The sequence below is a fragment of the Quercus robur genome, chromosome 8 (genome assembly GCF_932294415.1).
Source record: "Quercus robur chromosome 8, dhQueRobu3.1, whole genome shotgun sequence".
NCBI lineage: Eukaryota > Viridiplantae > Streptophyta > Magnoliopsida > Fagales > Fagaceae > Quercus > Quercus robur.
Genome location: NC_065541.1, coordinates 58,018,424 through 58,090,512, shown reverse-complemented (window position 1 = coordinate 58,090,512; position 72,089 = coordinate 58,018,424). Strand labels below are relative to the sequence as shown.

At 35.2% G+C, this 72,089-nt stretch overlaps 5 protein-coding genes across 8 annotated transcripts; 1 reads left to right on the top strand and 4 right to left on the bottom strand.

Annotated features, from left to right (window-relative positions):
• Positions 1 to 16,010: 16,010 nt before the first annotated feature.
• LOC126697260 (aquaporin PIP2-2-like) lies at positions 16,011 to 18,129 on the bottom strand. Its single transcript, XM_050394171.1, has 4 exons — positions 17,779 to 18,129; positions 17,244 to 17,539; positions 16,588 to 16,752; positions 16,011 to 16,362 (listed from the first exon to the last, which is right to left on the bottom strand). Exons 1-4 carry the CDS (start codon positions 18,044 to 18,046, stop codon positions 16,279 to 16,281), a joined length of 813 nt encoding a protein of 270 aa, XP_050250128.1. The 5' UTR covers positions 18,047 to 18,129; the 3' UTR covers positions 16,011 to 16,278.
• Positions 18,130 to 25,301: 7,172 nt separating this feature from the next.
• Positions 25,302 to 28,269, bottom strand: LOC126697259 (60S ribosomal protein L12-like). Its single transcript, XM_050394170.1, has 2 exons — positions 27,663 to 28,269; positions 25,302 to 25,675 (listed from the first exon to the last, which is right to left on the bottom strand). The coding sequence occupies exon 1, from the start codon at positions 28,176 to 28,178 to the stop codon at positions 27,678 to 27,680; it is 501 nt and encodes a 166-aa protein (XP_050250127.1). The 5' UTR covers positions 28,179 to 28,269; the 3' UTR covers positions 25,302 to 25,675; positions 27,663 to 27,677.
• Positions 28,270 to 29,180: 911 nt separating this feature from the next.
• Positions 29,181 to 36,178, bottom strand: LOC126697258 (mRNA-decapping enzyme subunit 2). Its single transcript, XM_050394169.1, has 8 exons — positions 35,756 to 36,178; positions 34,536 to 34,687; positions 33,593 to 33,720; positions 33,039 to 33,134; positions 31,200 to 31,352; positions 30,508 to 30,611; positions 30,350 to 30,417; positions 29,181 to 29,631 (listed from the first exon to the last, which is right to left on the bottom strand). The coding sequence occupies exons 1-8, from the start codon at positions 35,833 to 35,835 to the stop codon at positions 29,447 to 29,449; spliced, it is 966 nt and encodes a 321-aa protein (XP_050250126.1). The 5' UTR covers positions 35,836 to 36,178; the 3' UTR covers positions 29,181 to 29,446.
• Positions 36,179 to 42,132: 5,954 nt separating this feature from the next.
• LOC126697257 (CASP-like protein 5A2) lies at positions 42,133 to 45,451 on the bottom strand. The gene is made up of 3 exons (XM_050394168.1): positions 45,096 to 45,451; positions 44,191 to 44,323; positions 42,133 to 42,601 (listed from the first exon to the last, which is right to left on the bottom strand). Exons 1-3 carry the CDS (start codon positions 45,308 to 45,310, stop codon positions 42,410 to 42,412), a joined length of 540 nt encoding a protein of 179 aa, XP_050250125.1. The 5' UTR covers positions 45,311 to 45,451; the 3' UTR covers positions 42,133 to 42,409.
• A 255-nt stretch (positions 45,452 to 45,706) lies between these two features.
• LOC126697256 (uncharacterized) lies at positions 45,707 to 67,684 on the top strand. 4 transcript variants are annotated; one of them, XM_050394165.1, is made up of 14 exons: positions 45,707 to 46,039; positions 57,151 to 57,194; positions 57,280 to 57,518; positions 60,193 to 60,346; positions 61,116 to 61,193; positions 62,006 to 62,080; positions 62,193 to 62,312; positions 63,210 to 63,374; positions 63,493 to 64,015; positions 64,163 to 64,319; positions 64,683 to 64,792; positions 65,310 to 65,422; positions 65,788 to 66,145; positions 67,016 to 67,684. In XM_050394165.1, exons 1-14 carry the CDS (start codon positions 45,748 to 45,750, stop codon positions 67,348 to 67,350), a joined length of 2,763 nt encoding a protein of 920 aa, XP_050250122.1. In that variant the 5' UTR covers positions 45,707 to 45,747; the 3' UTR covers positions 67,351 to 67,684. The 4 variants fall into 4 exon arrangements, with proteins under 4 accessions (XP_050250122.1, XP_050250123.1, XP_050250121.1 ...); XM_050394166.1 differs by having other exon boundaries at positions 45,709 to 45,890; positions 57,002 to 57,194; XM_050394164.1 differs by lacking the exon at positions 45,707 to 46,039 and having other exon boundaries at positions 56,697 to 57,194.
• Positions 67,685 to 72,089: the final 4,405 nt, after the last annotated feature.

Below are 72,089 nucleotides of genomic sequence, written 5' to 3'. Positions count from 1 at the left end.
TTACATTATCACAATTAAATAAACTTTAATTACCATTACTTTGATATCCATTTTAAGATATTGGTGACATGACACAGTTTGAGGCACATGTTTAAATATAAATGATTAAAATTAGGTTGAATTATGAATTGCATCCTTTAATTTTATTTAAAATTCAATTCAATCTTATAATTTTTGATTTATTCATTTCAAAACTATAACTTAATTTATTTTTATTTAATGTAGTCATTCTACCCAATTTTGTCACATGGTGTTGTTAGGTATATTGAAATAATGTTGTGTTGTAAATTTAAAAATTACATTGTTTTGAAACACTTAATGGCAACCTCTCAAATGAAAGTGAACATAAAAATGACATTGAAATGAATAGAAATTAAAGGAATGAAATAAATAAATTAGAAGTTGCATGACTAGATTGAATTATAGGCAAAATTTCATTAGTAGGTATAATTTGTAACTTAGCCTTATAATTAAGAGGAAATTACACTTTATTACCTTAAACTATATCTCAGATTACACTTTGCACCATAAATTATTTGAATGCACATTTTACACCCTAAACTTTGACATTTGTTACACTTTGCATCCTAAAGTTAGTTTTACTGTTATGTTAGACGGAAATTGAAAGCACATGACTTGCACATAATTTTTGTTTAGGTGGCACACAATTTAAATACAAAAATACCCTCTTCTCAAACCATTAAAAACAAAAGCTTTCTCTTTCTCTCTCTCTCACTGTCCTCTCTGCAAAACTATGGCGATTTTTCAGGACTGGATGATGGAAAAGTGAGTTTTTTTTTTAAGTAAAAGGCAAAAGAATAGTTCGCTCTGTGTGCTCACCGCGTGGCTGCGTGATGGAAAAGTGAGTTAGAGGCAAATAAAGCACAGTAAAAGGACAGCCCACTAAGGAAAAGAGAGAGAGAATAATCGCTCTTCAAAATTATTTTTTCCTTCTTTGGTTTTCACTCTTCAAATTGGTTTTACACCCTGTGAAAATTTTGGTTTTTTTAATTTTTTTAATTGAGGACCTTGTATATTTTGATTTTCTGATATAGAAACTAAATTTTGCTGAAATAGTAGTCACAAAATACAAAAAAAAAAAAAAAAAAAAAAAAAGAGAGACAGAGAGAAAAGCAAAGAGCCATTAAAAGGAACAAAATTACAAAGCCTCTTCTTTGTTATGTTGTGTCTAGTGCATGCACATTTGATCATGACTGGTGAGAGTTTCTTTGCATGTCGGTGTGTACGTCTTGATGGTGCAAACTACAATAATAATAGAAATACACAACACTATTTAAGCTGATTCATTTCTATTTTTGATACCTCCACTCTTCACTTCCCCCTTGCACACGTATCTAGTCTAATATCTAAGACAATTCATGTTAACCCATTAATCACCACAATTAAAAAGAATAAAATAGTCTCTCTCCTTTTCAATGTGGAATTAAACATTTTTACTAACTCCTCATCTTCCATATTCACTCTCATATCTTTACATTTATGTTGTAACATTTATTCATTTTAATTTTTTAATATTAAAATGCTGCGACATGTCTTTTAATACTATACCTTTTCTCACTTATAAAATGTTGCATCATGGTGGTTTAGTACCTGGAACCTGTGAGAGGAGAAGAGGAGTTATTGGACATGCAGTGGTGGCTTCAAGAGTTTTTTTCTAGGGAGATCAACAGTGGTGAGGCTAGAAATTTATCATGGGGGAAAATAAAAAACTAAAATTTTTTTTTTTTTTTTACATGTGCAACTTCCATATTATATACATTATATAATAATCTAAAATAGTATTCTAAATATAATTTAGTATAAATATCAGTAAGAAAACAATCATTGAATGCATAAACAAATATAATTAAATAACTAATAATACACGTGGTCAGTCTCTTAGAGTCAGACTACCAGTAAATGTGAAACTAAGAAGAAAAAAATGGTAACTGATATAAGTTTTAACTTCTGAAGTGTATGACTTCTTAACCATACACGTGGTCAGTTTCTTAAAATTGGAGCAAGAACTAAAAGACTTTTTCGATTTGGAAATCTATAGAGCATTTATCAAATTACTTGATCAAACAGAGAGAAAAAATAAAAAAAAAAACATAGAAGGGAAAAAGAAAGATAGAGAGAATGAGAAATGAATCACAGATATAGATACAGATCTATTGGTTTTAACAATGATGTACTTTTTTGTTGATGAAGAAGAAAAGTGCAGGGAAAAACAACTTTTTTCTGCTGTCAATGGAAAAGTAAGCCAAAGTCTTCGAAAAAAGGTTTTTTTTTATTTTTTTAAACGAATGAGCAAAAATTTGGAACGTTTTTTTTTTTCTTTCTTATAAAATTAAATATTTTAAGAGTAGTATTATTGACATAACACTTTTACAACAAAACTTATGTGGCAAGTTGTTATAGATAGGAAAAAAGTGATGTTAGTTGTGGGTCTTGATAAAAACCAATTACAACCGTGAAAATATTGTGAAAGTAGCATTAAGATGATCATATTCAAACTTATATTAGCTGAGTTTAAACAAAATTTAGGGTCAGGGGTTCAAATTTTAAGGGCTAAAAAAAATTTATTAAAAATTATATATATATATATATAAATTATGGCCTGGTTAGGGGCTTCATTTGAACCCCTTGGCCTTAAGGTAAAGACGCCCATGTGGACACGCATATGTGAGAGTTGTTTGGGGATTTAGGGTAGACAAATTTTCGATTTGGGGAAGATGATATGCTATGAACGTGAGAGAGCTTTTGTTTTTAATTTATTGGGAAGAGGATGTTTTCGTCTTTAAACTATGTGCCACCTAAGCAAAAATCATATGCAAGTCACATGTTATCAATTTTTGTCTAACATTACAGTAAAACTAATTATGGGGTGCAAAGTGTAACAAATGTCAAAGTTTAAGGTGCAAAATGTGCATTCGAATAATTTAGGGTACAAAGTGTAATCTGTGGTATAATTTAGGGTGGTAAAGTGTAATTTCCCCTATAATTAACTATGCATCAGTGGAGTTACTCTCTATAAAAAGATCCATATCCATTCAAATCCTTCCCCCCCCCCCCCCCCCAATTTTTTAAGGTTGAAGTTAAAACTATTTTATTATTGTGGGAACAGAGACATTCTTCATTTGGTTAAAAAAAACAAAACAAAACATTGGAAAAAGAAAACACCTATTATTTATTTATTAGGTGACAAAATTAAAATGAGAAACCGAAGCTTAAAAAAATGACAATCTGTTTTGATTCTTCTTTTACAGCCAAAATTGAGAGATTCTTCTAATTTAGGTAAGCATAAAAAAAAATAAAAATAAAAAAGAATTAAATTGTTTGGTACTTCAAAATTTTATAGGTGAACCATGCACGTACCAGGATATGATACTTTCCATTTTTTTTTTTTTAACCGACTTCACACTTCACAGCTGCAATCTCTATTTTGGTAAAAGTTGGGGAGTAAGAAATTCACGTTTAAAATCTCAACATGTGTCCAGATACATTGCATCAACCGTTTGATTTTGATTTTTTTTTTTTTTTTTTTTGGGTGAGAAAATGGGTTGTTTGTACCTTGTAGTCCAGTATTTGCTGAAAATCTAATTGATTGTCACTTGCTTTTTTAAAACGTTGAATGAGAAAAGCCTTTCAAAATTTTGATTTTGCATTTTATTTTATTTGGGCGCATAAGAATGAATAGAACAATCACACATGGGTGTATTTAGATACCGTTTATTTTATTGAAAGTACTGTAAATAAAGGTAAAAGTTAGTTGAATAGTATAGTGTGGCCCATAAATAGTATCAAAAAGTGCAATGGAGCTCATAAATAGTACTAAAAGTGCATAAACAATACCGTGGAACCCACCGTTTTTTCAGCAAAACGCAATAATTTTTCATCCCAACGCAATCCAAGCGCACACCTTGTATGGAAATTCACAATAAAAAATAAGATGTGGTCCATTGTTAAGTTTGATTTATTTGGATGGTACGATGTGTGTTATTCAAATACCAATTAATTACGAATCAACTGCAAATCAAACAAATAGAAAAGTGAAAGATTTGTTGGAAAATAAGACGGCAAGAAACAACAACAAAAAAAAATTGTATGTGACTTATTATTCTTAGCAAAAAGACACGAATACCGACTAAGAATATCTCAATGGGTTCACACAGTTTTGTATTATTATTCATGTATTCACACTATTTAATAAAAAAATATTATTTTATTATATTATTTATATTATTTTATTGTGTACTGTTAAAAGTTAAAATAAAACAATGATATTAGATATTTTATAAAATGAAAAGATTAAAAAAATAAAAAGTAACTTTTTATAAAGTCATTGCTAAATTTATTTCTCGTGGATGCACTAATGCTCCACTAGAGGCAAAAGGGTACATAATTCTATAAATTTGACAATATCATAATTCTATAAATTTGACAATATCATTGATGATATCATTGATAATTCTATTTCGATTGTGAAATAATATCATTGATGATATCATTGATAATTCTATTTCTTTTGTGAAATATAGAATTGACAACATGATTGATTGTAGGCCTATCAACAAGTACCATGATCCTGCCGACGACAGTATTAAAGTGAACACCAATTCTTGCCGTTCATCATAAGTAAACATTGAGCGTGTGTTTAACATTAGCTTATTTTGATAAAATTAAAAAAAAAAAATTATTAAAAGTATCATAGATAAAAATAAATATTAGTTAAAATAGTAACATGAGATTCATAAATAGTATTAAAAAGTGTAGTATGACTTATAAATAGTAACAAAAATAAACTTAATAGTAAAATAATTTAACAAAAAATAAACTAGCCAAACACACACTAAGTATGCGTGCATACACGTCCTTGCGTTGCATTTTTTTTTTTTTTTTTTTTTTTTTTTTTTTTTTTGGAGAGGAGTGTTTATGTGGCTTTATGTCACACCAGTGGGTCCCGTATACTGTTCACTGGACCCACGAACTTTTTTTTCAACAACTTTTCATTAAAATTATTTTACTACAGTGTTTTCAGTTTTCAGCAAAATAAGTAACATAACTATGTATTAGTCACAATAAATTTAAACCCAAGTCATGAAACAAGGCCCATGCTAGCCCAGTATTGCCTAGAACTGAGTTTTTTTTTTTTTTTTTTTGGTGTGTGTGGGTGTGTTTGGGGGGGCGGGGGGGGGGGGGGGGGGGTGCATAACAGAGAACTGGGAAATTTCATGAAAGGTTTTTTTTTGGAACATGTCTTGAGATTATAACACGAATTACAAAGCCCAAGGAAAAACAATATTCTCCCAACTATATATATAAAATAATAGAAAAAACAAAAATGGAGAGTGGTTGAAAAATGGGTGAAAGAGAGTGAGGCCCTATTTGGTTGTGGTTCAAACACACATTTGAACATTTTAAACAACTTTATACACATTTCAATACACTTTTTCACCAACACGTATATAAGAAACATTCAAAAAACATTACTCAAATTTCTCTACCAAGCAGGCCCTAAGGGTTTGTCACACTCAATTTTTCACAATAATAAGTTGATGAATAAAACTAGGAACACACTCATTTTCACATCTAATTAAAGTGTCAATTTATAATTGGTGTGTAATAATAGTATTAGTGACGGATTGATGTGAAAATATTGAGTGTTGAATTGGGTATAAAATTGAGTGTGTCTGTAGAATTGCTAGGGCTAAAATATATTTAAATTTACTACCTCTTCCCCCCTCCTCCCCCTTTTAATGCGCCATCACAGGCAAAGGAGTATATGAGGACTAGAAATTCATTGTGAAATATAGATTTAAACATAAAATCATTGAAGTTTATTTAGTCATTAAAGAACAAAGGACTCGAGTTCCACCAACAACAAAACCTAATGGGTGTTTTGGCCTGATAATAAAAAAAAAAAATCATGTGACAAACAACAAATGTTCAAATCTATCACATATATAACCAAAAAAAAAAATGCAAAGTAGCAAATAAACCTTCCTCCTAAACTTAAAGAGTACTTTCACAAAGTAGTGCCCATTTGATATAAAGAAGTGTTACGTCCATAACATTTTCACAACAAATTATAGGTAGTAAGTTGTTATTGGTTCTAATTTGAATTCACAATTTAAATTACTTTTTTGTCCATTCATAATAGTAAATAACAATCTGCAACTTACAATTAATTTGTTATGAAAGTATTGTGAAAATATTATAAATATAGCGTTTTAAGAACTTTACCCTCGATTGAATTGGTTTCTTTGTACTATACCACTATGATCATACAAAAATTATGCAATATTAACCAAGTTATTGGCATGTTAAATGCCTTTCATACAGAATATGGCCACATTTTTATGAAAATTTTTCATATGTGTAGAGTATTTTAAATATACAATAAAAAGTTTTAAAAATTTGTAAATTATAAACGGTATCGTTTCTATTAAATACCTCAATTTAGCTCAAATAGATTCTTTTCATACCTCACTCAAATTCACAGTCCGCAAAAATAGGGCTTAGACTATGGCCTACTTAATACATTTTGGGGTTAGACGTTGTGTGGACGAGGACCCCTAATCTCATCTAGGTGGTTTACTAAGATGATTTCTGAGGATGCCACTCAGACTTCGGGGACGAGCACTGGAGCTAGGAGACGAGCACCCATTGATCTGGGGGACGAGCAATAACCATAGAAGACACATAAGGTTAACATATCACAGAGGGACTAAAAGAGACTTGGCATGGGTTACGAGAAGGGTGAGAAGAGAAGGGAGTGGAAACTATCCCCTCCGCGTTAAATGCAAGACAACTACTTCTTTGGTCACATTAATGAGGAAATGACCATGAACAGTGGTGGCACAGCTCAGATTGCAAGGCAGAAGCTTACCTCTTTGTTCTGGATGGGACAGAAGTCCTAAGAATGCCATCTCAACCCTCCAAGTGTAGGATGAAGAATATCGGTGTGTAAATATAAAAGGAAAATGAAGATCCTTAGGAAAGGGAGAGAGGAAAAAAGAGAGGAAAAAGATTTGTAAAGGAGAGAAAGCAAAAACATTGATATATAAACGATCTTCTTCAGGTTGGATCGAGGATCCCCTTCTTTTTCATAATTAAGTGCTCCTAGTCTTTTACTTGGCAACTCTTTTCATTGTGATTAACTTTAACTTATCAAGTAGTCAATATCCTACCCATATATCTAACAAATTCATTGTAGTGGGCTCATTGGACCATTGTCTTGTTGTTCTTGGACCATAGGTCTGTTTGTGTCCTTATAGACGCAAATGTAAAATTTATTATTACTTAATAATTTTTAAGTGATACATAAATTAGAAAAAATAATCCAACATTTTTACATAATTAATATATTAATTAGACTATTTCATATATTTATAAAACATATTTTTTAATTTTTAATTATAAAAATATCAAAACAATCAATATCATAATAAATACCATAGTTTAAATGGTCATTGTCTCTTTTGGCAATGTTGGACTTAGTTATTAAATAATGGGTTTTCAATAATGAATTTGTCTTGAAAATTATTAATTATAATCTTAATTTTGACAAAGAGATTGTGGGGTCATAGAGCCCAGTGATATACATCCACCTTTTGTACTGAGCCTAAGGCCCATGCCAAGGCCCATAATCGCATATGAAGAAGATAGTGGTGATCATGGCAACCCAAGAAACCGTACCGAGGACAACTCTGTCCTCGGCTAGCCAAAGCTGAGGTAGAAGAAAATTGATTTACCAGCAAAGACAATCTTCCAAAGCACTCCAAGGAAAAAGATAAGTACAACAAGTAAGCACACCGGAACATAGCGGTAGAGCAATTCTAGGAAAAGCTGCTGCCTCCACATTAAATGCTCCACAACTAACACTCTAGCCGCATTAATATAGAAAAGACCCCTGAACAGTGCTGTCTTGGCAATCGCAACACACAGAAAGCCAAAAAGGGGTGTCTGATGGGACAAATACTCAACTAAGGGCTTAAATGATCAACAAGTGTGGGATCAAGATGGCTCAAAGGGAACTATATAATGGGAGAGACCCTCCATAAGAAGAGTATCGAAGATTTTACCAGAGAAAACACTGTAGCAATCTGAACTAACTTTGCAACCATTGTCACTGTCACTCAAGAAATAATAAGTTGAAGCTCCTTGGACTAGTGCCGAGGATTGAATTTCTTGCTCAAGTCCATATTTGTTTTACTTATTCATTCTTTAAATCATCTTCAACTGTTGTTATACTCATTAAAGCCCAATTCTTCTACCCACTCTCTACAAATTTATTGTATTGGGTTTGTTGGGCTTGAATTCACTTATCCCTTAGGAATAGTGCTCAAACCCAATCCCTACAGAGATAAATGAAGATTAGAATTTTTGAAAGATTGAAAATTTTTACACTCTTAAACTACCTCAAACATGGTAAAATGTGTTATTAAAATATTTAACATTCGAAAAGAGTATAATTTTTTTATAAAAAATATTATTTATTAAAATTTTGGTTCTTAATTTAAATTGTTACATTGTAAGAAAGATAGACAAGACATTATACCAACCAATAGAAAAAAAAAAAAATTTCTTTAAAAGTGAAGAGACCTTACTTTTTATTATTATTTTTGTGCAATACTATAAGACAAATAGATAAATATATTCTAGAGGGGCCTTTTCCAATTTAGGGCCTTAGGCCATTGCCTAAATGGCCTAATGGTTGAGCTACTCCTAGGGTGACTTTTAGTCCCCAACCATCCTCATCTCTTCTTGCACCACCAAGGTCCTCGAAATTGAAAACTTGATCTTTTTGTCCGACCAAAAGCTGAGTGCAACTGATTTTTTAATTTTCAGTAAGGGGCAACACACACCAACACTATAAACTTTAATTAGCCAATTGTCCTTCATTGTTGCATGAGTAAGTCTAGAAACACAACCAAATCTGCAATATGTTCAAGTGTCAAATTATGATTGGTGCACTTAATTTTTTTTTTTTTTTCAACAAGTAATTATGGTGGTGGTGTTATTTGTAAGTGTTGAAATCTAATCATAAGTTGACACCAAAAAATGCAGTGAAATTGGCTATGCATTTGCACTACACCCCATCCTTCCAAATCATGCCAATTGTGTCTATGAAGTATGTACCTTACACACCCGACTCATACAATAATTTCTCATGTGTGTTAACCTCATTAGTCAAACCTATGGGATTGTCTGTACCCAAGAAAAGCCCATGGACTTGTTGGGTTGCCTTGCACTGGTGTTGGATTTATTCCAAATATCAACTTTTTGTTTGGTAAATACTTAGGGCCTCGTTGTGGGTCAAGTGTAATATGAATGTATTTGCTAGTTGGGCCTCGTGTGGTGCAAAATTGGGCCTTGATGGTGAGCCTTGGTCGTGTGGAGTTGTGTGCAAAACCGAAACACCTCGGCCTTTTGGGCTTTCAAAAATTTAGCTAAAAAAAAAAATCCTCAACAACCTTAAATTCAAGCTTACTAACAAAATAATCCAATGAAACTTGAATACGTTAATACTCAAATCTCCTTTCCTCTCCCTCCTTTCAAAACATTCTAAAATTTAGAAGTAAACATTTAAAATCTTCCCTTTCTTTCAATTTTCTTATGAAACATAGTGTTACTATGTGATTGAGTTTCTAAAAAAAAAGGAAAAAAAGAAGTGATTGAGTTCCTAAAATCTGTCCATTCTTATAGGGAATATGTTTCTTTTCAAATTAGTTTGGAAATAAACTTTTCAAACTCTTCCTATATTATTAATTTTATATTTTGTTTGGGCAGAATTGAAAAGATTCTCTTGACAATTTGGGCTTTGACTCAAGTGGCCCTTTAATTTTTCAATGGTAGCTTTTGCATTGTACTCATATTCTTGATAATTAGTGCATTCCTCACTTCTCAATACTCATCTCACAGAACCACAATAAATAATATTTATTTAACTTTAAATGTTATAAATGTTTATTTAAAATATGTTATTTTTGCCTTTTAAAATACAAAGTTACTAATTAAGTTTTTGTATTTAATTTTAAGAACTCATTTTTAATTGATTATATGACTAATCAACGTTAAGTAAAAGTTTATCGATTATATATATATATATATATATATTACAAAAATAACTACAACAAGTATTGTCAAAAAAATTATGTAAGCAATACATGCATTTGGAAAAGAATCTATTATTTGTATATAATCAATAATTGTTGTGTTGCATTTTGAACATTATTATGATTATTTTCATTGTAATTTTTCTGTTGTATTATTTCATTATATTATAATTTTTTTTAATGAATTTATTGTTAACTTATGAAATTAAATTATTTTTTGTTATATTTTTTTATATTTCTAGTAAAAAATTTATCAATAGATCCTAATAGAGATTTGTAGGGAAGTGGCACTAAAAACTCAAGTAAACATTGGACCTTAGATCAGGACAGGCCCAGAATGTGTCATTCTGAGAAATGGAGCCCAACTATGGAAGCACATACCCTGCAACAAGGGTAAAAGATGAAACAAGAAATCATCAAAAGTACCCCCAAGATCTTGAACTCCAAAAATAGACCAAACAGGGCCCACCACCCTCAATCCAAGCATGAATGGACCCCGTGAACCATTCGGGCTAAATGCCAATAGACGAAATACCAAAGGCATCCCACCGAGGTATGCACAATATCTGAGGATGTTTGAACTACCAAAGACATCCCGTCGAAATAGCATAGCGTCCAAGAAAGCCCTCCGGATTTTCCTTATAAATCCATCGTGGTACACATAGCATTCAAGGGAGCCTTCTAGATCTTCCTGATAAATCCATAGCGATCCACCTGACATAATAGCATTTAATGCAACAGATAACTTATCAAAATAAAACAAGAAGCCCCAAAAGTCTTTGTTCATTATGACCTCAAGAAAAGAAGAGCCTAATGGGACAGAAGGCTACCCAACCAAAACAGGACATCACCTACAATGGCACATGCTGGAGAAGAAAATAAGGAGAATCAAGCACCAGATAAGAATGGAGAAGAAGGAGGAGGAAGAGTGTAAAAAGGAAGAGAATGCAAACAAAAGGGGGAAATATACACAGAGTGAGAATTATAACAGTGAAAATCATATGAATAAGAGCCTTTTTACATACTTTTATAAGAGTGAGACAGTCTTTGGATTCTTGTTCAAATTTCCCATTGCGGATTGATTTAAGCCCATAATCTAAATTAATTGTGTTTTTAAGCAAGTAATCAGGCACCGGTTAATTTCTTGCTTCCACAAGATTCAATTACTTTTTATGTATTTTTTTTTTTTTTTATATCCAGATTAATATTTTCAAGTAGACATTCAAAATTAAAAATATTTACAAATAAAAGAACCACCATCTTAAAATATAAAATCATAATATGAAAATATTAAAATAAATGTTAAAGGATAAAAAAATATAATCTAATTGATCAAATGTACTATTGCAACTTCACTTAATACAAGAATCACTCAACAACCTTAATGTGCCTAAATAAAGATGAATTCATATAACTTGATGAATTAATACTAAGTAAAGCAAGAATTATTTAATATAGAGAACCAAATATATAAAATGTAACAAAAGGAGATGAATTTTTATAGTTTTAATTATTTACCTTGAGTAAAGCAATGCATGGTGAGGGAAATTAAAATTTAATTTCCAATTTTTAAGATGCAATTAGACATAGATTGTTTGGTATGTGCTATGTGAGTGATTGATTTTGACAATCTGCCATGTGTGAGATTTCTTACAAAAATTTTAAATTCTAGTTGTGAGAAAATTCTATGTTTTAAAAACCAAACCGGACCGACCAGTTTGATCAGTTCAATCGAGAACCGGCCTTCAATCCGGTCCGGTTATGGGCAAAAACCGAAAATGACTTAAAAACCAGAAAAATTCAAAAACCGGCCAGTTCAACCGGAAAATCAAGAACCGACGTGGTCAAACCAGTTATGACCGATTGGATTGAAAACTTAAAACTACACCATGTTTTGACTTTTTCCCAACCTAAAACTACGTCGTTTTGGATAGGAACTTAAAAACTAACCTAAAAACATAATATTTAAGTTTATTATGTTAAGGATGATTGTTTTGTAATGTTATTATATTAAATTCTTTAAAACGATGTTATATATTGTATTTTTTTTAGGAAACATATTTATTACTATTGGTTTGTTAGTTTTAGTATATTAAAAAATTATTAATTATTTATATAATTTAAATAAATAATAATTAAATTATTTATAATGTCACTGGTTCAACCATCAGTCGGACCCCAATCCGACCAGAAAACCGATAATTAGTTCATTTTTCGGTTCTTTCACCGTACCAGTTTTTAAACCTTGTGAGAAATTGATTGTCAATGATTATTTGAAATATTCACATCATTTTTTTTTAATCAAATTAGATTTCAATTGGTATGCAATTTTAAGGTTCTTTTGAGGGATAAGTAAGAGCGTAGAATAATATGTTTTTATTCAAATGAAATGAATTATTGGCTCACAATTTTGGGGCTTTATTAAGATGGAGTTCCTAGGAAATGGCCTAGAGTCGGCCTTGTATAAAGTTCTACGGGGTTTTCAAGGTATCAATGCAATGACTATTCATTTCATTATTGCATAATGCATATTCAATACAATAACAATTAAGGCTTTAAGGATCTGTTTGAAATTCGCTTATTTTGTTGAAACTAAAAATTTTTTGTTGAAAGTATTGTGATAAAAGTTAGCTGAAATAGTACAGTAAGACCCATGAATAGTACCAAAAAGTACAATAAAACTCATAAATAGTAGTAAAAATAAGCTGAATAGTAAAATAAACTGACTTTTTAAGTTGGAGCCAAACGCACACTAAGATTGCGTTTGGATACCGCTTATTTTGCTGAAAACTGAAAATAATAAAAAAATATTTTCCGATTACTGTTCATTAATAAAATCACTGTGCATTTACCTAATTGCACTGTTCCTGTCCTATGAACAATGCAAGAGGAGCTGGATTAAAAAAAAAAAAAAAAGGCAAACGTACGAATTATAATTTCTATCCAAATGCCTTTTAAGTTTCAGTACCAACTTTTTTGGGTTTTTCACTGTTGCGTAAAGCTCACAGTTATTTGCCAAATGATTTTTACTTTTTGAAAGAAAAAGAATTTCATGTGCTTCTACAATGAAAAATGAATCAACAAGAAACCATATTACAATTATCCAATGATTTAACAAAAAAGCACATCACCCTAATTTACTTCAGCTTTATATCCGTTTTCTGCAATCTCTTGTTGCAAGAGCAGAATAAACAGCTAACTTGCTTTCAGAAAATAAAGCGAGAAACAGAGAGAGAAGGTAGAGACTGATAGATGCTAATGGCACGTGCATGGGCATAGACGCATAGTATGGGAACATTGTATCATTAATATATACTATATTAGAAGCCACGAAAATGGCACAATAAAATTAGTTCGTAAATTTGCTAAGAACAAATGCTATCAGACAATTAGTCGGGTAATGCTCACATGGAAAGTTAATTTATATGCTGATTTTCCAAATCATGCAATTATATTTTTAGATTAAAGCCACAAAAAAAATTTATGAATTGATTACTAGAAAAGCATTTTATTGATTATTGATGGAAGCTGTACGTTTTTAGACCCCTTAAAACACAAGTTGTTTAACCTAGTTATTTAGCCAAGTAATTACTTAGATAAATTATTCAGATCTAGATTAACACAATCAAATCATATCATATAAGTAATGTGGAAATATAAAGAACACACGTTATGATAACCCAGGAAAAATAAACCGGTAAAAAACCTGGGGAGAATTTAATCTAGCTATCTTCAAGGTAAAAAACAAATTCACTATGAAAGAATTGAAGTTTGTACAATAGAACTTAGATCACTAACATTCTATTGCTATCTTGAGTAAAAAACTTACTACCATGACCCCAGGCCAAAATGGCCCATTAGCATTAATTTTTAAAATATTTAGCAACAGAGCACTGTTTCGGAAATAATTAGGGAAATACCACTTTTTCTGGTACTCGAGCTTGGTGAGCTCGAGTACCATGTTTTTTTAATCCACTGTCGCCCCATATTCAAGGAGCCCTATAGTGGCGTTTTTAAGCCCTATAGTGACGTTTTCGGGCCCTATAGCTGCATTTTTAAGCCCCCATACCAGGTTAAGGGGCCCTATAGTGACGTTTTCGGGCCCTATAGCGGCGTTTTCCTGCAAAAATTTTTTATAAGTCCCATAACAGTCGGGCCCTATAGCGGCGTTTTTTTTTTTTTTAGAAGATGTTTGACCAATGAAAAGATGGTACTCGAGCTCACCATGCTCGAGTACCAGAAAAAGTGGTATTTCCCTAATTATTTCCGAAACAGTGCTCTGTTGCTAAATATTTCAAAAATTAATGCTAATGGGCCATTTTGGCCCATGACCCCATGATAACTCCAAGTCAATGGACTACTTCTTTCCTTGATCTGTAACAACTACAAGTTCTCTTACTTGTGACTTTGAGACTCTACTCAAAGGTTTCAAATTTTCTTTAAATTCTTTATGCAGCAACTGAAGTGATCACCAAGTTCTTGACATGAATCTTGATCTTGATAACTCTAAGTGTGTATGAAGGTAAACACTTCTAGATTTCACAAGAGATTCAATACATAGCACATCAAAGACCTTAGAGAGCTTTTGGGCACAAAACCCTAGATCTATAAAAGAGGCACAAGTTGCACTCTAACCTCTCTCTGAAAAGCCTTGAAAACCCCTCCTAAGGTTAGCTTATGATGTCCTTTAAATACTGGAAAAAACATATCCCAATTTGGGCTTCAAACGGATAAGTTATGGTCTTTTTACATTTATTGATTTTTGCTGATATGCGACTTTCGATCGATCAAATCTAATTTTCGATCGATCGAGCCTTGTAGAAATTAAATAGTAATTTTCTGCAATTACTTGATTCCAAACTTAATTTCAACCAAACTTTGAGCAAGTCTAAACGTAGACTAAATGTTTTGATCATAATTTGTCAACATATACAAATTGAAGTTCTAATACATTAGTTCCTAAAATCTTAGAACCTAATTAATAGAAGCACGTGTGATTAAACAACAATGTTGAATTGACCCCATTGATCTCTTTTGTTAAAACAAAATAGTGTATAATTCATGCATATGCACAATACAATTAAAAACAATTATAATTACACATATAAATGAGTTCAAATTATATCTAGGGTAAGAGTTACATATTTTTTTAAGTTATAAATGACTTTTACCCTCTTTCTCTCTTTATTTTCTTTTATTATTTCTGGATATACACATGAGTTTACTCTTTTTTTTAAAAAAAAAAAAGAGTTTTTGACGATTTATATGTATTATAGACTATTCATATTTTGCACAACATTAACTCACTCAGAACAAAATTATAAAAAATAAAAAATAAATAAAAAACACTTAAATAAGACACATGACACTAAATTAGACAACAATTGAAATTCAATTTAGAATCTAATTGAATTTTCTCTCAGTTTTGATTTTAATTATATATATGTATATATATAGATTTAACTGGTGATGAATGACCTAGGCCGACGTTACCCACAGCACCAAATCCATTGTATTTGAAGAGTGCTGTCTAAGATACCATGTAATGTTTAAACCGCTCTCATGTCCTTTCCTTTTGTTATTATCATGTAAATTGTTCTCCATGTTGCACTTAAAATAGCCATATTAAGCAAGAGTTTCTTCTTTTTTGGGTTCAATTTTCATGTCACCTAATTTTGCATCTTTTTCATGATGATATAGTGAGACTTTGTGAACGATTAGAATTCAGTAGATTGCCTTTTCAACCTGCTTCTATGTAATTCTTCCACTAGGCACTAAGAGCAATTTCAGACATTAGAAAGTGAACACTTGACCGCGTTGCTCAAACTGTACTTTAAAGCATAAAGAGTACAAAGTGCCAAAGACATATTGAAAACAACAACTCACAAGTAAATTCAAAGGCAAGTGTATAGAGGGAAACATGGGGAATCAAACAGGCTTTATCTACAATTTTATGCTCCTTTTAATAACTCTCTAAGGAAATTAAGAAAGCCAAAGAAACATTCATACACGAGCATAAGCACTCCTCCATTATTCTTCTAAAGATATCAAATCCTTCTTCCAATGTCATTTACCTGGAGAACCATGAAGCAGGAATCAAATAATTAAGCCTCTTTATTAATCAAACATGGGGGTTGCTCTTGAATGGCCCAAGAGCTTACGCAGCACCTGCACTCATCACGAATCGGTGGTAGAGAGCTGCAATGGTTGCACCAATGAATGGCCCAACCCAAAAGATCCACTGGAAAAGAAAATAACAAGTATTTAAGATACACTATTTTTTTTTTGGGTATGAATATTAACACTGATATGATATATATAACAGAGGATCCATAGTCAACTCTAAAATTTTAGAACTTCTTTGATCGTCATTGTTGTATATATACTATGCATATAATTAAATGATACAACGAAACAACGTTAGTAATAATGCAAATAATCAGTAGTCTAAGGAAAGTGTACTAACATGGTCATCCCAGGCCTCGGCCTTGTTGTAGATAACAGCAGCACCAAAACTCCTAGCGGGGTTGATGCCGGTGCCAGTGATTGGGATGGTGGCCAAGTGAACCATGAACACCGCAAATCCAATGGAAAGTGGGGCCAAAACCTTAGATTCATTACAATACACAATCTGCCAATAAAACATTGATAGAATAAATTATACTATAATCCATAATCATTCATTTGTGGCTAAAAAATAGTACAAGGCTGAGGGCACAAACAATCATCTACAATTGCCGTGAAACAAAATAGGGCAATTCTTAGGTAGTTCATAGGAGGTGTCCCCACGGATGTACACACATGCACTTTTAGGTTTTAACCCCCCCCAAAGAGTCTCAAGTACAAAGCAACAAATTATACTAAATTTTTTCCTTTGAAAAGGATAAAACAGATCTTTTATTTTAATAGATTAAATATAATTTGATCATTTTATCTAATTGCTCTTTACCATTGACTTAAAATAAGATATCGAACTTTCTTTTTTTTTTTTTTGGTTGATAATTGTTATTTTATGTGTAATAGGTAGTGTGTAACATACATTTCAAATTTTTTTTACTATGCAAAAAACTCTATAGTTTTAAGTTTATAGTGAACTGAATCTCAGAATGTTAAGGTACATGCCGGAGCATTGGAATCTTTAGCTTTCCTCTTGGGATCAGTTGCAGAGAAGACGGTGTATACAAGCACAAAGGTCCCTATGATCTCGGCGCCCAATCCAGCGCCTTTGCTGTACCCATGAGAGACCATGTTGGCACCACCACCATTCCTTTCGTAATAACCTTTCTGAAAGGACTTGACGATCCCAGCACCACTGATGGCTCCCAAGCACTGAGCCACCATGTACATCACGGCTCGGATCAGCGACACCTTACGAGCCAATAAGCTCCCGAATGTCACTGCTGGGTTAATGTGACCATCTACGCACAAACCCGACTTTTAAAGTTAGCTAATAGCTAAGCTAAAATCCACGTAAGAAAACAAAGAAAGAAAAGCCCACCTGAAATATTTAACCAAAAACAACCTGAAGCTAAACTTAATTACCTGAAGCTTAATGCATACTAAATTGTAATGTATAACTTTAAAAGCAATGAAAGCAAACCTTAACAAAAGAAGGAAAATAAGTAAGAAAGAAAGAGAGAAATGAAAACCCACGTACATGAAATATCAGCAATGCAGTAAGCAAGAATGAAAATCATGCCACCAAAGGCCCAAGCAATCCCAAGATGATCAAGACCACCACAGTCGTCACCAACATGGCTCTTGTAGCCAATCACAGTCAGCACTGTGACATATAGAAACAGCAAAGTAGCTATAAACTCAGCTATCAAAGCCCTGTAAAAGGACCACTCGGTTAGCTCCACAGGATCGAATAACGGTGCTGGAGGTGAGTCGTGGTTGTCTTTGGCTGAAACTTCCCTGGCCATATGAAAGATTAAGAAAAAAAAAAAGCAAAAGGCGGAAGCTTTGGTGAGTGAGTGAGAGAGTTTTTGGTTTTGGTGTAGAAATTTGAGGTAGTGTTGAGGTTATATAATGGGAGAGGAATAGAAGGGAGCGTAAAAAGGACAAGGATTTTTGGTTTAAAGTTTAAACAGAAAGGATTAGCATTTGATTACAGCAAATCGAGAACTGAAATCAGCTACTAATTCCTTTGGTTTCTTTCGCTTTCACCGACCCCACATTTCCTCGTTTCTTAGAGAAACTCTCTGCATTTTCTGACAAGTCTTGTGCAGCACTTACTATACGCCTTTGATAATTTTTGTTTTATTGTTTATATGAAGAAAATAGATTCTTCCACTGCTTTTGGAATTATGTTATTTAAGAATAAAAATGGTTCTTTCTTTTTATATGAAAGGTTTTAATTCTGATCACTTAAAAAATAAAAATAAAGGTTTTTTAAATAAACCAAAGGTTGAGAAAAAAAAAATTTTATTTATGTTAGTTTATGTGACTTGTTCAAGTTGTAGACCGAACCCTTCGCGTTAGAGAAGTTAATGAAATGCCAGCAGCAACAGTGGCAGCCAGAGAAGATAATAATGGGAATGAAATTGAAATTGAAATTGAAGCAGATAAAGAAATTCAGGATAAACCTGAGGAACTACATTCGATAAAAAATATTTTTTTATTTTTTATCCAAGTAAAATTACACATGACAATTATCTCATAAAATTGTTGAAGATATCTCAAGTGAAATATACTGCACATACTTGTAGATTAAATGATGCATGTGTTATTTAAAAATATTTTATATTTTTATAAGTTTTATGTAATGGAACATATAATGTATTTTATTATTCAACAATAATACATAGTGATATATATATATATATATATAATGTAATTTAATAAAAAAAATTATATTATATGATTAAAATATTATTTTATATAAATGGAGAATATGTTATTAAAAGAGTTTTTTTTTTTTATAATAAAAAAATCCGTAATCAGTTGACTAATTTGAACATTTTTAAGAATATTAAAAAAAAAAGTACATTTTCACTCCATGGAACACATGTCATGTTTACTCTCATACGAGGAAGGTAACATATTCCTATAACACCTAATATCATCTCCTTTCGATGAGGATACCCTAAAAAAACTCATTTTAATAATAAGTTACATTGTGATGCAATGGTGACAATATTTCATATAATTTGCAACCATGATACAAATTTAATGAATTAGAATTTACTGTGATTGGATACGAGTAAAAGAAGAAGAAAAGCTAACTTGTTTAGATGGTACAATTCATTTTTGTTGTTGTTGTATATGCATTGAGAACTTTTAGTTCTTTTTTTATTATTAAATATGCATTTATGACGCAACTGATAAATGGAGTTGAGTTTAGATTGATTCATATAGTTGTATATTTCTCTCTACATGACATAAATATATACAACCCGCCAACAGGAATTGTTGCCCATTGTATGTATAGACAATATTAATGCTCCATCCTAATTGAGATCTTCTGAAGAATTTATGGTAATGTCACCCAATGATTCTTAGAGTCCCTAATAATTCATAGCTAAATGAATTGTTCAAATTTTGTTACACCATCACAATTAAATAAACATTGATTACCATTACTTTGATATCCATTTAAGATATCAGTGACTTAACACAAAATGAGACATGTGTTTAAATATAAATGGTTAAAATTAGGTTGAATTACGATTGCATTCTTTAACTTTATTCAAAATTCAATTTTTTTTGTCTTATAATTTTTTATGTATTCCTTCCAAGATTATAACTTAATTTATTTTTGTTCAATGTGGTCATTCTGCCAAATTTTGTCACATAGTGCTATTAGATATATTGAAATAACGTTGTTTTGTAAATTTAAAAATTAAGTTGTTTTGAAACACTTAATGGCAATCCCTCAAACGAAAGTGAACATAAAAGAAGTTAAAGGAATAAAATAAATAAATTAGAAGTTGCATGGCTAGATTGAATTATAGGCAAAAGAAGAATCAAAGCATTTCATGTGTTGTTATTTTTTTTTAGCTTTGGTTTCTCATTTTTTATTTTGTCACCTAATAAATAAATAATAGGTGTTTTCTTTTTCCAAAGTTTATTTTATTTTATTATAACCAAATGAAGAATGTCTCTTTTCCCACAATAATAAAATAGTTTTAACTTCAACCTAAAAAGAAAAAAAAATGAAGGATTTGAGTGGATATAAGCATGCACAAAAGAATTAAATTGTTTGGTAATTAAAAAATTACAGGTGAACCATGCACGTATGAGGATGTGATAATGATACTTTCCATTTTTTTCCCCGACTTCACAGTTTACAACCGCAATCTCTATTTTGGTCAAAGTTAGTAAGAAATTCACGTCCAAAATCTCAACACTTGTCCAGATACATCGCATCAGCCATTTGATTTTGAGTTTTTAACACATGGGTTGTTTGTACTCTCTCATTTTTTTTTTTTTTTTTTTTTGGGTGAGAAAATGGGTTGTTTGTACTTTGTAGTCCAGTCTTTGCTTAAAATCTTAGTTGATTGACACTTGGTTTTTTAAAACGCTGAACGAGAAAATCCTTACAAAACTTCTATTTTTATTTTATTTGGGCGCAAGAGTGGTGAATTGAACGATCACGCCTATATGTAGAAGTTCACAATAAAAAAATAAAATGTGGTCCATCGTTAAGTTTGTTTTATTTGGATGGTAAAAGATGTGTGTTTCTCAAATTCCAATTAACTACGCATCAACTACAAATCAAATCAGAAAAGTGAAAGATTTGTTGGAAAATATGGCCACAAGAAAAATAAAAAAATAAAAATCATGCATGTGACTTGTCATTCTTGGCAAAAGATGTACACCTTCAATTAACAATGAAAAATATCTCAACCTTATTAAAAATATAGAAGGATGAGATAAGTATGTGAGAAGTTTAATGGACCGTTTTAACTTGTAAAGTGACAACTAATATTTTTGTAAAAAAATGACAACTTAAAAAAAAAAAAATGGACACCCATGTAGTAATTACTCTCTCTCTCTCTCTCTCTCTCTCTCTCTCTCTCTCTCTCTCTCTCTCTCTCTCTCTCTCTCTCTCTCTCTCTCTCTCTCTCTCTCTCTCATAATTGACGTAACCGTCTCATTATCTCGACTTATTCGATCTACATGAGTTTTCCTTGTCTCAAATATGAAGTAGGAGAGGGATATGGATAAAGATATGTATAATTTGAACTAATCTCATTTGGTTATTAACTTGGCTTGTGTCCAGTGCACTAAAACATCTAGACCCAAACTTTTCCCTCTAGCCTCTAGTTTCTTAGTTTCTAATTTCCAAAAATAAAGATAATGAACCTAAACTTATAAATTTCGCTTACTAAAGGACAAATATCATTTTCTGGAGAGAATTTTTATGTAGAGAACGTGAAACATGTAGATGCTATAAGGGTTATAATTAAGAAACTTACTTGTAAAGGCAGGATATATGTGGCCACGTGCATGGGAAAGATTGTGAAATGGATTAAAAGTTGAGATTGGCAACCAACAAGGGCTAACAAAAATAGTATAAGAATATCATTGATAAGTCTATTTCGATTGTGGGCCTACCTACAAAGTACCATGATTCTGTCGACGCCGCTGTTAAAGCGAACACCAATTCTTGCCTTTCATCAAAAGCAAACATTAATTCTTACTAATTCTTAGCGGCCCCATAATTAACATAACTATGTATTAGTCACAGTAAATTTAAACCCAAGTCATGAAACGAGGAGGCCCATGCCAGCCCAGTACTGCCTAGAACACAAATATGTTGGTGTAACTGAGATTTTTTGTTTTTGTGTGGGCCAAAACAGAGAACTTGGAAATTTCGTGAAAATGTTGGGTTTGGGTTTTTTTTTAACATGCCTTGAGATTATAACACGAATTACAAAGCACAAGGAAAAACAATATTCTCCCAACTATATAAAATAATAAAATGGAGAGTGGTCAGAAAACAGGTGAAAGAGAGGAAGGGTTTGTCACACCCAATTTTTCAGAATAATAAGGTGATGAATAAAGCTAGGAACACAGTGCACACTCATTCTCACCTCTAATTAAAGTGTCAAATTATAATTGGTGTATAATAAAAATAATATCAGTGATGGACCTATATTAAAATGTTGAGTGTTGAATTGGGTGTAAAATTAAGTGTCCTTAGAATTGTTAGGGCTAAAATATATTGAAATTTACCATCTCTTCCCCCCTCCTCCCCTTTCTAATGCACCACCACAAGCAAGAGTATATGAGGACTAGAAACTCACTGTGAAATATAGATTTAAACATAAAATCGTTGCAGTTTATTAAGTCGTTAAAGAACAAAGGACTTTGAGTTCAAATTCCAGCAACAACAAAAATTAATTAGTGTTTTGGCTTGATAATAAATAAATAAAACAATCATGTAACGAGCAATAAATATTTAAATCTATCACATATATAACAAACAAACAAAAATGCAAAGTAGCAAATAAACCTTCTTGCTAAGACTAAAGAGTACTAGTGTAGCTCATTTGATCTAGAGAAGTGTTACGTCTATAAAATTTTCACAACAAATCATAGGTAGTAAGTTATTATTGGTTATAATTTGAATCTATAACTTAAATTACTTTTTTATCCATTCATAATAGCAAATAACAATTTGTCACCTAAAATTTGTTGTGAAAGTATTATAAATATAACAATTTTCTTTGATTTATGACAAGAATAAACTGTTGATCTTCCGGAGTTTCACATGGGAATTTGCTTAAAACTCAAATATGCGCCCTATTCTGCTTTCTTTTTCTTCTCGAATCGATGCATTGGCTATTAAAGAAGTACTTTATACTGGATTCCATACTAACCAATGTCTCAAGCCAAGGTGGGCCTGCTTGGCCTTGCCGACTTGGTATAGTCCTTGGATGCTTTCTCAAAACACCTATTTCTATGAATAGGTTTCATATTTGGTTAAGGTATCAAGAGAATGCGTGTGAACAGCCTAATGGTCAATTAAAATCAAACCTTTTTCCCTGCCTGCTCCCAACAGCTTTATATATTTTCTAAATAACATGTTGGTCTTTTAGAGGTCCCATAATTAACTTAACTATGTATTAGTCATAGCAAATTTAAACCCAAGTCATGAAACAAGGCCCATGCCAGCCCACTGCCTAAATCACAGTTTTTGTGTAACTGAGATTTGTTTTTGGGGTGTGGGCCAGAACAAAGATCTTAGAAATTTTGTTGGGTTTGGGTTTTTGAACAGGCCTTGCGATTATAACACGAATTAAGTAATTTAGTTCTCGTTCTAGGCCCAAGGAAAAACAATATTCTCCCAAGTCCCAACCATATTTAATAATAAAGAAAAAACAGAAATGGGAAAGATAGTGGTTGAAAAACGGGGGAAAGAAAAGAAAGGGTAATTTTGTTACATTTATTTTTTCACAATAGTAAGGCTATGGATTATGTGTCAAGTTATAATTGATACATAATAAAAATAGTGTTTGTGATAAACTTATGTGAAAGTATTAAGTATTAAATTAGGTGCGAAATTAAATATGTCCGTAGAATTGTGCATAACTTTCAACTCAAATACCTAGCCACTATCTTAATTTATACAATATCTAGGTAACTATAACTACCTCTTCTCCCCTCTCCCCCGCGCCCCCACCCCCCCCCCCCCCCCCCCCCCCCCTCTTCTTATGTACCACTACAGCCAAAAAAGTATACGAGTACGAAATGTTCACGGCAATATAGATTGAAACATAACATATTTTGAGTTTATTTAATCATTAAAGAATAAGGGACTTGAATTCACACCGTGACACTGACTCCAAAACCAAATTACGGTTTGGCCCCATGATTAAAAAATCATCATAGAGCGACGTATAAAAAATAAAAATGCAAAGCATCAGATAAACCTTCCTGCCAAAACTAAACAATACCTTCAAAAAATAGCTTATAAACCTTCCTGTTATTGTAGTCATTTGGCGAGTACCAAAAGTGATATCTTCGCCAGTTTTATTTCTAGTATTTATAAATTTACCCAAGTAGTATTGTCTACCACATAAAACTGAAACAAGGTATCCCTTCGTAGGCAAACCTAATTGTTTCACGTGCTATTGGATCCTCTTTAAGGCCCTTAAGTTACTGATTAGCAAGGAAAATCAGTTTTTCTTTATATGGGGTATATAATGATTATTCTTGTTAGACATCCATTTAAAAATACTTGAGAGAAATTGGTAGTTTAAAAAGGTTTATTGAAAATCATTTTTTTATCTTAAAATTATATTTTGTTGAATATTGCCTCTAATTCCTAATTAGTTTTGTTTTAAGTTTCTTTGGCGTGATAAGAAAGGTTTTTCCTGTGTCATAGAATGAAAATAATTTCTAATTGAAAAAGTAATGAGTATTCTTTATCCATTGAGAGATAGAATTGAAGCATTATAAATATGCATTGTTGCAAAAGGTTTGATGACTTTTGCTGAAAGTTCCTCTCATGAGAGGTGAAAAGCTCTGAAAAGAACATGAGTGAGTTTCTTTGAAGAGCAGTTTGGTGGCTTTGGCCCAAGGTTCCTCCCATGCAAGAAGAGGTGAAAATTTCTTAAAAGAACATCGTGGATTTCTTCAAAGAGTAGTAAATTACCCATACTTGCGTGTTGAGAGTTGTTTGTTTTGTTAGTGAGTTACTGGGTGTATTGGGGCTTTGGGTCTGTGAGTTTATGTTGGTGAGGTTTGTGAGTCTTATTGTATGAGTTGTGAACATTGATTTATATTGTTGTAATCCATATTGTTGATGGTGGATATTTTGATTGACGTGAACATAGGTATGAAATTGGCTGAATCATGTTAAATATTGTTGTCTCTTATGGCTGTTTTATTTTCTTGTTTGTGTGAATGCGCTTTCGCTAGCATCAAATCACAATAATTGATGTTAGAGCTTTCGCTGTTGCACAATATATTTCAATTAAAAAAAAGAAAGAGTTTGGATTAGGTCTAGCCGTCTAGGTATCCACGGGCAGGAAATTCAAGTAGGTATCAACTACGGGCAATAATCAGGTTTTTGGGTCCAGGTATCCATGGGTAAAATTTTTGGATCACTTAGGAGAGCTATGTTAAATTTCAACAGATTATTTCTTCTCAAGTTTCCTAATTTCAAAATCATCTCTCCTGGGGTTGTAGAGCATAATCTCAAAGACCCACAGAAAAAGCAATATCTTTTATTTTATCGGTAAATAAGAAGCTTTATTGAAAAATGAGAAAAGAAATACAGCAAAAGAAACAGTTTCCTGGTACACAGGGAGTCAGTACAAGGAAACCAGAAAAACAATATCTTGATTAACAGCCTTAGGAAAGACCATTGTGACTATTGTTTTATATTTATTTATGCTAGAACCCCCCACATCATAAATAAATCGATATCAAATAATACAAAACCAAATAAGAAAGTTTCCTAAATAGAAATGCATAACAATTAACAAATCCAAAAATCATTCTAACAAGTCGAAGATCCTCTTGAGAACTTAGATGCAGTCACGAAGGTTTTCTAGGGAACATTGGGCAACTTTATTGCTTGGATGGGTCGCCACATTCTAAAATAAAATGGAGTCTATTAATGGCTATCAAAATTCAACGATAACTGATCATATTATCTATCAAAATTATCAATAACAATTTTCCAAATGTCAAAAGTCTGCATTAAAAGCAGAACTCAAGACCCCAGTCCAAAGCAATGACTTCACAAACAAGCCATTTCCAAAATTCCAGAACAAACTATAACACACACACACCAGCCTACAATACAGAGTGTGGTCTGCTTAGAAGGGCACCTTACAGTCCGTTTGGAAGAAGGGAAAATAATGAAAAAAATGTGTAACAAAAAGGATCTTAAAGAGACATTTTATTTATTTCCTTATTTCAATAAGAATGAATGGAATGGCTATGATGGAATATTCATTCCATTTCCTCCTAAGCATTCCTCCCAAGCATATATTCCAATTCCATTCTTTTATGATTTATGAAATCCATTCCATTATTTTATAAACTCCCAAACATAGTGTTAATGTGTTTTTTACCCCATTTTCTGAGCAATAAAAGACAAGAAATAATTTATTTCCCTTCACACCCGCAAAGAAGCATTCACAAAACCCTAAGCAACACACCGTCAAGTTTTATTTCATGTGTCTTAACTAAATAATTAAGAATGCATTACCATCAGTAACAAAACCGACAAGTGAAACCATGTTTAATCACAAAAAGATCAAGAAGATCCTCACTAAGGACACATTGGAAAAATAGACCCTTAGACTCCTTTCTTACTCAGCCATCAGCGATAGTTAAATCAATAAACCATTGACTAAACTAGCAGCAAAAACAACAACAAGGCCTTAGTCCCAAAATTTGGGGTTGGCTATGATTCCTTAACAGATTAAGATTGAGTCAATCACATGAATTCTTTTTCTCCATTTTATCCAATCTAAAGTCATGCTCTCTTTTACTTCCCTAATTAACATGTCTATTTTTTATTACTTCTACTAATGTTATTTTTGGCCTTACTCTACCTCTTTTTGTTCCCTCAACTTAAAATCAACTTACTCTCTTTTACTAGTTCATTACTCTCTCTCTCTCTCTGAATATGACCAAACCATCTCAAGCAACTCTCCCTCATCTTTTCATCAATAGGGCAACCCCTATCTTTATATGGAGTTCCTCATTTTGAATCCTATCTTTAGGTGTATTCCCACTTATCCATCTTAACCTTCTCATTTCTACTACACTCATTTTATAGATAAGTTGCTTCTTAACCACCCAACATTTGGTACCATAGAGCATAGCTGGTTGCACTTGTATATTAGTAGCTCTTGGCAATCAAGTCTTACCGCCCCTTTGTCTCTATTCCTACTTTAACTAAACTTACATTCCAATGTTCCATGTACTCCATTTTAGTCCTACTTAAACAAAAGCACACTCTAGAGTCTAAAGGCTTAAAAAAAAACATCTAGGAGCAATACATTATTCCATCTCACTCTTTTTCTTTTTTTTGGTAAGTTATTATTTTATTAAACAAGACTACTTTGGTTACATACAGAACTATAATGATTTCAAAAAATTCACGAATGGGGGTTACTATCAGCAAATCTCCATGCTCGAGACCAATCAAACAACAATCTAGCAAACACCACTATCAATTGTATCCCTGAAATTTCCATATCCTCAAATATACGAGGATTCCGTTCCTGCTAAATACCATTATTCCATCTCATTCATACCGCCACAAAATCCATATCAACATAAAACACAACAGAACCAAATCCAATACTATAATACTACGCTAATAAAGGAACTGTAAAACTAATAAGTAATCCATATAGAATTAAATTTAAACGTTGTTCTAAACCAGCATTAAGGATTCAAAAATAGAACCTAAAAAAAAAAAAAAAAAAAACTGTGAAATTTAGAGATAGAAAATAAATACACAACAACAACAACAGTAGCGAATACAGTCTAATAATCCATTCTCAAAATTCTAACAAAAGCAATCAAACTGAGGCAAGAAAATAAGAGCAAAAGCGAGCAAACCTCGCGATCTCTCTCTCAGTCGAGAGGAACCTCCACGTCACCATCGGAAATCTCCTGCTGCAAATCCTTAGGGTCTTTGCCATCGACGGTGCATCCGACGGAGACGCAGGTTCCGAGAATCTCCTTCACGGTTCCACTGAGGTCCTTAGCCATTGACCTAGGTCGCATCACCTTGGCGATCTCGACGACGTCGTCGAGCGAGATGTTGCCATTGTGCTTGATGTTCTTCGTCTTCTTGCGGTCGCGCTCGGGTTCCTTGAGAGCTTTGATCACTAAGGCGGCGGCGGAGGGGACAACCGAGACTTTGGCTTGGCGGTTCTGGACGGTGAGCTTGACGGTGACGCGGAGGCCCTTCCAATCCTTTGCGGTCTCCTTTGCGATGTCTTCTCCGATCTTTTTGGGAGAGAGACCCAAGGGACCGATCTTTGGGGCGAGTGAGCTGGCGGCTCCGACCTCGCCGCCGGTGACTCGGACGTAGACGTCCACCACTTGGGAGGGGTCGAGCTTTGGAGGCATGGTGGCAAGCTTTTCACAATGTGCAAGTGGTGGAGGAGGAAATGAAAGGTAGGCTGTCCCTCAGGTTTTATAATGCTAGGGTTTTGGGGTTTGGGTTTTTCTTTTTTTCTTTTTTTATTTATTTCTACAAGTATATTTTGGAGCGGTGTGTTTGGTTACTAATCTTAAGATTTAAGAAAGTACATTGTACTATTATCATATTCATAAGCCCTGTCTTTTTCTTTTTTCTTTTTTGGGTTTGGCTTTTTAATATTTATTTTTATATATTCTAAGTTTGTTTTTTTTTTTTTTAGTTTTTTTTTTTATTTGACAACCATATTTTTATATAATTTATTCTTAAGATGAAATAAACCAATGAAAATAAGTTATATCTAACTAAGCTTCTAATGTTTGTATGGTTCTTGTTATTTCCATTAATTGCAAAAACATATAGTCTTGTAATTGTGGAGTCCTACGGAATAAAATCAAAGGGAAGCAGAGTGAAAATACATTTGCCTAAAATGTAATAGTGTTCTTGAAAATTATTACTAAAGAGTTCGTTTCTAAACAATACTGTCATATATAAATATATATATATATATATATATATATATGTTGTCCAGTTTCTGCATTCCAGTATTTGGATTGTGGATACACATTGACTGTTCAAGGAGTAATATCTTCAGTTGCATTAACAATTAACATGTTTCTCTTTCGGAGCATCTATGAGTTGTTAGCATTTTCAGGACATGGCATTACAAAGTGTAATGAATTTGTGTTAGACAAGGGTGAGAGTGTGAAGACATGGCTAGAAGGAAATGTAACATGGTTCCCTTATTAATGTTCCCTAACATTGTCTGGTTCCATACCATTTACGCATTTGATATATAAATCCTCCCTCCATACATTTGCCTCACTCTCTGAGTATGGCAGGGCATTACTGCATTAGTCAGGATATATATTTTCTATAACAACAATTTTGCTATCCAAGATACACCCACTGAAGCTTGTAAACGAAGAAAATTACAAGAACTGCTAAGTTGACTTTAATTCTACTGATAACAAAGATGAACAAAGTGAAGCTCATATCATTTTGCCAGAAAAGGGCTTCTGTACAGAAATATACATATAACCCAAACCTGAAAATCTGACACAAACATATACAGCTGGTACAGCTACGAAGCCTGCGTGAAGGAAGGGTGGTGAATGTGTAATGATACAGGTGACACGGTGAAAACTAACCCAGATATGTAAAACTCAAAACCACTTTACAAAAACTACTAAGGACTTCAAGCAGAAAAGGCAGTTTCCATTGCTTGCAAGATGGATGAGGTATCGAATCTAAAGTTTCTGAAGCTCTTGCCAGGTGCTGGGTTATCAGGCTCAGGTTTAGTTGACTGGCTCTCCATTATCATTGGGCTACTGCTGCTGCTATTCCCAGTCGAACTGTTCTTTGCTTTCCAGACACACATTCCTGAACAAAATTCATAACATGCTCACCATCAGCAAAAGCACACAAGAAAACTATCACATCACCTGGGTTTCACCCAAAGAAAAAAAAAAAATCAAAGAAACCCATCATTTCAGGAATGCAGGATGGTGTGTACAAGAAACTCAGCATTTGGCTTGGGTGCCTATATGCTCTAAAGTACCAATTCAGACAAGCATCATTGAGGTGTCAGGTGTGGTTCTTTGTCTTGGCCTCTAGCTACATTTTCCAACATTCTACAATACCTCACCCACAACAGGGTTCATGAGAACTTGGAACTAGAAAGCGGCCTGGAATTTGGATAGCTTTTTTCATTCCCATATTTTCCAATTTTCCCCATTATTTCTCAACAAATCTAGTGAAAAGCTCTAATAACTGACCATAGAAATAATCATCTTCAGTTGGAAGTTGCAACAAAATAACATTATCAATTTATCCTAAAGAGTAACCTAAAATCATCACTCAATTCCACCTCCCAACTTGAGATCTTCCACAAAGGGCGATCCAATATTCTTTATTGTAAAGATTAGCTCCTTTTAGTTCTAAAAGGGCCCAATACGACCAAGATGCTCAGGTTTATTAGTCTTATTAACTTCTTTTTTTTCCCACCTCTTTCCCTTCTCTAGTATCCATTTGTTAGATTCATACAATAAACTGATGTTTATAAGCTATCACATTTTCAAGAGAACAGGGGAGGGAAAACCTTTGAGAGGCATGTCAGGTTTTGGAGCTATTGGGGACTGATGTGTTGAAATCCATGATTTCAAAGATCTGCATGAAGAAATTGAATCTTTTAAGCACTGGACAAAGATGTTAAAACACCGAAGGAAATAATCAAAATAATAGGACATAAGTACTCACGCCAAGAAGGGCGCCACCATGTAAAGCTTGAGGCCAGTAATCCCACGAGATATCACATCATCATTTGCTGGCTGAAGTTCATCAAGCCGTTGCCATGCGATTTCCTGCAAGCAGAACATAAAAAGCATGCCATTCAACATTACAATTATCCACAGGCTACTAGGTATAACATTCTGTCTAACAATGATTAAGAACCTTAACTCTACCATAAAAGGACCCTTATTTGACTAGTAACACATTAAAAGCCACTCAAATCAAGGAAATAACAACCCTAACTCAAAATTTTCGAAAATTACAAGAAAATATAAAAAAGAAATGATAAAAAATAGACCCCTGTATTCTGACCTACATCATGTAGGGAAACCCCCATACCAATGAGGATGACAATCAGGAAGTGGTAACCCCAAAGCAAGAAAAAGCAAAAGACAGGTCAATGCCCCCAACAGCCAAAACAAAAATTTAAGTACAAGTTCCCAATGACTCCCCAAAGCAAGAATTAAGGGTTATGGTCACCTTCACACACCACCTGAAGTTTTTAAGATCTCCCCTCAAAAACAGGAGAGGGCATGAATATAATCTTCCATATTAATAAGAAATGCGTAATTCTATGCAGAAGAAACTTTTAGTTATTCCCCTCAGTCTTGCTAAGCAAAAAATTAAGAATAAATACATCTATGGAGATGATCACATACACTGATCTCTTTTTTGGTAAGTGGAGCAAAGGAAGTGTCATCTTTCACACCAGCAATTATGTAGAGCCGCACTCGCTGCTGTCCAAATATCGACTCAATGTATTCATCTTTGTTAAGAAACTTAGAAATATCAAAACCTGTTTCCTCCAGGACCTGCATTCAACACAGAGAACAAATGGGTCAACATTCATATCTGCAAGACTGCATTGCACGCCTGCATCTTGGGGAAGAGAAAAAAGAGAGAGAGATTTAGGTTACCAACTATAATTGGCATTCTATGAGAAAATTTAATCAGAAACTGGTTTTCTAAGCTAGTAGGACAAAAAATGTAGTAAATCAATTGTTTCATTTAAAAATAAATAAATAAAAATTTGAAACAAAGCACTTTAAAATCCAAATTGGTTTTCATCAGTGAGCACACATTAGAGCTGTGAAAACAAAAAAAATAAATAAATAAATAAAAACAATAAACCAAAACTGAACTGACAAACCGAATTTCTTGGTTTCAGTAGGTTAAGTTTTAGGTTTTCATTTTTTTCTGTTTTGGTTTTTACTTTGATCTTGATTTTGGAAATTTCCACCCCAAAACCAACCAAAGCTTTTATATATATTTTTTAAAATTTCCGGGTGGGGTGTATTTCCATAGTATAGTACGTTCAACATTTTATAAAAACATTTTATCCTAATCTAAATCTCTCTTCCCCCCCTCCCCCCCCGGCCCCCACAGCCCTCATTTTATTTCTTTCTAGCTCTTACATCTCTCTCTCTCTCTCTCTCTCTCTCTCTCCCGTCATCCCCTCAGTGCTAAATTTCATTTTATTCACCTTTTTTATATATACTTTTATTGTGTCTTAAGGGCTGTTTGTTAAGGACTTGTTTTACTTTATGTATCCATTGTCTCTTTCTTTCTCTCTCTTACTCGCCCTTAAATGTGAAACCCCTCTCTCTTTCAAATTCCCTCACTGCCCTTGCCATTGTTTCACTAGTAAATTTCTTTTTATTCACTTTTCCCTTTTTATTATTATTATTTTTTTTTTTTTTATAAGAATACACTTTTCCTTTTATTATGTATCATAGAGGCTGTTCGTAAAGGCTTTTATTTTTTGATCCTACGATCTGATTTTATTTTTTTAAATAAGAATCCTAGGATCTGATTATTACCTCATTAAGGTACAGTTCAGCCCAAAAGAAACCCCCTGAACCCCAACCAAACTGTACCAAGCTCCCTAGCGCACATCTTTACAATAAGTATGTCACAATCTAAATATTAATGGCAAAAAGTTGTGTTATCCCATAGAAGGATTAAGAAAACTAAAGTGTAATAAAGAACTCATAAACTTTGCTTCATACTATACATTGTAGGTTAAAGAATCACATGGGAAATGCTCCAGCCTCCAGAGTATGTTTTAAAAGAAAAAACGGAAAATATTTATATTTTTTCTTCTTTCATGTCTGATGTCTCTCAAAAGTGAAGGTTGTTATCATCTCCCCCCCCCCCCCCCCCCAAAAAAAAAAATCAAACACATGGTCGTTTCAAATGTAGACAGCTCTGAACATATACACCACTTACATGCAGAAGGCTAAATTGGATATATACATGCATCCATATCCATCAAATTTGCTAATTAAGTTGCACATTTTCTAGTTCACATCAAATAAGAAACTGGAAATACAAAGATAACTCCAATATTTAAAACTTCATTACAACAACGCTGTCACATGTACAACTTTGTTAGCAATGAAATGATTCAAGTCAGCAGATATTAGTGTCTAAACTCGACTTAAAAACCAAAATAAAAGAATCAGGTGTACAAAATATGCCATAAGAAAGAAGCTTACTTCTCTGATGGCACATGCGTGGTCTTCCTCATCTTTGCTCTTTTTGCCTCGTGGAAAACTCCAGCTTGACCCTTTCCAACCCTTCACTAGCACACACTGTCAATAGCATGAACAAGAGTAAAGTTAAATCTTACATACAATTCTAACTAAATCATTAAACCAGATAACTCCAATAAGATTATCCAATGGAAGAACTCAATGGAGACAAGAACTAATGAAGGTAGCTGGTAGACATGTATCAATACATAATCACACATTTTCATACCACCCCAACATTATATACTCGCCATCTCTAAGTTAAATTAATTTTAAAAATATATATATATTATTAGCTAAACACACACACACACACACACACATATAGCAACTATTTTTGTTGATAACTTGATAGTTACAATGGGGGAGGGGGGATTTGAAACCTAGACGTCTCGGTTGGATACGCCAAGAGGTGGTCGCTAAGCTACAAGGCTTTTGGCATATATATATAACAACTTTACTATATAAAAAGGCCCAAGATGAGGATGAGTTATAGATTTCATCCCAAAAAGACATACCCGTTCATAGGTCTCATCCAAAATGATTGCCCCAGTTACAGGAACTCGGACCTTGTAGGAAGTGAAGTCCTTAAAAATGTCATCCAAATGGGCAACATAAGGTTTTAGGACGTCACATCTGTTGAATACTACAATATATTAAGGAAAGAAAATTATACATTCACAAAGATGGAGAATATATACATACATATATATACACACACACATAGGATTAGATTTTCTTTATCTTCAAATTAGCAAAGACCACACAAACCATCATACAAATTTTTTTTTTTTTAAATTTTTTGATAAGTCACAAACCATCATACAACTTCTTGATCTTTGGAGTAGGAGGAACAACCAATACGGGCTTTTCCAGTTTATGTTTAGAACAGAATACCACTGAAATTTTGTGATCATATAATAGAAATGTAATACTTGGCTTAAGATATCAGACTATTAAGAATAAGAATGCTTCCTTCACGTTGTGGATGCCACATAATCAAATGGCAGTGTCATATTACAAGGTAGACTGAGCACGTGTGAATGAGTGCTTATTTATGTGTCTGTCCATGCATGTGTGCATGTACACACAGGCATGCCTTTTTCTGCATTTGCTGATGGTGAATTGCAATTCCACAGCTAACAAGGTGGGCCATGAAAGTATCCAGATACAGGGAATGACAAAAACACCATAATAATGCATTCAGTAATAATTGAGCGACATGAAGATAATACGTTTGAAGTCTAAACAGGTTGCATTTGTCTTTAGCTTGATATGGCTTTTCTAGTACAGTAAAAATTCATTCCACCAGAAGATGCAAAGTTATAGAGTTGCATTCAAACAAAGAGTAGGTTAGCATATAACAGTATATCATGGAAATGATTTTTTTTTTTTGGGGGGGGGGGGGGGGGGGGGGAGGGTGGAGCTCGTGGGGAGGGAATGGGGAGATGCACAGGATACATAAAGAAGTGAACTCCTTCAGAGTGAATGACTTCAGCGATGGATTCTTTTCCACTGAATTGTCTTCATAGAACCAATGTGCATACTCCACGAGAAACAAAATTCTCTCAAATGACTGGAGGTCTTCTTTTGGTACATTTAAAACAAACCGACTGCAGAAAATTAGTAGAAGAAGACTTTAGATATAGAATTAAGCAGGCGTAAAAATATTACTAACAAAACATGAGGAGAGGAGGGGAATGGTTCCCAATCCCATATATTTCAAATTTAGGAATTATTAAAGATAAGCCTAAAATAAAACTAAAACCCGTTTTTCCTGCAACCATAACAGGAATACTTGTGTATCCCAACATATCTGCAAAATCCTCCAACATTTACATAAATATATACCATAAAATTATGTTGAAACAATCATAGATGGTTCAATTCTCAGTTCTCACAGAAGGGTTTCAGAATTGTGGTGGCTGAAAATTTCTCAATACATCAATGCAGCAACATGATGAACTTGCTATCATCAGTTTAGCATATAATCACACTGAACTTGAGCAAAAATTATAATTAGTGATAGAAATTTATCCAAAGAACTATGAGCACAAATTACAAAGTGATAGATATTTAAACAAGCAAACTCCCATCAATTTAACCCGACTTAAACATCCATTCTTGTAACATTAGCATATCGACCAAAAAGACTTCAACCTTTCATCTTTCCACTTAGGCAGTAACAAATGATAGTTCACGTGATGCTACCCCGCAGAATCTTAAAACCGAAACCTACATTGACCAATAAAACTACTTAACTAAATTGTACAACCTAATCACCTACGGTTTCCCACTTAGTTAGGATGGGTTCTAAGTTGAGTTGATGATTTTCTAACTATCCAAACCACAAAATAACTACAAATTTCCTCAGTTCTTTCTTTGCAATCAAAATTAGACCAATGCTTAACTAAAACACTTAATCATCCACAGTTTCCAAAACTTGTTCTACAAATTATAGCTCATCTTGGCACAATCAAGTAACAAAAATCAACTAAACCCTAAAAATTTCATCTCAACAAATCAACGTGTTTATTTTAAAAAAATAAACCGAAATGAGAAAGGTAGAGAGGAAATTTTGGAAAATAGTCTATTAAACGGAAGATTCTAGAGTTTTCTTGCAATTTTTCCGGTAACCAAACAGCAAGTTAAGGAATCAGAAAGAAGAGATTGGTACGGACCTGCAGAGATCGTCGAGGAGTTCCTGGGGAGGGAGGCCGTTTTTCAGTGCAGCACCAGAGGAGCGGTGGATGCCGGACATGGCTGGGCTGCCTTTGTGATTTTTGAACTCTACCACCGATTAAACCAAAAAAAAAAAAAATACCTAATAATAATAGATTCTTTGTGTTTCGGCGGCGGAAGAGGAGGAGCTCTTCAAGTTCGCGGTGGTTTTTTTGAAGACCCTGAAAGAGCCCCGTAGTGATCGTGACCTCTAGCAGAGCAGAGCAATTAGCGGATACCTTCGCCGCTTCCCAAGATTTGATGAATTTTCGTCGATCTTTGGACTCGGGTTTTATAGGGATCCGGTGTCTGCGAATACCCAACCGGTCAATATAATAATAAATTAGTATGACTGAAGTTATGAACAACTATGAACTATGTAGTACACACTGCATACTACATAGTACGTACTTATCCAAAAGAGGGAGGCAAAATTTGGTAAATATTACATTTTTCGGGAAAAAAAATTAGTGATTACCACGCGTTTAAACCTATTTAGCTAGTTGGATTGTTTGGAACTTAAGTTTGAAAAGCTCAAGTTTTAACCCAACCTATTTACTCTTCAATTCATCTAACGTAGCTTTTTATTAAAAAAAAAAAAAAACCTCGTGGAACTCAAGTGGACGAAATGGAAAATTAGCCATAATTTCCCAACTATCTAGTTAGTAGTTAAGGTTTCAAAATTATATTTTTTTCTAGCATCTCGAGTCTTTGAGGCTCGATTTTGGCCCATAAATCGAGCATCAAAGACTCGATTTTTATGGTCTAATTACATTCGATGTGGCATATTTTTCTACGTGGCAATTACATGAAAATCGAGTCTCTAAGACTCAATTTATAACCCTTATAAATAAGATGAAATCAGACAAGAACATCAGAGCACAACCAGAGAAAAAAAAAACCCAGAAACAGAATAGAGAGAGAAGATCGAGATCGGAGAGAGAAAAAACCAAAACATTGGAGAAGATGGAGATCGGAGAAAAAAATCACCATAACCCAGGCCAGCGCGCGAGCCCAAGCCGTGCGCCAGTGAGGTGAGCTCTCTCTCCCTCTGATCTGTCCCTATGATCTGAGTCTCTCAGTTTGGGATGGTTGTGTTTGGGATTTCTGAAATTTGTTTATGGGTATTTTGGCTATGAAGTACATGATACTTCAAATTTAAAAAAAAAAAAAAAAATTGGTTATAAATCGAGCCTTAGAGGCTCGATTTCCAGGTGGTTAGCACGTTGCAAATAAATGTCACATCAGATGTGATTAGACCATAAAAATCGAGTCTTTGAGACTTGATTTATAGGCCAAAATCGAGCCTCAAAGACTCGAGATGCTAGTAAAAAAAATAGTTTTGAAACCTTGATTACTAACTAGATAGTTAGAAAAATTAAATTAGTTAACTAGATTCCCCAACTCAAGTGTAGCAAACTCAAGTTCCATTTTAAAAAAAAAATTACTTGCAAGGAACTTGAGTTTCAACCCAACCTATTTACTCTTGGATTCATCTAACGTGGCTTTTTATTAAAAAAAAAAAAAAAAAAAAAAAAAAAAAAAAAAAACCTCGTGGAACTCAAGTGTAGCAAACTCAAGTTCCATTTAAAAAAAATTTACCTGCAAGGAACTCGAGTTTTCTAGACTTGAGTTCCAACGTTTTTTTTTTTTTTTTAATCCAAGTAAGATGAATGCAAGAGTAAATTGAGTTTGTGAAACTCGATTTTGGTTTGGAACTTGAGTTTGACAAACTCAGATTCCAAAAATAGTCCAACTTACTAAATACTTTCAGCCGCATGCTATTTATGTAATATATTTATGAAAAAATGTTGTTCATCAAATTTTGCCCAAAAGGAATATATACGTGAAAAAAATTTGGCTTTGCCATAATTTTATGAAATTTTATTTGAGGATAATGTTTGGAGCTCTAAACATGTTTGAAGTTATATTTTCAACTCATTATGTGACGATTTATTAGATACTATTCGTGTATGTTATTTAAATAAGTTATGTGACTTATTAAAATTATGTGACTAAAATTATATAACGATGGTCTCTTCAATCACCACATCATGGATGATAAATATAGTAGTAATAAAATTATGTGGCTCATTTACTATTTTTGTAATGTTTTTAAACTAGGGATAATTACAGCAAACCCACCTGAGGTTTGGCCCGTTTACACTTTGCCTACCCGTGGTTTAAAACTTATCATTTTGCCCACTTGAGGTGCCTTCCGTTAGAGATCTGTTACCCACCTCTCTCTTTGCCGTTAGAAAAACACATTTTTAGAGAAAAACAAACATAACAAAGATCAAAAAGTTAGGGTTTTTTTTTTTTTTGCTTAAGAACTTCTTTGAGAACAAGGGCCTAGGCTTTTGCTTCCGCCGCCACACCGTTCCTCTTCAGCTCTTCAGGTTCAAATTCCCTATCTCCATGTAAACTCAACTCAATAAAGTTTCAATCTTTAACTGAAACATTTTCAAAAAATAATTGGGATATCTGATTCTGTTTTGTTTTATAGCTTCACTGTAACATTAATGAAACGAAACTAGAAACTATATGCTCTATTTGTTTTGGCTAGAGAGTTTGCATTAAATTTTTTTATCTGGGTTTTTATTCTATTTAGTTTTAGTGTTTGATTCAGAGTTATATGCTTGTTTACTTCTCAGGTTTTGAGCTTTTGCTTTCCGTTGGCTGAAAATTTTGCAGTAGATTTTTTTTTTTTTTTGGGGTTTATTCTATTTGGTTTTAGTGTTTGATTAAGAGTTGTATATTTGTTTACTACTCAGGTTTTGAGCGTTGCTTTCCAAATTTTTGCTATGACTTTGCTTGAAGTGATAATAAAGGCCTCGGCCAATACCGAGTCACTTGCTTCCGTGTCAAAATACCCTATTGTTCTCAACCCAGATGATGTTTTGCTGAGGCCTAAACTTGAAGACCCAAATCCCACATTTCTTGTTAACCCTGTTATCGGTTGGCAAATATCTCAAACCGATTTTTGAAGTATTTTCTTTGTCCAGCAAAAGATGCTTATGGCAGTATGGTGGATTAGAGGAAAGAAACAGCTCAGAGTACAGATTCAAACCAATACATGTTTGAATAACCCATTAGACAAGAGAATAGCAATACTGTTGATTTGTGTTTTGTTCTCAAAGAAGTTCTTAAGCAATAAAAAGCCCAAACTTTTTGATCTTTGTTATGTTTGTTTTTCTCTAAAAATGTGTTTTTCTAACGGCAAAGGGAGAGGTGGGTAACAGATCTCTAACGGAAGGCACCTCAGGTGGGCAAAGTGATAAGTTTTAAACCACAGGTAGGTAAAGTGTAAACGGGCCAAACCTCAGGTGGGTTTGCTGTAATTATCCCTTTAAACTAATATGAGAAAATAGGTAAACCATTTATTTATTTTAGTTAAAACAATTTGTTTTTCAATGTTTGGTTTATGCTTGTGAAAATTATTTAAAAGACATTTTAGGCATAAAATTTATGTAACATGTAAATTGTTTTATGCCTCTTGAAGTTAATTTCCCTAATCAAATTGAAATTGTTTTCAAATTGGACAACTTTTTTAGTTGGGCCAAACTCCCAAAATGCGAATGTATTTTGTTACGTCTATCATTAATCTCAATATATTGTAAATAATACTAGTTATTGTTTGTTTCAATATTGATAACATAACAAAATTCAATATCTCATTTTGAATAGATGTACACTGTCAGTTTCTTTAAAATCTTTTCTCCTCTCCTTATGTGTATCTGTTAAAAATATTTAGTATTCTCAAAAGAAAAAACAATGGGTTTGATATCGTTCAAAATCAGTAGGTTGAATGCTCCGGCTTCGGTGGGCTACTGGTGACTGTGGAAGGCCTACAAAAGTGAAAACGCGATCAAAAGAGGACCGGGGTTGACCGGCCAAACACCCTCCGATGGCAAAATTAGTCTCTCGCAGGAAAGGAGTTCAACTTTTTGGGAGTCAAGTCTCAGAATGTTCTTACCCTCGTTTGGTTCAGACCGACCCCTTATATAGAGACCCTGGAGACAGTTATTCACCCAATAACTTCCGCAGGATTCGTGGAAGCCAATGAGTCCGGACATAACTTCCTCAACGGCTACAGAAGTTGTAACCGCTAACGAAAGTTAATTTATTTGAGGAACTCATGGCGATAATTATGGGTTTAATAACCGCTCCAAAGTGTTTGGAAGTTTCCCAAGTGTTGCACATTCGTCCGTCCATTGCATGGACGATTTGGTCGTCCCTGGACATCTGATCATCGTCCACGGATGACCACCATGGACGACCTAGTTATCGTCCATGAGAGATCTCTTTGTTCAAGAGTGATATTATCATTCATGAACATCTTTCCTTGTCCTTGGGTGATTCCTGATCTTGCTTGCTTTATTGGCTCTGGACGATCCTTATGGACGAACTAGAGTTGGACCAATTTTTCACTATCCCATTAGGGTTAATCCCACATTGGAAAATAAGTGTGAGTTAAAAAAGTTTAAAACTTGTGCTGTGTATCCAAGAGTTAGACCATTTTGGATATACACCACTGTCAGTTTCTTTAAGATCTTCTCCCATCTCCTCATGTATGTGTTAAAAATACTTAGTATTCTCAAAAGAACTATAGAACACTATAATCCACTATATGTCTATCATTGTCAAAAAACTTGAGAAGAAATACTTTCTTTGCATCATTCATACCCCCCCCCCTCTTCTATTGTTTACATATATTTTGGTAATCTCCTTAATCATTTACAACTTCATAATGCTGAGAAGATAATTCAGTTCTTATTTTTTTTTTATTATTATAAATAAACAACAAGATTTTATAATGAAAATAGAGAACTATAGAACAAGAGGAACTAGAGACGGAACCATGTATAGGCTGAGGGGGGCTGTGCTCCCCCCCCCCCCCCCCCCCAATTTTTTTTTTAAAATATTAAATAGTAGGTATAAATTTAAGATTTTAGAAAATATGCTCAAGAAAAATTATATTTGCCCCTCTCGACTTTGAATCCGAGCTTTGTCCTTGAGAAACATTAGCCTCATCCTTGATTATATAACCAAAACAGGGGGGCAATTACAATAGTCAAAAGTTCCTACAAACTTATTTTGCATTGACCATTTCGCTAAGGAATGAGTTGCCATACTTGCTTCCCTAGGAACCTAGCAAGCCATGACATTAAAACGGGTCTCCATGATAGTACTAAGCTTTTGCATAATTTTTTTGATCCTCCATGATATTTTTGAACCAAGATTATATATTATTGTGAAACAGTTTTTACAATCTCCTTCAAAGGTTATGATTTGAGCTTCTAAACGTAGTGCAAGAAAGACTTCCCATCTCAGAGCCTCATGCCTAGAGAGGGAAGTTGGTGTTTGCTTTTTGGGAGCAAGCAAATATCATTTCCCTCTCCAGTCTCTTGCAACCACCGTGATCACTGAGGTAGATTGACCCACAATAGGGTTGATGGTGCCTCTTGGTGACTTAGACCAACGGCCGACACTCTTCAGTATAATTGTGGATTGAGATCCGATGCAATTGCTATATGCAATTGAACCGTGCAATTACTTCATTTCCTTCACAAATTTTTTTTACATTTTTAATTTTTTAACTTTTTAATAATATTTTTTTATTTAATGGTTAAGATTGAAAGTTTATTTTTCTAATTTTCAATTTCAACTCTTTATTGCTATTTAATCAGGTGCAATATATTATTACAAAAAAAAAAAAAAAAAATCAGGTGCAATATATATAAAGGGACCACCATTAATGTCACCAATATGTTCTGCCATCACCATTAGATCAGCTCATTGTCACTCATTAAATGGTTCCAAAACATAGCCATCAATGTGCCACCAATAGAACCGTTGGGGTAGTTATATTGGGTAGGAAAGCAAAAAAAAAAAAAGAAGTTACATTGGGTAGGGAACCTAACCGCGCGCTATGAGTAGAGAGAAGTAGAATTCTAACTCAACAATTCATTTGAAGCCTTTCCACATCTGCTGGATGAGAACTTTGAACAGGCCTTGAAATTAGAAAAAATAGATTAAATTGACACCTAGTAGGCTGGTACTTTTCCATAATGGCATAGCAAACGATGATCAACCTCTATGCTCTCTCATAAAACATGAGCAACTTAACATTCATTGTCTTTATGGCTTCAGTACATGCTTGAGATTGATGATATTTCTCTTTATTAAACAGAAGCGATGAATTCATCAAATTATGGATGCCAATTGTCATTACTCCACTAAACAAATCCCAGTTTAGTTTGCATCAATTCGAGTATATAACTACAAACCTGATAGACATTCTATACATGCATGAGATAATTGAGACTCTTAAGCCTCAAAGAACCTGCAAATCTGATATTCCATCATAATAAACTCTCCAAACACTCAATCTATTGATATTCTGCCTTCAAATATATTTTACTCCAAATCTTTAATGCGATAATAAAGCTGAAGGCAGTTAGAAAAAAATAAAAATACAAATAGAAGAAGATAATAAAGCTTTAGGCCGAGCTACATAATTTACAAAAGGAATGGATCAAAAATTACATCACACGTAGAACTTGACGAACCAACCCTCAGTGATCATAGCAAAACACAGAATGCCATGTCTTTTATTTGGATGCTAATGTCCAGAAATTCAATAAAAAAGATGGTGAGACAGCAAACCAACTCATAAATGCCATGGCTGTTGCGGTCTCAAATCTAGTGCAATGGTTTCGTGCACAATCATTCAGATCATTGCCAATAAGTACAGTGATACCAGCCGATGCACAAGCCGCAGTAAATGTTAGTGTGGAAGTGATCTGCAGTTAAAAAAAGGAAGGATAAGGAAAATAAAATGATATTTCAGATTGGAAAATAAATAAAACAGATTATCATATGCCAAAAAACATGTCTATATACAATTGGTTCATGAATCTAACAAGTAAAAGTTCCGCTAATGACTTTCTGGCAAATAATATATTTGAATAGGGCCAAAGAACATCACTTAGTAACATATGAAACTTAAGTACGGATTAGATTATCAATCAAGCAAATCAATTTTACATCTAATTATCAGTGTGTCTAGTTTCCTTGACAAGTTGGGGACAGTTAAACCAATTTAATTGGGAGAAAGACCAAAAAAAAAAAGTATGGCACAGTGTTAGGATCATAATAACCAAAACTACTTTCCTACTTCTCAATTCTCAGATTGGAGGCAATGATCCTTCGCAAATCTTGCTTCCATTTCATAAGAAAACAGAGGTTATGCAGAACCTTTGAATCAAAGATGTTAAGGGTCTGCCTGATAAAAATATTTAATGTCACGAAAAGTTTTTTGTTAACCAGAAAAAAACAATTATTAAAAGAGGAGAAGAAATAGATGAGGATAGATTTTCTTCAAGCAAAGCAAGACAAAGGAAAGGTATCACAAAAGGTGAAGACTAGCCCAACATACTACCACTGAGTCACACTACCCTCACTATTCTCCTCCAAATTCATAAACCAACAGAAACACTATATTTGTCTAACTTTCTTGGGGGACCAAGAAGAAGCAGGTTCCGCAGTTCTAGCAATGTCAACAGCTTCCTTGAAAGATTGGATAATCATTAATGGCTCTTCAAACTTTAATCCATTTATTTAGATTGGAACTATCTCATCTGACAATGATATTTAGAACACTAAAACATTATTTTTTATTTTCAAAAATAATATTGAAAGGAAAAAGAATGCTCTAGAATATCAAAAATCATTGCCAAACAAGATGGTTCCCCTAAGCCCATCAAGAGAGCTCCAATTCCACCTAATTAGTGCCATATATACCAAAAGATCTGGAGAACGCAAGGATAGTATACTTATCAAAAAGGGAAAGAAAGAAGGCAAGGATGACATGATCTTTTGGGTTGATCAAAATCCAGCTGATGCCAAGTTTACCTATTGATAATTCACCACTCATCTTAAAAGCTTAAGTTGTAAGGAAATAGTAAATTTAATCATTTAACCACATTATTCTAATACCTAGAAAAGGTTAGCACGTTGTGTGCTAGATAGGCATGAACAATGAATTGAATAGAAAACCTTTAGATCTCCAAGGGTAGGCCTTGGATATGGAAACCCATACAGACACAAATGAAAGAACCATAGCTTTCACTCCTTGCTTTTCCATTAAATCATAAACTAGGTAAAGAATCAATTAATCAGCATACAAATCACTCCATTTCATGTTGTTCAACACAAGTATGGTGCAGTGAAGAATTTGGGTAACACAGGCTGGCAACAGTAAAAATAAAACATTTACAATAGCCACTATCTGAAATTTTACAAAATTTGACAAGCTACTCAACCATGGCATGTTTTACTTGGCGCAATAACAGCTCAAATTTATTAAATCCCCAGCAAAAAAATTTCTTACCCCATCACCGATGGCAAACAAGCTGACAACCCTGGGATGTCGGAAACGGCGCCTCACTAGAATTGCATATGCATCAAGTATGGCAAGAGTGAGGCTCCATAAGCTTTGCAAGCTGACAGTGGCCACAAGATATCTGCCACAGCAAAAACCACATATGATATGATTACCTCGTACAGAATTACAATTAATACAGATAAGAAGCAAAAAATTGTGTTTTTAAACTAACAGGTTGCTTCAGAAACCAACTTTCAAACACTTAAAAAAGTCAGAAATAATATGATTCCACTGATCTTTTAATAAGAGCATACTTAAACCATATAATATTCAAGGTGTCATACTCACTCTAAAAAATTCAACTAGCTTCTTGGAAGGAGGTTCAACTGAAACTCCTTCAGATTCTCTCAGAGTTCAGACAATAAAAAAAACCTCGCAAGAAAGACCAATGAGCTCTACCTCAACTGACACTTTTTCGTGTTATAAGTTCTAAGTGAAGGGTGAGGTCGGGGTTCAAGACCCATTGGATGCGTGTCTAAAAATAAATAAAATAAAAACTAAGATGTTAACTGCAATATTTCTTCATCAGGGGCCTTTGACTAAATTTAGCGCCAGTATCTCTGTCCTATAATGCAATTAACTGCCCCATCTGAGTACTATACCTAATCTATAGTATTTTTTTTTTTTTTATAAATAATTTGTAATAATAACTAACAATAAACAATTGTTTTATTTATCCCAAAGAAATGGAATACTATGTCTATATTATTATTATATAAATAAGAGAAATTAACCAGCTATCAAAAGTCAAAACAACCCCAAAAATTCCTAAGAAGACACAGTACCCAATTCTCTAATTAAAAGCAAAAATAAATAAAATCAAAGAAAGAAAAGAAATGATTTAGTGTTACCGGAAGGCGGTGACGGAAGGGAAGTCAGTAGTGGTGGCCATGACGCATAGTGCGACGAGTGCGAAAGCGAACTGAAAGAAGCGGAGAGCAAGGCCACCGGGAGTACCGGGAGTTCCCTGCATATCCTTCATCCTCCCTCTGGGTATCGCATTGTTGGCCGCGTCGGTCACCGGTGGCGCCTCTATTGGGTGCACCGTCGGGTGGATCACATTCATTGCTCTTACTACTTTAATCAGACAATCACCAATCACTCTATCAAGTATCAATCACACTTTATGAGAGATTCTCTTCTAGGAGAGAATATATGAGTGGTAGAGAAAACAAAAGTGGCGCAGTGTGGGGACCACTGACTCTGAAACCGATATATCAAGAAGAAATAGCTTCATTTCATTTCAGTACTACCCGTTTTGTCCACGAAACGACGTCGCTTATTAGAAGAGCGATCCACGTGGGCACTGATTTGACATTCTGTCATCACCTAAATGTTTCTGTTTCTTCTATAACTTGAAATCTCACGGCCTGGAATTGATCGAGCTTCACAATCACACAGTAATACTTAACTACTTTTTCTTCTCTTTAAAACGGTGCGCTTAATTCCACAATATTATTACTCTTCTTTTTCAAATTTCCTTATCCATTTCTTTGAGAGAAAATGCGACGGAGACCGGAAATCTCGTCGGGAAAACCGAGTTCAGCGAGTCAAGAACCGAGTTCGGAATCCGAAATTGATCAGAAAGATGCGGGAGCGAAAGTTCGTGTAAATAGCCCCCGGAGATCACCGTTCGTGTTTCTGACCTTGTTCGCGTTGATCGTGTACAGCTGTTGGTCAGTGTATCAGCACCAGTTCCAGAGCTTGCCGGCGCCTATCACAGCCGAGCAGGCCGGCAAGAGAGGCTTTTCCGAAATCGAAGCATTGAAGCACGTCCAAGCCTTGACCGATTTAGGTCCTCATCCCGTCGGTTCCGATGCTCTCGACCTCGTTTTTGAGGTACATAATTCTATACACATGTTGTATTGCACACCAGGTGTTTGATGAAATTCCGGTCTGAATATTTGTCCGTGTAAAACTATGGTGCGGATACGAGATACAGGCATGCAATTACATAGGCTTATGGGGTAGACACAAAAAGAAAAGAGCCAAACCTGTAGCAATATGGATGGGCCTGCTATTAGATGTTGGAAAATATAAATAAGTAATGATTCAACAATACAAAACCTAAAAAATTAGCAATGACAAAATTAAATAGATAGAGTTAGAAAGATCTCACAAAAGAAAGGGAAAAGGAATGAGGACCAAGAGAAATAAAGACTAGTTTAAGTCCCACCTAAACCCAACTCCAACCATTAGTCCATTATCTTTCAAGCTATCACTTAAGAGGTGCAATGATTTATAAATCCACACGAGAACTCTTCTCTAACCAATGTGGGACACAAGCATAGTTTAAGAGTTTGAAACACACATACTCCAACAATTCTCCACATGTTATAAACACTAAACTAGGAAAGGCAATAAATTCAAGAAGGTATGTATCAATATGGTATCATAATGTTTTAACCATACTTAAGATAAATAAGTAGGAACTACTAGACAATGGTAGAGTTAGACTCTTTTAAGCAAGCTATTAGATAACCAAACTTACCACCTACATACCTTTCTTTATCAAGGTTGTTCCATAAGCGGGTTAGTGTCTTATACAGGCCATGCGCTACTGGGTTTCATGAGAGTTCTAGAGACTTACCTAAGTCTCATAAGAAGCGGCACACAACTTCTACTCCCACATAGGTGGCATCTATCAAGAGTGTGTGCAGTACACCCCATCCTAACAGGTAGGGACTATGGATCCATTAAGAGATAGAGCTCAACCTCCAACAATCTGCAACTTAGCATTGTCTCACACCATAGGGATGGACTCATCACTTATCTCCTCAATGAGATAGCGGAATACATAAAAACTGATAGTCCCCATATGGACCACCAATGACCTCTACCCATTTAACCCCTTGCGTGGAATCACCCATCATAGAGGTTGGGCATTGGCCATAGTGTCACAATTTGAGTATCAATCCGATCCCCCTCGATGTCTCACTCACCAGCCTTCTTGCTAGTGGCTTGGTCAAAGGATCGACCAAATTCCTTTCTAACCTCACAAAGTCCAATAACATTACACAATTATCAATGAATTTGAGTATCAGTCCTATCCCCCTTGATGTCTCACTCATCAGCCTTCTTGTTAGTGACTTGGTCAAAGGATCGACTAAATTCCTTTCTAACCTCACAAAGTCCAATAACATTACACCATTATCAATGAGCTGCCTTACAATATTGTACTTCCATCGGATATGTCGACTTTTCCCATTATAGATTTTGTTCTTAACACGTGCTATGACAGCCTGACAATCATAATGTATGCAAATAGAGGCAATAGAGTTAGTGTACAATGGTATATCAATTAACAAACTCCTAAGCAACTCGACTTCAGACCCAGCCTTTTCTAAGGCTACTAACTCTGATTCCATGATGGATCTCGCTATGCAAGTCTGCTTAGATGATTTCCAAGAGACAACCCCTCCAGCTAGTGTGAACACATATCCACTAGTGAGTTTTACCTCATCTGTATCAGAGATCCAATTAGCTTCACAATATCCTTCTAATATAGTAGGATAACCACAATATGACAAACCATAATCAAAAGTACCCTTTAAATATCTTAACAATCTTGATATTGCATCCCAATGTTCAATACTAGGATTATGAGTATATCTACTCAATCTACCAACAGCATATACAATATCAGGGCGAGTATAGTTTGTCAAAAATATCAAACTACCAATAATTTGTATATATTTATCTTATGAAACACTATCACCACGATTTCTAAACAAGTGCACCTTTGAGTCAAAAGGAGTAGACAAAGGTGACATATCAAAATGTTCAAACTTTTTAAGAATTTTCTCTACATAGTGAGATTGTGATAGTGTAATGCAATCATTATCCCTAAGAATCTTGATGCCCAAGATTATATTTGCCTCACCCAATTCTTTCATATCAAAATTAAAGGCAAGAAAGTGTTTAGCATCATGCACAACATCAAGGCTAGTTCCAAATATAAACAAGTCATCAACATATAAACATATAATAACACCTTCATTATTAATAAATTTGCTATATATGCATTTATCGTCACCATTTATTACATACCCATGTATAAGCATAACATTATCAAATTTTTCATGCCATTGTTTAGGTGCTTGTTTTAAACTATATAAAGATTTAACTAACTTACAAACTTTATGTTCTTGTCCAAGAACTACATAACCCTCAGGTTGCTCCATATAAATCTCTTCTTCTAAATCACCATTTAGAAAAGCAATTTTAACATCTATTTGATGTACTACAAGTTTGTAAATAAAAGCAATGACAAATAAAATTCTAATAGATGCAATTCTAGTAACCGAAAAATAAGTGTCAAAATAATCCATATTATGTTTTTTCTTATAGCCCTTAGCTACTAAGCGAGCTTTAAACTTATCAATTGTACCATCCGGTTTTAATTTCCTTTTAAAAACCCATTTGCAACCAATAGGTTTAACCTTGGGTGGAAGCTCAACTAATTCCTAAGTATGATTAGACATAATAAATTCTAATTCATTATTAATGGCTTCCAACAAAAAATGTGCATCTATGGATTTAATTGTATTATAGTAACTTACAGGTTCATCTTCAACGACATAGGCAAGAAAATCGTTATCGTAATCCTTTTCCTTCCTAACTTGTTTGCTCCTTTTTATTTCTTGCACATCATCAACAAAGTCATTAGAAATTTTAATAGAATCATGCAATTCTTTTTCCTTATTTTTCAAAGGAAACACATGCTCAAAGAATATGGCATTTTCGGATTCATTTAATAGTGTATGATTCTAATATATCACTTTTGATGATAAGAAATCTATAGCATGAACTATTACAAACATAGCCAATAAACACACAATCACATGTTCTAAAACCAAGCTTTCTCCTTTCAGGCTTGGGTAGCATAACCTTAGTCAAGCACCCCCATACTTTGAGGTATTCTAAGTTAAGTTTACGCCCTTCCCAAAGTTCATAAGAAGTTTTACCGATTTTCTTATGAGGTACCTTATTTTGAATATGGCAAGCCGAAAGAATAGCCTCCCCCCACATGTTGGAGGATAGCCCAGAACTAACAGGCATAGCATTCATCATTTCTTTAAGAGTTCTATTTTTCCTTTCAGCTATTCTATTAGATTCTAGTGAATAAGGTGGAGTTACCGCATGTATTATGCCATTTTGTTCACAAAATTCTTTAAAATGATTAGACTCATATTCATCACCTCTATCGGTTCTAAGTCTTTTAATTCTTTTATTCTTTTGGTTTTCAACTTCACTTTTATACTTTATAAATATCTCCAAAGCTTCATCACTGGTTCTTAGTAAATAAAGTTTAGTGAATCTAGAGTGGTCATCAATAAAGATCACATAAAATCTTTTATCACCTCTAGTCATGGTGTGTTTTAAGTCACCTAAGTTACTATGTACCAATCCAAGAAGCTCGATTTCTCTTGTTATAGATTTACAAGGTTTCTTGGTGATTTTAGTTTCGGCACAAATTTCACATTTGTCCATATTAGCTTCACTTAGTGAGTTAATAATTCCACATTCTTTCATTTTTTTTATATAGCTAAGATTAACATGTTCAAGTCTACCATGCCAAACATCAATGGAATAAACTAAGTAAGCACAAAAAGATGAACATTTTTCATTAATAACTTGATTAACATTAAGTACAAAGAGACCTTCATCATCATAGCCCTTATCAACAAAAACTTCATTCTTAGTTAAAGTAACTATGCCACCATCAAATAAAACTTTAATACCGGCCTTACCAAGCAAATGTACCGAAATAAGATTGTGTCGAAAGTGAGGTACATAAAGGATATTATTGAGTGAAAGAGTTTTACCGGAAGTTAGCTTTAAGAGTACCTTCCATTTACCACTCACCGGCATGGACCTATTATCCCTAACATAGACACATTCAGTGCCTTCTGCCATAGGAGTGTAGGAACTAAACTCCTCTTTGAATGCACCAATGTGTCTTGTGCAAGCCGAATCAACTACCCATTCCTTCACTTTTGTCACCAAGTGTGCCTCATACACCACGACCGCAATGATCTCTTCAATTTGCACCACATTTGCCTTATTTGATGTAGAGCCTTTGTTGTTCTTATTGTTGTTGAAGTTGCCCCCCGCCCTACATGTTGCCGCATAATGACTTACCTTGTCACAAATAAAACAATTACCCTTTTTCTTTTGGATTTGAGGATTTGGGCCATTTTTATTATGAAATTTTCTTTTTCCCATGAAATTTTCTTTTTTCCTTTAAATCATGTTTCTTATTATGTTGTGGAGGTCTAGAGGATCCTCCCTCTACAACATTAGCCTTGGAAGTAAATTCCTTAGCTCTAGAAACTTTTTTCGACATCCTATTTGTTTCTTCAATTTGAATATCAACGATAGTTTGTTGAAAATTCAAATAGGTTCTATGGTGGCTATACTAGTGTTTATACTCTTTCCAAGAGTCCGACAACTTAAACACTAGGCCATAAGCCATAAACCTCTCAGGTAAAACATCACCCTCTTTAGCTAGGTCGGATACTAATTTTTGAAAATCTTCAATTTGACTAGAAACACTTTTTTCCTTAACCATTTGAAAAGACATAAATTTAGCCGTAGCAAATTTTTTAGCACCCTCATCCTCAAACCCATAACGACCATTAAGGTTCATCCCATAAATCTTTAGTACAAGCAAAATGACAATAATTATCAAACAAACTTACTTAATAGTTTTGTTTTTTCCCACTTTGCTATATTTTTAGGATTTTCTTTGGGTTTAGGCTCATAAAGAACCCAGTCAATTTCAGTAAATTCCAAGATGGGCAAAACCCTTTCTTTCCAACGTTTAAAATTATTTCCATTAAAAGCCTCAAGCTTTGTAATTTCCGAAATGACCTTAAGAGAATCAACAACTTGTTTCTTCATTTTTAAAACACAAATATCAACCTTTAAAATTGTTGGAAAATATGGCTAAATAAACAAGTTTTGATTCAACAATACAAACCCTAAAAAATTAGCAATGACAAAATTATATAGATAGAGTTAGAAATATCTCACAAACTATAGAATCACGCAAAATGCGTTGTCTTTAAAGGTTGATTCATGCCACCCGGAGTAAAACTCGGTGTGAATGGCTTTCTTGGCCGAACAACTCCCCAAGATTAGATTATAGTAATTTCTTCAAGTTGATCACATACTCAAGCAAGAAGAACTAGGAACAACCTTACTTGCCTTTCCTTTCTTTAAAAAAAAAATTGAAGCTGAAATTTCTGTGCAGCAAAACAGAGGGGAGATACGGCTGGAGAAGAGGAAGAAATATGATATATGAATACTATGTGTTGTAGGGTTTAATAAGCTGACTAAGTAAAGGATATGGGCTGCTCCCAACGGTTACTGTGCAAGCCAACGAGCAACAAAATAAATGCCCCAACGAGCAGAACCAAAATGGGCTAAAAACAAAAGAAAGGGAAAAGGAATGAGGCCCAAGAGAGAGAGAGACTAGCTTGAGTCCAACCCAAGCCCAACTCCAACCCTTAACCCATTATCTTTCAAGCTATCACTTAAAAGGTGCAATGGTTTATAAACCTACGTGAGAACTCATCTCTAACCAATGTGGGACACAAGCATAGTTTAAGAGTTTGAAACACACATACTCCAACATTAGATAGGCCTAAGGCCTAATCAATTAATGTATAGGGTTTGTGTTTATTTTATGTACTTAATGTAATTAGTCAAAGCTTGTTGTTCCCTAATTGGTCTAGAATTTTTTTTTTCTTACTAGGTTAGTATAGTTATTCTCTATTCCTTCTAAGATAATCGGTTTGGAATTTTATTAAGGTTGTTTAGACTTTGCTTGATCAGTAAAATTTCAGTTAAATTTTTCCCAATGGTTTGGTACTGATTCCTTTTCTCTTGCTTAGTGTTGAATTCAAGCAAGCCTAGGTACTAATTCCTAGATTGTTTTTGTTTTTTTATTCTTCATCTTTGGTGTTGCATTAGTTGTGAATTTGTCCTGTGTCAAATTTTGGTATCAGAGCACAACCGAAAGTCAACAGCCACCCACAAGCTTGAAAACCACCCAAACACAAGTTCCCCCCCTTATTGTCCTGCGTCAAACTAAAATTGAGATTTTGATACCCTAATGTCATCCTTAACAAGTTTCAAGTAGTTGTGGCTGTCAACCATTTAACCCCTCTTCAAGGAGAATTTATGTTCATTTTTATTTTTTATTTCTCCCTCTTCAAGGAGAATTTATCTTAGTTTGCTAGTTGGTTTCTTCTCAAGGAAAAGAAAAAAAAAAGGTTTGCTAGTTTGTTCATGGTCAGGAATTTGATGGGAGTGAAATGGTGTTTTAGTAGGTGCCTTATGTGCATGGCGGATGGTATTTGTAAGATAGAGTCACTGCAACATGAAATAAAAGTTCTAGAAAGTGATTTCTTGAACAATTGCCATGGAAATTCCTGTCCAGTTATTATGACATTTTTAGTTTCGGAATGTTCCTATTGCATAGATTTATCCATGTACTCTAAAAATGTGATATTGAGAAATTGGATGATTTTTTATTGGAGTGGACTTTACAAGTCCTTGATGCCTGTAATGAAGCTAGTGTGAAACTGTCATGTACTTATGTTTTTGCTTACATGCCTGTATGAGAGAGACTTTAATTTTAATTTGATATATTTGTATCTGCTATATTACTTGTAACTTCTATCTGTTACCCAATGTTTTAATTGCATGCAAGTAGCATGTGATCCATATGCCCTTTTTTTATTTCCAAGTTTATGCAGCTATTCAATTTCTGTAAATGCACTAACGAAAAGAAATAGTACATTAATTATATTAGGATTAATTATATTAGGGACAGTTGGATCTTGCTCACTACTGGAAGAGGTAAGGCACGGTTCAATTTGTTTTTAAAAAAATCTTTGCTCATAGATGTGGTTATTTTAATATACTTATGATCCTCTTATTAGATATTGTATATGGCCTAGTTTTGGGAGGGAAATGATGTTTTAGAATTCTTTCTTCCATGTCCCTTTTTAAAGATGAATCAGCACCTTATTTTTTTTCAAGAGTTCATCCATCAAAACAAAATACTTACACTTCTCAATGAGAAATTGCTCTTTTAACAACATTACCAACAATTTGCCCTGATACTCAATGAGAGAGGCACTATTTAAAAGCAGTTCATATAATTGGGAACAAGCTCAAACTCAACAACAAACTACCCAACAATTGAGAATTTTTATTGCCAAAATGAACAAAATTTACAGTGAGATCCAAACACCAAAAACAGAGTAATAAAGGAAGCAAGTGAAATCAAATGTGTTATTCCTTATGACCCTCATCAATACAATCCAGCTTATTTATGTAACAGAATCCATGTTAACTAACTAATCCCCTAAGCAATGATTACATCTCACTAATCAATGCATTAAAAGTAAGTAATTAATTTACTACCCAATGATTAACAACCCTGCTTTAACTGCCTAACTAACTAACTACCTCTGACCATCCCAATCAACTGCTTAACTCCTTGGTACAACACAGCAGTAGCCCACGCATAACTAAGGATGGAAATTTATATCCGACCTGCGGATACCCGGCCCAGTTCGACCCTAATAGGCCGGATTTTACCCGACCCGATAAATTATAGGGTCGGGTATGGGTTTTTTAAAAAAAAAAAACCCAAAGCGGGTTTGGGTTTTATCCATACCTGGCTCGAACTTGGACCCAGACCCGACCCGTTTAAGGATAAAATACCAAAATACCCCCATATATATATATATATATATAAGTTAAAAAAAAAACCCTACTCCCTTAATCCCATTTCACTCAGCCGCCAACCCTCTTACACTCACATCACTCTCCTCTCCCACTTGGCTGCTCTCACTCCCTCTCATTCTCCTCACATCACTCTGCTCTCCCCAACCTCTGATCTTTGTCACCACCGGCCATCACGTGCACCTCCGGTCAGGTTGTTTTCTCTCTTTCTCTCAATCTTAGCTCACACGGTCTCACACTCTCACTCACTCTCAATCTCACTCACTTTCAAGCAGCATCGCCCAAGATCTCAGCCTCTCACCGCCATTCCAAGCATTCACTACCGCCGGTCCAAGCTCTCACTCATTCTCAATCTTATTGTCAGCCCAAGCTCTCACCGCCAATCTGTTCTATACTTCTCTTCATTTTTTTTTTTTTTTTTTTTTTTAATATGAGTCTTTGAGAATATGATATGTTTGTTTCAATTTTTTTGTTTGGTGTTTTCTACTTAAACTATGGACTTCAACAGATGGGTTGTGCTACTCTAGTTATTGTAGTTTAAAGACTTGAAATTCTGAGACTTTGTGGTGTAACTAGGGGTGTTCACCAAACCGCATAAATTGCAAAAACCGCAAAAACCGCCCGCAAAATGGCATAACCGCACTGCATCGCAAGTAATAGTGCACCGCATCGCACCACACCCTCTCTATATATTAATATATTTATTTATTTTTAATATTAAATATATTATTAATAGTTTAATAACCCTAGTTTTCCAAAAAAAAAAAAAAGTTTAATAACTCTAACAAATGTTGACTAGAAAAGCCAACTTAAAATAAAGAAAAACTAACTCAATAATTTAAAACTTGGCTCAAAAAAAGGGAAAAATTAGTTTTGGGTTAAGTAGGAAAAGCCCAAAATTTGAAAAATACACCAACTTCAAACCGCATCTTACATAGTATTGCATATATGACCGCAAAAATTAGGTGTGGCACGGTTATGGTTTTGGCTAAACTCTAAACCGCACCACACCGCACATGTGACTGCAAAAATAAGGTGCGGTGTAGTTATAGTTTTAGGTAAACCACACTGTAAAGTGCGGTACTAAAAATGGCCCAAAACTGCACCATACCGCACCGCGAACACCCCTAGGTGTAACTGTAATATATTGTGGAAGAAATTGTGTATATTGTGTTTTGTGTTTGTTGTAAATGCAGTGCCTAAACAGAGATGAGGGAGACAAAAATGAATTTGGGCTTCATTCAAATTTTTTTTTTTTTGTTTGGCCACGATTTGGGCTGTGGGGCTCGGCGGAGCGGGTTTGGACTCCGGGAAAAAAACCCGATTAATAATCGAGCCGAGTCTGAGTTGCGTGTCCAAACCCGTGGGTCGGGTCCGGGTATGCAAAAACCCGACCCAAACCCGACCTCGACCCATTGCCATTCCTATGCACAACACAGCAGCCCACGCACCCCAGTGCACACCTCAATGTACACAGCTGTGTATCACCACCCAACACACCTTAATGCACACCATTACCTTAGCACATGCCTCAATATTTTGGCCTTGTATCACATCAGAACCAATTCTTCAAAGCCATTGATACAATCTTTCTTCAAAACTTTGGGATATCAATTTCGCAGCATCAACAACAACATTCAAATGCAAAACCATGAAACCCAACAACTAAAAGACTCACAATCACAATCTCGAGTTAAAAACTAGGACTCGGGATATTAACCTCCCCACATTACAAATTCAAAAAAAACTTAAAACATCTGTATGCATTCATTTCATCAACCACATCCCTGTTAAGATCGAATAAGCATGAGTCTTAAAACCAAAACCGATCGGAGCTTGTGGGCTTTGGGTCCTATCTTTGCTTCTCGACAAAGATGCTACAACCCAAAATTCTCACATCCCCACCAAAACCGATACCAAAACTAGCCGCCATGGAAATTGTTGGTTTTTCCTTTGGGCCTCCACTGACGGTATCATTGTTGAAATTCTTGTGAAAACGGCGGCCTTCCATGACTTAACATTTCTTTAAATTTCAATTTCATACAGAAAGAGGGGGAATTTATTCTCTTATTGGGGGAAATAGAGCTAGAGGGAGAGAGAAAGAAAGAGGCAGATGTGTTTTAAGGGTTTGAGAGAAATTTTGAATCGATGATTTTGGGTTAAATGATCCAGTTGGTACTGATGTGTTTCTATTAGTTTTTAACCATGGTTTGATTTTTTAACAAGAGTTAATTTAATGGTTAAGTGGTGACGTGGAGTTGAGTCATAAATTTAAATTAAGCGACACTTTTTAATTGGGTCGGAGGACTGAGAGGACCAGTGGTCCTCTCGGAGAGGAAGCAATAATTTCTTAAAAAGCTGGGAGGACTGAGAGGAACAGTGGTCCTCTCGGAGGAAGCAATCATTTCTTAAGAAGCTGGGAGGACCACATCAGATGTCAATAAATTTTCCTTCTTTTGGTAGATAAAACAATAGTGGCGCAGTGTGGGGACCACTGACTCTGAAACCGATATATCAAGAAATAGCTTCATTTCATTTCAGTACTACCCGTTTTGTCCGCGAAACGATGTCGTTTATTAGAAGAGCGATCCACGTGGGTACTGATTGGACGGTCTGTCATCGCTTAAATGTTTTTGTTTCTATTACTCTTTGCCATAAATGAAATCTTAACGGCCTGGAATTGATCGAGCTTCATCAATGATCAAACCCACAAAGTCTAAGACCCCAAACCCCATCTAACAATCACACAGTAATACGTCACTACTTTTTCTTCTCTTTAAAACGGTGCGCTTAATTCCACAATATTACTGTTCTTTTTCAAATTTCCTTGTCCATTTCTTTGAGGGAAAATGCGACGGAGAACGGAAATCTCGTCGGAAAAACCGAGTTCAGCGAGTCAAGAACCGAGTTTGGAATCCGAAATTGATCAGAAAGATGCGGGAGCGAAAGTTCGTGTAAATAGCCCCCGGAGATCACCGTTCGTGTTTCTGACCTTGTTCGCGTTGATCGTGTACAGCTCTTGGTCCGTGTATCAGCACCAGTTCCAGAACTTGCCGGCGCCGCTCACCGCAGAGAAGGCCGGCAAAAGAGGCTTTTCCGAAATCGAAACGTTGAAGCACGTCCAAGCCTTGACCGATTTAGGTCCTCATTCCGTCGGTTCCGATGCTCTCGACCTCGCTTTTGAGGTACATAATTCTATACACATGTTGTATTGCACACCAGGTGTTTGATGAAATTCCGGTGTGAATGCTTTTTTTCCGTGACGCGCAGTATGTTTTGGAAGCGGCTAAGAATATCAAGGAAAAGGCGCACTGGGAGGTCGATGTTGATGTGGAGGCTTTTCATGTACGATCTGGCGCGAACCAGATGGCCGGTGGCTTGTTTATGGGGAAAACGCTACTGTATTCGGATCTAAACCACGTCGTTTTGAGAATTTTGCCAAAATTTGAATCCGAAGCAGCACAAAATGCTATTCTGGTCTCTTCTCATATTGATACCGTGTTCTCCACGTATGTTCAATCTCTGTATTTTCATTTGTTGCAAATTACTTGATTGATCTTCTGTCAAATTTGTATAGTGCAAGCTCAGTAGAGAAAGCAATTTTTATATGGTAGCTGGTGAAAGTGACGATTTATGTTGTTTTTTCATGGTTAAAAGTTTCAGTATTGGCCACGAAGTTCCTGTATCATTACACAAACTCTAAAAACTAGTTTTTTTTTTTTTTTTTGGATAATTAACTTTACCCACCTGTATTTTCCTCTAATTTGATTTGCCTTGCCTACCCGTGGATTAAATTTTGACACTTTATCCACTTGTGATTCTCACCCTTACTGTGCTATAACCCACCTCTCCTCACTGTTACTCTAACACATATTATTTAAAAAACAAAAGCCCAAATAGATTAAAACACTCTCACTCAAATCTTAAACATGAAGAACGTGAAGAACATACCCAAATTTTGAAACTTGAGTTGGCTCACTAAACCCAGAACATGAAGATTAACCAAAAACTAAACCCAGATTTTTCTGTTTTTCATGTTCAAACTAATTGTACCCAAACTAAACCCACAATCATGTTCTGGGTTTAGTGAGTCTGAAGAAAAGTAGAAGAATATACCCAAAAACTAAACCCAGATTTTTCAGTTTTTCATGTTCAAACTAATTGTACCCAAACTAAACCCACAATCATGTTCTGGGTTTAGTGAGTCTGAAGAAAAGTAGAAGAACATACCCAAAAACTAAACCCAGAAATCTTGAAGATTAACCAAAAATTAAACCCATAAATTTTGAACATAACCCACAACCACTGCAACCGAAGGTTAAAACCAAATCAAACACATCACAAATTTCTTTCGGCAATGTGGGTCTCTACTTGTCATTTCATTGGCCAAGAACAAGCTTTCTGGGAAGATACCAGACAATTTAAGCTCGTGTTTAACTCTTGCGTCTATTAACTTTTCGTCGAATCAGTTTTTGGGGTCTTTACCATCTGGGATTTGGTCTTTGAATGGGCTTAGATCACTGGATTTATCGGATAACTCCTTGGAGGGTGAGATTCCAAAGGGTATTGAAGGTTCGAATAATCTGAGAGCCATTAACTTGGGTAAGAACCAGTTCTCTGGGAAGGTTCCTGATGGCATTGGAAGTTCTTCTGAGTAACGATAAAAATCAGATTGTTTTCCTTCATCCGTGCAGTGGTATCAGTCTATCGATCAGAGCCTTGCAATGGACCAAAGAGTGGAGTAGATAGATAGATAAGACTATGGAATCTCTTTATGTTGGGCAAAAGAACCTACTGAACCAGATTATAGAAATGTTTGGGAACGATGATGCATGGTGGTTTAGTTTTTGGGTATGTTCTTCTACTTTTCTTTAGACTCACTAAACCCAGAACATGATTGTGGGTTTAGTTTGGGTACAATTAGTTTGAACATGAAAAACAGAAAAATCTGGGTTTAGTTTTTGATTAATCTTCATGTTCTGGGTTTAGTGAGCCAACTCAAGTTTCAAAATTTGGGTATGTTCTTCATGTTTAAGATTTGAGTGAGAGTGTTTTGATCTATTTGGGCTTTTATTTTTTACATAATATGTGTTAGAGTAACGGTGAGAATCACAGGTGGGTAAAGTGTCAAAATTTAAACCACGGGTAGGCAAATCAAATTAAAGGCAAATCACAAGTGGGTAAAGTGTAATTATCCCTTTTTTTTTTATTGGATTTCATGTTGTTATGTGCATTACTACATTGAGAGAAGTCAAGAAAAGAATTTTTCTGTGTCGGCCAAAAAAAACCAAAAAAAGAAGATCTTATAATGGATATTTGTCCGTGCAAAACTATGGTGCGGACATGAGATATAGGCATGCAATTACATAGGCTTATGGGGGTAGACACAAAAAGAAGGGAGCCAAACCTGTAGCAATATGGATGGGGCCTGCTATTAGATAGGCCTAAGGGCCTAATCAATTAATGTTTAGGGTTTGTGTTTATTTTATGTACTTTATGTAATTAGTCAAAGCTTTTCATTCCCTAATTGGTCTAGATTTTTTTTTCTTATTAGGTTAGTATAGTTATTCTCTATTCCTACTAGGATAATCGGTTTGGAATTTTATTAAAGTTGTTTAGACTTTGTTTGATCAGTAAAATTTCAGTTAAATTTTTCCCAATGGTTTGGTACTGATTCCTAGGTTTGTTTTCTCTTGCTTAGTGTTGAATTCAAGCAAGCCTAGGTACTAATTCCTAGATTGTTTTTGTTTTTTTTATTCTTCATCTTTGGTGTTGCATTAGTTGTGAATTTGTCCTATGTCAAATTTTGGTATCAGAGCACAACTGAAAGTCAACAGCCACCCACAAGCTTGAAAACCACCCAAACACAAGTTCCCCCCCTTATTGTCCTGCATCAAACTAAAATTGAGATTTTGATACCCTAATCTCATCCTTAACAAGTTTCAAGTAGTTGTGGCTGTCAGCCATTTAACCCCTCTTCAAGGAGAATTTATGTTTATTTTTTATTTTTTTATTTCTCCTTCTTCTCATTCAGTGATTAGCATGGGCAATTGCAAGATATTTTAGCATATTCTCTGCTTTCTTCTCTCACGTGATGCTTTTTTAAGTTTATTCTTGCAAATATTTCCTTTTGAATCATAAAATCTACTTTGTTACTTAAAAACAATGCAATGCATGTTGCAGGGGAGGAGCCGGAGATTGCAGTTCATGTATAGCTGTTATGTTGGAACTTGCTCGAGGGTTTTCTCAGTGGGCTGGGTTTAAGCATGCTGTTATATTTCTATTTAATACTGGGGAGGAGGAGGGTCTAAATGGTGCTCATAGCTTTGTAACTCAGGTTGGTAGCATTTTTAGTGCATCCTCTAATTCTGGTTACTAATCTTTTCTGATATAGATTCGGTAGTATAATAAACCATATGATAAGGTTGTACTGTACTCCCATAATGTATGGTTTACATGAAGCTGCTTGAAGTTGTTTATTGCATTCCTTAGTTCATTTTGAGATAATGTGCTCTTATGTTATCTTCTAGTATAATGAATGACAAGAATTGATTCTGTATCTAGTTCTTAAGATAAATGCAAACACGTAGGGAAGTTGTTTACTCATGGTTGCACAATTTAATTTCTATATAGGTTTTTTTTTTCATTCATGGGTTAACATGATATTGATTAAAATAAAAACCGCAGATATATGGGTAAAAAACAAAAATTATAAATAAAAAATATCAATCAATGAAGAAAACTACTTAAATATCTTTCCCATTAGGGTCTGATTTTAGTCATAAACTTGCGTTTGATGGAATTAGATGTGGTTTGTGAATAGAATTTGAAGGAGAATTTCGTTCAATGTTTTAGATTGAACAACTAAAAACCTAAATGTTTATGGAGATGGTTCATTATGTGTTGAATGGACTTACAAGAATTTTACGCTCATTTTATTACATAACCGTCTATACAATTGAGTGATTGTTTTTGAAAAATCTATTTCATGAATTGTTTCTTACCTGTGTGGATGTAATTACTCTTCTGCATTGCTCCACCTTGTTGTAAGTACCTAAACCATAATCTTTCCAGTAGGAGTATTAATTTTGAATTTATTGATGCAGCACCCCTGGAATGAAACTCTCCGTATGGCTATTGATTTGGAGGCCATGGGTATTGGAGGGAAGTCTGGCATATTTCAGGTCTAGTTTATGGATCATATCTCCCTAGTGTTGGATTCTTTTATAGCTCCATGTGGTTAACATCAACTTTCTGGTTAGCTGGACTCCACATAGATGGTGATTGTCTAAATATGTTTTACATGTACCGTGTAAGCTATGTAAGATGCAGCTGTATATGACTATATGTCTGATGTCTAATCACAGTATTGAGACGAGATGATACTGCTGAATTCACATGGTGTATTACCCTGTTCGAATTGGTCTCTCCAGTCAATTAGAGACGATCATCAATAGAAAAAATCAATTTGAGACAATCATCAGAGAAAAAATAATGTTTTTTAAAAATCGTCTTTGGGATCTATTAGCGCTTAAGAATTCGTTTCTCTGGGAATAACATCTAATGGAGTGGATGACACTAGTTCAAATCTCCCCATTCTTCCTCCCACTGGGGCTAAAACTTGTAAAAAGAAAAAAAAGGTGTTTCTCTATCCCATACTGGACAAGTGCCTGATATGGGCAAGTTGGGCACATGTCCACCCATACTCATGTTATGTTGCATCTTACATGGGTGCCAATGTCTCACAGTGCAGACCCCCAAAATTTCCATTTATCAAAGATAAGGATGGTACATTGACCTTCTTGAATTGGGCAAATGGTCCAATTGTTGTGGCAGTCCACTATGTATTTCCTTTTAAGTTGATATTGTTGGCAAAATATCTATTGTGTATCAGATATCTATTTTTCTTTATATTTTTCAAAGGTTGTCCATCGATCCCCATGATCTGCTTTGAATAATGGTTTTCCCATCTTATCTCTATTTACTCATCTGATAGGCTGGTCCTCATCCTTGGGCTATTGAAAACTTTGCGTCGGTAGCTAAATATCCATCTGGCCAAATCATAGCACAGGTTTGTAATTCTTCTTCTTGATGCTTTTTTTTCTTCTCTCCTGTATCACTTTTGATAGTTGATGTGCATTTATTTAGGAAGATTACTTAAGCTGAGTAACTTAATGCTGCAGGATCTTTTTCTTTCTGGAGCCATAAAATCTGCAACAGATTTCCAAGTATACAAAGAGGTTGCTGGCCTTTCAGGGCTTGACTTTGCATACACAGATAACAGTGCAGTATACCACACCAAGGTTTTCCACTTTGTCTTTTTTCCCCCCTTAAATTCATCTAAAACAGTTTCTTCTGCTTTTCACTACTGTACATTGATTCCCCCCTTCCCCCCTCTTATTTTGGTCAAACAGTAGAATTAAGACCGCAACTACTTAAGGTGGTTCTGTATGACGAAGCACATTGTGCAACCATTAGCTAACTTGATCTGAAGTGATGCCATTGTCATAAATTGCCTAACTTTCACAACCCAATCTTCAGAAATATTTGCTTAACTAGGTGGATGGCATTGGTTGGGTGCACTGTGGCACGCACACACACCCTTTGCTGCATAATGAGTGTTATTCTGTGCTGTAATGGGCTGAAGCCTGAGGAAGCATCTTTTTAATTGATCCAATGAGGGGATGTGTAGGAGAGCAGCTTTGAGTTAGGCAGATGCTCACTTGTTAATGTTTCCGCTTGTATTTTGACATACATAAACCAATCGCCAGAGAGAAAACAATAAGGAAGGGTTGAGACAAACATACCTGTCATCTAACAGTTGTATAGACATCATCTGATATCAACTAACTCTGGGTAAAAAAAGGTGGGGGGGGGGGGTGGGGGAAGAAAACTAAGCATTTGAATCAGCAACGTTAACCTCATGAAAAAATGTCCTTACCACCAACTTGACACATATCATATTAACTTTATTTGCATTTGAAATTTGGGCTAGTTTTAATGTGCCAAGATGCGGTTAACTAGCTAAAATTACAAAGGGCATTTGAAGCTTGGAAGCTATATAATTTTCTACTACATTTTGATTCTGAATATTTCCCTAGAAAAAAAAAGGGGATTGAGGAAACAGAACTTACACAATATTTCCTAGGATTTTCATGTTGAATTTACTGATTACTATTTGAATTTTTAACCTCATGCAGAATGACAAATTAGAGCTTCTGAAACCAGGGTCTCTTCAACATCTTGGAGAAAATATGCTATCTTTTCTGATTCACTCTGCTGCATCCCCTCATCTTCCTAAAGGCAATGCAATGGAACAAGAGGAAAATAAAGGCCAGAATGCTGCCATATATTTTGACATTTTGGTACCTATAACTGCAGACTTTTATCACTGTTATTGGCTTAGCACTCTATTTCTTCCTTCATTTTCCTTCTTTTTTGAAGTTTATAATGTGCTGATTCTAACACTTGTTGCAATCTCAGGGGATATATATGGTTGTATTCAGCCAAAATTTCGCAAATATGCTTTACAATTCAGTAATAATACAATCACTTCTCATTTGGATTGCATCATTGCTTATGGGTGGTTATCCTGCCGCAGTTTCATTGGCCCTGTCATGTTTGAGCATTATCCTTATGTGGATATTGGCATTAGGTTTTTCTGTACTCGTTGCATTTATTCTTCCCTTAGTCTCTTCATCACCACTGCCCTATGTCGCAAACCCATGGTTGGTAGTTGGGTTATTTGCTGCACCTGCTCTTCTTGGCGCATTGACTGGTCAACACTTGGGTTATCTTTTTCTTCAAACTTATTTGTCCACTGTATATTCCAAGAGAAAGCTACTGTCACCTGCAATTCAAGCTGACTTGATCAAGTTAGAGTCTGAAAGATGGATTTATAAAGCTGGATCTGTTCAGTGGCTCATTCTTCTTGTAATGGGAAACTATTATAAAATTGGGTCGTCTTATTTGGCTCTTGTTTGGCTGGTTCTACCAACATTTGCTTGTAAGTTTACTTATATAACCATCTTAACTGGTCCTTGTTTGATCTGTGGAATGCATGTATGATGACATGACGCTTATTGATGACAAGTGGGACACATTTTGTTGGTAGTTTTTGCTTCTAACTGAATTGTTATGCTTGACTATTTAGATGGCTTGCTTGAGGCGACTCTAAGTCCAGCCCGTTTACCAAAGCCACTCAAACTTGCAACATTGCTGATGGGCCTAGCTGTACCAATTTTAATTTCTGCTGGCATTTTTATTCAGTTGGCTGGCACAGTAATTGGGAATATGGTTCGATTTGATAGGTATAGCTTATGGCACTCTTGTAAATCTACAAACATGATACAACTCTTAAACGTCTTATGCCTTTGAGTTGAAATTCTTGCTTCTTTTTCCATGTTCTCATTGTTTGTTAAGCACGGTAAGCTGCCATATTCAACACAATGATCATTGATGGGCCTTACTATTAAACAGTATCAATCATAACACCCTAGCCTAGTATTGTCCATGTGAGCAATTCTTTCCGGCAAGCTGGTACATTCAGCTACTTGATACCCATGTTCTCATATTGATCCATGCATGTTTCTGCTTTGCAATTTGAACTTCTATTCTTCATTTGCTAGACATTTAGGAAGTGACTGCTTAGCCTGCGTTGTATTTTCATGCAGGAATCCTGGTAGCACACCCGAGTGGTTGGGGAATGTAATAATTGCTGCCTTTATTGCTGCTGTCATATGCCTGACTTTGGTGTATCTTCTTTCGTATGTCCATATTTCAGGTATTAGTTTATTGAATCTTTTTCCTTTGTTGCATGTGATGTTGACATATCTGGTTGTGTGGGTGTTGCTATCATCAGTGCTAGCAAATTAACCAGTCATGCAGTGATTTGAATGCACTTTGCATAAATGCATTTGCTTAGATAATTTGGAAACAGAAATGTTGGGCTTCAGATGTCACCTTGGTTCAGAAAATGCCGGGCATTACATCTCATCTCACTTTGGTTTAAAAATTACCTTGGATAGAACTAGCATCTGCACTCTATGCCAAAAGTTACAGATCCCAAGTGATGAGGATTTAAAGCTTCTTTGAGCTGAGTAGTATGATGCCTTATGTGTCCACATTTTTTTTTTTGTTTGAAAGAATCAAACTCACTTATTTTTACACTAACTGTTTTCTTTTTTCTCCTAAGTTGGCGTATTTCCCCTTAAATATTAAGGTGTTGCATCTACATTTCTGAGGTTGTGTATTGCCTGGTATTACTAATTCTAACTCTTTTTACATGTATTGATGACTAGGTGCAAAAAGATCAATTGTCCTTGCAACTTGCTTACTGTTTGGCCTCTCATTCACTGCAGTATTCTTGGGTATTGTTCCAACATTTACTGAAGACACTGCCAGATCTGTAAACGTTAGTTTCCAGTCGCACCTCTTTTTGTTTCTCTTTGCCACTTATGATGTTTGCTTTGAAAGTAGTAGTTGTAATTTGCATTGACCACATAATACTGTACTGACTCTGCATCATTCACAATGCTTATATACTCACATGCAAACACGGAGTAGCATATTTCTGTTACAACAGTTGAGGAGCATAATTGAGGGAAGTTGGCTTTGTCGAAGCTTTTAAATTTATAGGCATGAAATATAATGGCTTGCAACTATTGCAACTACTGACCAGCCATTGCTATGTTGTTGTCTAATTTCTCCGTGCCAGTACCCTTTTTTTTCCTTGCATATGTGGAGATTTTAATTTTAATTTTTTTTAATGTTTTTCAGGTTGTTCATGTTGTAGATACAACTGGAACATTTGAGGGAAAACGAGACATTAGCTCATATGTATCTTTGTTTTCTACAACTCCTGGAAAGTTGAACAAGGAGGTTGAACAGATTAAAGAAGGTTTGAATTGTGGTAGAGATAAAGTAGTTGATTTTGTTGCCTTTTCAGTCAAATATGGTTGTTGGACCTATGATGACACTGAAGATGGGTGGAGCGAATCAGATATTCCCCTGCTTCATGTCTATAGTGATGTTAAGAAGAAAGCAAGAATAACAAGAGTTTCAGTTGATACTAAAGGTTCGATTCGTTGGGTTCTTGCAGTCAATACTGAGGAAATAGAAGATTTCAGTTTTGAAGGTACAATGAACTTTAATCAACGCACATTCTTTATTCCTATTGACTTTATTTTTCCATTCATTCATGCTGTTTGTTTTGAGAGAGGCATTGTTCTTCTGCAAACATTCATTTTTTCAGAACATCTAGTAGATAATGAATTCTGTTGTCAGTGGGGTTATGCTACATGGAGACTGGTGCTCCATATACAGATGCCATGGTATGGGGCATGCCCAAAGTTGGTTGCCCTAGGGCAGAAATGGTCAGCATTTAAAATAATTTAAACTTATGTTGTAGATGTATTTTTAAAGTCCAACCCACTTGTTTAACACAAGATTTGATAATATATCATGTCTTTTTATTTTTGGGGCAAAACTTAGGTACAACTTTTCAGGTGTTGTAATTTAAGTTCCCCACTTAAATTCAACTATTTTGCTGCATTAACCAATGCAGCAGAAAATGTATTATCTTTTCCAAGAACAATTAAATTCAACTATGTGCCACATTGGTATATGCAGCCACATGGTTGAATTTAATTGAAGAACCAAAAAGTACAGCACTTGGAGTTGTTCATATGTTTTTTCATTTGTTTTTATAAATGTACCTCATCATTTCTGGTGTTGAGCAGGTTGTCCCATGCAATGAGGGTCAACTTTTTTGCAAGTCTTCTAGGATAGCATGTAAAATTGACACATAAAACACTTTATGTGATCATCAGTTTGTTTTGAGCTACACTGTGACCGGGTATAGCCAGTACAGATGCCTCCGTGCAAAATATGGAGAACATTTTAAGATGAAAGTTGTGTGCTAAATGTTGTTGTCTGTGGTGTGGTGCCCCATATGACTGCTAAGTGCTAACTTACCCAACATTATTTTATCTCTCTCAATATTCAGTCTTGAATGCAGATAATTCAGAGGAGTTAGTTCAATCTGGTGTCAAGAGCAGTGTAGATGGATGGCACATTATTCAATTTTCGGGTGGGAAGCATTCACCTACAATATTTAATCTAACTCTTATCTGGAAGTCAGAATTTATGCAATCGGCTCACAATGTGGATGGGCAGAGAGGTGAACAGCGACCCCTTCTGAAGCTGAGAACCGATTGGAACAGGTTAACACCAAAAACTGAAATGGTTCTTGAAAAGCTTCCTTCTTGGTGTTCCCTCTTTGGCAAGTCCACGTCTCCCCACACCTTAGCTTTTCTAACTAGTCTTCCTGTTGATTTCTAAGGATCTGAAATTCCATCTTCGGGTGCAGTTGTACTAGATATTGTCCTTTTGGGAAATGATATTCCCAAGCCATGTTTGCATTCTTCCATACCATCATGTTAATGGATCTCTCCATGTGAAACATGGTGGGAAAGAATACAAAATTGAGTGCAAAAATAACGCTACCCTATACAGTACACTTGATCTGAATAAAAACTGTCAGGGCAAAAAGAGGTGGGAAAAGAGATCATTCCGTTTTTTCAGATAATTTATAAATAGATGGAAGAGGTTAATGTGAGTTTTTCTTTGTAATGTCAAATTTTCCTATGGTTGATTAATGGCTTTCAATTGTGAACCCTCTCTCTCTCTCTTGATAGGCTTGGTTCTTCTATGGTACCTCTAGGCTATGGTGGGTTTTAGTGAGAATCTTTTTATTTGAAGTGTTTTAATCTTACCCTTTTATTTATATTCATGAAGGAATAGTAGAGATTAACATACTTAGAATACATGTATATGATATTATGATCAGAGTGAATAATATACCCCAAAAACTCGGGTACTCTAAAATATTCCCATAAAAAATATTTAAAAAAAAAAAAATGGAAGATCCTGCATAAGGCAAGACACTCAAAATTTTGTGTTTGTTTGTCAAATTAAAGATTATATGGCTACAAAATGTTATAAAATAATAATAATAATAATAATAATAAAAAATAAAAAAAACCATATAAAAGCGTGTTTCTTTAATCTTTGACGAACATACGATCTTGTCAAGTAAACGCTCAAAAACGCATTGGAATTTGGCAAATTGATTGACATTTATTCTATTAAACAATATTATAATTAAAAAATATTTTAAAAACTATGGGATTGAAATGAACCATGAAGTGGTCACATTTTCGGTTTGATTCATAGTTTAATATGTTTAAACAGTTTTAGCATTGGTTTGTGTGAGGCCCAATAATTTATGGGCCAGGTCCACTTACTCATGGGGAGTTCGAAGGCCCAAGCCAAAGAAGGCTATGGCCCAAGCTCAATAATATAAAGCACAAAATGGCCCGGAGATGCAGCCAAGGACAGTTCAGTTCTCGGCTGACCCAAAGTTCCACCGAGAAGAGGGGCAAAAACGGTATAGGAACAAACCTGAAAGAAAATCTAAAATATCTAGGAAAAGCTACCTTTACTACCCTTCCCATACAATACTCTGCACCTAACAGAGCCGTATTCTTCGGCTTTATCAACCACCCCCAACAACTTTGGGTTTGGACTGACGGGATAGGTATCAGTCTTGGAAAGGTCGACCCTACACGTGGACGAAGGAAAGCGAACGCAGGCTAGTATAAAAGAAAAAGTAAGTAATCTGGAAAAGGGGCTGGGAAAAATGGCCAAAAGTGAGGGCCTCCCAACCCACCTCTAGGAGAAAAAACTCCAAGGGTGAAAACACCTTAAACATGTATGACCACCACAAAAAAAAAAAAAACCCACCGCCGGGTGACCAAGGCCTAGCCTTTCAAACCCACTGTCTACAAATGATATTGTCTGGGCCTTTTTTTCGTGCGAACCCAACACTGTTGTGGTTCGTTGCGAATCATGTCCCTACAATTGGCGCCGTCTGTGAGGAGGCTTGTGTGATGGAATAGGCAGTGGGTCGAGAGAGTTCCTTTGCCATTTCTAACTGTTGATTACGGAGTTCTTGTGTAAAGCTCCGCTAGGGGCTATGGTTCTTGGCTAGGGGCTACGTTTACTAGCGTTAATCACCTAGATAGCTCTAGGGGCTTGGCCGAGGATCTAGTTCCCCTAAAGCCAAGCTCCCATGCCAAAAACTAAGTTTTGGACAGAACCAAGGCTTTGCGAGGTCCTCGGACTCGAGCCTATGGGGAAACCAACTACTTGGACGACAAAACTAGGTTTTGGACAGAATCAAGGCTTTGCGAGGTCCTCGGACTCGAGCCTATGGGGAAACCAACTACTTGGACGACAAAACTAGGTTTTGGACAGAACCAAGGCTTTGCGAGGTCCTCGGACTCGAGCCTATGGGGAAACCAACTACTTGGACGACAAAACTAGGTTTTGGACAGAACCAAGGCATTGCGAGGTCCTCGGACTCGAGCCTATGGAGAAACCAACTACTTGGACGACAAAACTAGGTTTTGGACAGAACCAAGGCTTTGCGAGGTCCTCGGACTCGAGCCTATGGGGAAACCAACTACTTGGACGACAAAACTAGGTTTTGGACAGAACCAAGGCTTTGCGAGGTCCTCGGACTAGAGCTTATGGGGAAACCAATTACTTGGACGACAAAACTAGATTTTGGACAGAACCAAGGCATTGCGAGGTCCTCGGATTCGAGCCTATGGGGAAACCAACTACTTAGATGACAAAACTAGGTTTTGGACAGAACCAAGGCATTGCGAGGTCCTCAGACTTGAGCCTATGGGGAAACCAACTACTTGGACGACAAAACTAGGTTTTGGATAGAACCAAGGCTTTGCGAGGTCCTCGGACTCGAGCCTATGGGGAAACCAATTACTTGGACGACAAAACTAGATTTTGGACAGAACCAAGGCATTGCGAGGTCCTCGGACTTGAGCCTATGGGGAAACCAACTACTTGGACGACAAAACTAGGTTTTGGACAGAACCAAGGCATTGCAAGGTCCTCGGACTTGAGCCTATGGGGAAACCAACTACTTGGACGACAAAACTAGGTTTTAGATAGAACCAAGGCTTTGCGAGGTCCTCGGACTCGAGCCTATGGGGAAACCAATTACTTGGATGACAAAACTAGTTTTTGGACAGAACCAAGGCATTGCGAGGTCCTCGGACTCGAGCCTATGGGGAAACCAACTACTTGGATGGGGAATGTTCTCGGCTCAAATACTGTAAAAAGTCAAGGCCAATAAGAGTGTTAAGAAGATGGCGAAACGCCCCGCTATTCAGTAGCCTAAGGGGGTTGTTCGTTTTGCGGGTGATATGTCTTCGGATGGTTACTTCCTACACCGCATCGAGCATCCAGTTCTCATCTCGGCTAGTTTTGGGGTAAGTATCGTTCTTCACAGGTCGGCATTGTTGTGCCAAACAATTCTATTAAAGTTAGGGTGACATCTTTTTCTTAGCGAGTATTTTGGCCCTAGTTGTCACTGATTCAAATGCTATATTGTTGTGCCAAACAGCACTTGCAAATTTGTAAAAACGTCTTTCTCTTTGATAAGGGGTTAAGGACCCAAGTATTGTACTGTAAGGTCGGCGGTATTGTGCCTGGCCGTTTCGGGCAAGATCTTTTTATTAACCGGAACTTCGGTCCTAGATGTCAGTCACGGTTTAAAAACAAAAAGAATTTACAAGATTGCATGTCTATGCGTTGCATTATCATTTCGGAAACATAGAGATAGAACATGCGAAGCAAAATGATAACAATTTTTATTAATATAAAGGTGTATTACAACGTACAAAAAGGGGCTTAAACAAGCCTATACAAAAGGTGAACTGCCGAAACAATATAAAAAAAAAAAATCAGCAATACAGATAAGTAAACGGTCAAGTGTCTTTTAAACTCGTCTCCGAAGTCCCTCCAAACTCTGCCTTAGTATCGCCCATATTGAGAGAAGGACCTTCTTTAGAAAAAGATGGAGGAGATGAATGAGGAAGATGGAGGAGATGAATGAAAAGAAGGAGGAGAAGAAGAGGGAAGAGATGAAAAGAAAGAAAAAGGAGTAAAAGAGAGAGAAGGAAAAGCACCAGGATGGATCTGGTGGTGGAAAGAAGAAGAAAGAGAGGCAAAAAGAGGCGCCAGTGAACGAAGAGAGGAAGAAGCAGGGGCATTTAGTTCCTGCCCCAGTCCTGACTCCTAACACACTGGTGCCATGTTAGATATGCTCATGAGAGAGCGGGTGGTACTGATAATGGGTGTCCTCGACTCAGTCACGTCGAAAGTGAGACGTGACGAGTCCCTGCTTCAGATTTTGGCTGAAAGGAGGGTGAAACAAATCTTGAGTCTCCGCCATCCTTGCCTTAACCGAGCCATTTCGAGCTTTATTAGAACATGGTGTTTTTGGGAGGGGAATGGCTTCTTCATTGCTTATTACTATGGTGAACGTATTACAGGTTAAGGTATAACCTGAGGGTAAAAGTAAACTCTGGGAGGAATCTAAGGGATTCAGGTATGAGAGAACCAACTCTTGTCTTTTCTCTTTATATGAGGGACGAAGAGGAGGGTACTTAATGTGTTTAGATCTCCAAGGAAATCTGCAAACAAGAATATGCCCGTTCCGCTCCCTCACACCATCAGTAACCATTAAATCTGAGAGGTCTCGTGAAGGGAAACTATTAAAGACACGCTTCGGATAACCAAACGGCATGAGCGCATCGTGAACAAATTAAGAGGAACATCTCGTATACCGGTACATCTCCTGGGCAGGTGGAGAATTGCCAACGTCAGTGAAAGGCTGAATTAAATGAGCCATAATAAAGACGCAGTATTACCAAAACCCCCATTTCCAACCAGGAGGTCGGACAGCAGGGTTTTGAGGGGCTGTTGTGAGGCCCAATAATTTATGGGTCAGGCCCACTTACTCATGGGGAGTCCGAAGGCCCAAGCCAAAGAAGGCTATGGCCCAAGCTCAATAATATAAAGCACAAAATGGCCCGGAGATGCAGCCGAGGACAGTTCAGTCCTCGGTTGACCCAAAGTTCCACCGAGAAGAGGGGCAAAAACGGTATAAGAACAAACCTGAAAGAAAATCTAAAATATCTAGGAAAAGC

Coding starts and splice junctions, on each gene's coding strand:
- LOC126697260 (XM_050394171.1), bottom strand. CDS start 18,046: ATGGCCAGGGAAGTTTCAGCCAAAGACAACCACGACTCACCTCCAGCA. Junction 17,540..17,778: donor CTGCATTGCTGATATTTCAT/GTACGTGGGTTT, acceptor GTTTGTGCGTAG/ATGGTCACATTAACCCAGCA. Junction 16,363..16,587: donor CCGAGGCCTGGGATGACCAT/GTTAGTACACTT, acceptor TTTCTTTTCCAG/TGGATCTTTTGGGTTGGGCC.
- LOC126697259 (XM_050394170.1), bottom strand. CDS start 28,178: ATGCCTCCAAAGCTCGACCCCTCCCAAGTGGTGGACGTCTACGTCCGA.
- LOC126697258 (XM_050394169.1), bottom strand. CDS start 35,835: ATGTCCGGCATCCACCGCTCCTCTGGTGCTGCACTGAAAAACGGCCTC. Junction 33,135..33,592: donor TGGATGAGACCTATGAACGG/GTATGTCTTTTT, acceptor TGCTATTGACAG/TGTGTGCTAGTGAAGGGTTG. Junction 30,612..31,199: donor TTACCAAAAAAGAGATCAGT/GTATGTGATCAT, acceptor TTCTGCTTGCAG/GAAATCGCATGGCAACGGCT.
- LOC126697257 (XM_050394168.1), bottom strand. CDS start 45,310: ATGAATGTGATCCACCCGACGGTGCACCCAATAGAGGCGCCACCGGTG. Junction 44,324..45,095: donor CCTTCCGTCACCGCCTTCCG/GTAACACTAAAT, acceptor TTGCTGTGGCAG/ATATCTTGTGGCCACTGTCA. Junction 42,602..44,190: donor TGTTTGCCATCGGTGATGGG/GTAAGAAATTTT, acceptor TTTTAACTGCAG/ATCACTTCCACACTAACATT.
- LOC126697256 (XM_050394165.1), top strand. CDS start 45,748: ATGCGACGGAGACCGGAAATCTCGTCGGGAAAACCGAGTTCAGCGAGT. Junction 46,040..57,150: donor CCAAGCCTTGACCGATTTAG/GTCCTCATCCCG, acceptor TGACCGATTTAG/GTCCTCATTCCGTCGGTTCC. Junction 64,320..64,682: donor AATATGGTTCGATTTGATAG/GTATAGCTTATG, acceptor ATTTTCATGCAG/GAATCCTGGTAGCACACCCG.